The sequence below is a fragment of the Eschrichtius robustus genome, chromosome 20 (genome assembly GCF_028021215.1).
Source record: "Eschrichtius robustus isolate mEscRob2 chromosome 20, mEscRob2.pri, whole genome shotgun sequence".
Taxonomy (NCBI): domain Eukaryota; kingdom Metazoa; phylum Chordata; class Mammalia; order Artiodactyla; family Eschrichtiidae; genus Eschrichtius; species Eschrichtius robustus.
The window spans coordinates 47,008,772-47,080,037 of NC_090843.1; the positions used below are offsets into that span (position 1 = coordinate 47,008,772).

General features: G+C 45.6%; 2 protein-coding genes across 3 annotated transcripts; one reads left to right on the plus strand and one right to left on the minus strand.

Annotated features, from left to right (window-relative positions):
* Positions 1-16,827: 16,827 nt before the first annotated feature.
* CCL1 (C-C motif chemokine ligand 1) lies at positions 16,828-19,401 on the plus strand. Its single transcript, XM_068529598.1, has 3 exons — positions 16,828-16,903; positions 18,074-18,188; positions 19,311-19,401. The coding sequence occupies exons 1-3, from the start codon at positions 16,828-16,830 to the stop codon at positions 19,399-19,401; spliced, it is 282 nt and encodes a 93-aa protein (XP_068385699.1).
* A 3,157-nt stretch (positions 19,402-22,558) lies between these two features.
* LOC137755264 (C-C motif chemokine 8-like) lies at positions 22,559-40,220 on the minus strand. Of its 2 annotated transcripts, none has more exons than XM_068531331.1 (3): positions 40,089-40,220; positions 39,155-39,272; positions 22,559-23,101 (listed from the first exon to the last, which is right to left on the minus strand). In XM_068531331.1, exons 1-3 carry the CDS (start codon positions 40,162-40,164, stop codon positions 22,903-22,905), a joined length of 393 nt encoding a protein of 130 aa, XP_068387432.1. In that variant the 5' UTR covers positions 40,165-40,220; the 3' UTR covers positions 22,559-22,902. The 2 variants fall into 2 exon arrangements, with proteins under 2 accessions (XP_068387432.1, XP_068387431.1); XM_068531330.1 differs by lacking the exon at positions 22,559-23,101 and adding an exon at positions 38,644-38,749 and having other exon boundaries at positions 39,155-39,266; positions 40,089-40,186.
* Positions 40,221-71,266: the final 31,046 nt, after the last annotated feature.

Here is a 71,266-nt window from a genome sequence, read left to right on the forward strand (position 1 = left end):
GGTTTCTTGCTGATACAGAGGTCACTGGGCGTCACCCCCTGTGATAAGCCTCAGTAGGACTGGAGTGGGGCCCAGGAATTTGCATTTTGAACAAGCTGCCAAGTGTTATTGAAGCTGCTGACCCAGTATGGAGGGCCACTTGCTCTACATATATTTTGCTCAAAATAACCTTGCAAATGAAGTACCTTAAATATTGCTCCCATGAACTAAGAGGATAGAGAACTTGAGTGACTTGGAAAGTCATTTAATCCTCTTGGTAATAAGATTACCTCCTTCTCTTTCAAGAACTGAAATATGGAATTGATGTGACAATCCAGATACTAGTCATTTGCTCTGATGTGAATACCAATACACACACACACACACACACACACACACACACACACACACACCCTCTCCTCTATTATGGAGACCCACTGCCAGCCTGCCTTCTTCTTCAATATGAACTGTCTCCAGGGGTCAGTTTCCTGTTTGTTTTTTTTTGTTTTGTTTTTCAGTCAATGAGAATGAACTGACTTAGATGGTCAACTTAGAAACTTAGATGGCCAACTTAGAAACCTTCATGGTTTCTGCTGTCACCAGGGATCCTCAGCAAAGTGACAGCAGGCACTGCTAGTGACTCTGCAGATGCCCCAGGCTTTGTGGTCTCAGGCTTATCAGTGTATCCACTGTGCTGCCTGGGTGAGCTGGGTGCTGGGAGCACGCAGAAGAGCTACTGCTTTGCAGCTGTGTGCCAGCAGTCCGTCTCTGTGCATCTCAGCTGTAGTATGGGGAAAATAACCCCGACCTTCATCAGGTGGTGGTGAGGGTTCAATGAGCCGGCACATGTAAAGAACACAGCCTGGTACCCAACAGAGATTTTCCTGGGACTTGATGAAATGGCTCCAAACTTGACATAAAAGAGTAAGAGGGTGAAAATAGCCAGAACACGTCCGGTTGAAACACACAAAAACAACAAAAAAAGAGAGGGGGGCCTTACTTAACCAGATACCATGACTCATTATGGTCAATGCAGTGATAAACAAGATGACCAATGAAAAGAAAGTCCATAAACAGAACCACGTATGTATGATGCTATGGTATGTGATATGGCTTGTATGTCACATCAATTCAAAAATTAGGCCTGGAAAAATGGCAGTCCATATGCAAGAAGAGATTAAATTGGATCCTTATATTACATCATATGCAAAAATCAACTGCAGATGGTTAAATGTTAAAAATACGTCCCTGAAAATTTTAATAGAAAACCTTAATAGAAATATCTTTTGAACTTTGGAGAAGGGGAAGATTTCTTAAACAAGATACAAAAATGTTGACTCTAAAAGAAAAGAATGATACATTTTTCTGTATTAAAATTAAGAGTTTTCTTTCTTAAAAAGGCAACTTGAAAATAAGCTACAGGTACTTCCCTGGTGGTTCAGTGGTTAAGACTCCACGCTCCCAGTGCAGGGGGCCCAGGTTCGATCCCTGGTCAGGGAACTAGACCCTGCATGCTGCAGCTAAGACCGGCGCAGCCAAATAAAGAAAGAAAGAAAAAAGAAAATAAGCTACAAATCGTAGACTATATGGCAATCCACATCCTAACAAAGGATTATATAAGAATGTCTCAAGAGCTCCTTGATATCTGTGAGAGACTCTATTCTTGTTTAAAATGATTCAGAATATATTGCCCTATATCATTGGCTTTGGGCTTGGCCATGTAACTTCCTTGAACCAACAGAATGTGAGCAGATAGGACATGTGTCATAGCTTAGCAGAAGCTTTAAAAGCATTGCAAGTTTCTTTTTCCTGGATCCTCTGCCAGGAGAATGACATATCCTAAACAAGAGCTGTTCTTTTAGCCTGAGCCCAGGACTAGGAAGACGTGGGGCAAGGAGCTGACCCACAGGTTGGAGCAGAGATGCAACTGACCTGCAGACTTGAGAGCAAAAAGGAACATTTCTTGTTATAAGCCACCGATTTGGGGGATGAGGTGGGGGGGTTGTTACGGTAGCGAAAGCTGACCAATATGGAAACTAGTACCTAGCAGTGGGGTGCTGTGCTACCCAAAGAATAAAATGTGTGGTTTTGGCTTTGGGGCTGAGTGGCAGGCAGGGAAGTAACTACTACAGGGGGCTGGAAAACTAGCAAGCTATGTAATGTGATAGTGAAACACTTGGAAAAACTGTCACATGGGATCTTTGGAAGGCAGAAAATATACCTACTGAATTTATGGCTTTGGGAGAAGAAGTTTTGAGACAGAATGTTGTTGGTGTGAGTTACTTGTTACTAAGTACATTTCATCAGATACAAGAAAGAGGTGACAGCAGATAAGACTGGCTCATTTGCAAGCAGAATTGAAAGAGAACATAGAAAGTGTAGAAATTGTAGGTTTTGCATGATGGAAAGGTGCAATTGTCTGTTATGTCAACCTCTGCAGCCTGCAGAATATTCTCAAAATAGGAACTAGCTTTAGGGGCAATATCAAAACAAAGGCATGACCTGGGGTCAAGACCAAATCAAGAACATGACTGTTGCTCCCTTTGTTAAGACCTCTGAGGAGATTTAGATAGTCCCAGGGAATCCTGCTAGTTGGACAACATCACTTCTTAGAAAAGAAACTAAATCTCATTAATCCTGATAGTGTCCAAATACTTGGAGTTATATCTAGAGAAGGAAAGAGAGGCATGTTTCAAAGCGCATGTTGCGGCCACTGACACTTGAATTGGCTACTGACCTTTCACAAAAAGCTTTTGAGAGTTCCATCACCAAAAGTGCTGCTGGTCTGGATTAAATAAGACTGACTCTTGAGGACATAAAACGGTCTCGAGCCCCAGACTTTACAGGCAGGAAGCAGGCTGATGATATTGATAAGAAAAACACAGACACCCAGAAGAAAAATGATGACAAACAGGAACAGATATTTCACAGAAGAGGACACACTTAATGATTGATGTGATGGACAAGGGAAGAAATGTTTAACCTCATTACTGTTCAGGGCAATGCAAATTCAGACAAGAAAGAGATTTCAATTCAAAGTAATTTGACTAGCAAAAATGGGAAACTCTGACGATATCAAGTGTTGGAAAGAACATGGATCTACATGATCTCTTACACATGGCTGGTATTTTCAGGCAGCTACTTAAGAAAATGATCGAAACTGTACTCATAACAGTGACTATCCTAAACCAGCAATTACACTTTTTTATATAGACGTAGTAGAAGTCTTGCTCATACAAAAATGTTCATAGCTGCACTGTTTACAATGGCGAAAATCTGGGAAAAACCTCAAATGCCCATCGAGAGAGAGTGGATGAATAAATAGGAGCATACTTAACCAATGGAATATTACACAGCAGTTAAAACAAAATGAATTGCATTGGCACAGTCTGTAATATGGATATATATTAATAGAATACTACTGGCCCAAAAGTAAGTCCCTACAATTATAAACACTATGATACTCTTTTTATAAAGTAAAAATATATATACTTTAGAAACACACAGAGATTAAAATAAGCAAGGGAATTGGGGATGTTGGTTACCTTGGGTTGAAGGAGTCAGGAAAAATAGTATAGAGGGAAAATATGATTAGAAGCAGGTTATTGTCAAGGTTCTAGCTTTTGTTTGGAGTGGTGGTTCACATGGGTTTGTGGCATTATCAAGAGGAGCTAGAATTTTAAAAAAGAGAGATTGTTTTGATTGTTTTTTTTAAATTTTATTTATTTATTTAATTTATTTGGCTGTGTCATGTCTTAGTTGTGGCATGCGGGATCTTCGTTGTGGCATGAGGGATCTTTCATTGTGGCGCATGGGCTCTTCATTGCAGCTCACGGGCTTCTCTCTAGTTGTGTCGCATGGGCTCCAGAGCACGTGGGCTTAGTTGCCCCGTGGCATGTGGGATCTTAGTTCCCCGTCCAGGGATTGAACCTGCGTTCCCTGCATTGGAAGACGGATTCTTAACTACGGGCCCACCAGGGAAGTCCCTTGATTGCTCTTTTATATTTTATTTTGTTTTTAATTGAAGTATAGTTGATTTACAATGTTGTGTTAGTTTCAAGTGTACAGCAAAGTGATTCAGTTATACATTTATATAAATGTGTGTGTGTATGTATATATGATTGTTTTTATTTAAGTCATAGACTATTAGAGTTAAAAGCATCCTTAGAAGTCAGTTAGTTCTACTTCCTTATTTCCCAAATGAGAAAACTGAGGACCGGATTGGAGAAGTGACGACCCAAGTTACACAGTTCCTGAGTGCTGCAACCCAGCCTGCTCCTCTTGCAATCCTCCTACCTCAGTACTGACACGCTCAAGCCAAGGCTTCATCCTTCTTTACTCTCCCCCACATCTAACCCATCCATCAGTTCCACTCTGCTCTGACACACCTGGGTCCATCCGCTTTGCACGGTGCCCACCCCAACCCACCCCCAGGAGCCAAATCCAGCCTCATCTCCCACCTGGACTTCAGCCAGTGCCTCCTGACTGGTCCTCCTACATTCTCTCTTGTTCTCCAAAACACCTGTTTCCCATACAACTGAGAGAGGAATCTTCTTTTTTTTTAATAAAAAAAGTCAGTTCTTATCTCTGAATTTCTCAGCTGTCTTCCCAAAGCACTTAGAATAAAATTCAGACTCATCATGGCCTCTCAGGCTTCACCTGAGCTGGTCCCTGCCTTCCTCTCAGGCTTCATTTCCTACCATTGCGCCCCACCCCCTGCCCAAGTTTAATATGCCACTCTCACTGACTTTCTTTCTGGAATATTCCAGGCTGGTCTCTGCATGTAGCAGATGCTGCCAGTAGCCAGCTCACATGCCTTAGCTAGGCCTTCCGTCTTGGTGCATGTAAGCTGCCTTCAGCCCTGGAAGATCAGTCTGTCCATGAGCAGGACAGGACAGAAGAGCCAGGGAGCAGGTCTCACCAGTGAGAGACAGGAAGTGGAGTATAAATACCCCAGCTCCCTTGCTCCTAGGTGAGATAACGCAGCTGTGTCTCAGCTGTGTGCTCTACACTGTTTCCCAAACTGTCCCTGGGGAGCCAGCCCCACGACTCACAAAGGAGCTGGCCTGATAACAGGTTCTTTATTAAGTCCTTGTTTGGTTCTCCTGTTCCCTTACTCATCTTTCCTGCACCTCCCAAATAGATGGCTCTCTTTAAATCTTTGTCTTGGGTCTTCTTATTCAGAGGGTATTGTTAAGATACCACATTAGGCCTTTGCACTCACCATTCTCTCTGCCTAGAATATTCTGCCCCTCCAGGTCTCAGCTCAAATGCCAACTCCTTAATCTCCCCTCTGGTCATATCCCATTGTTATATGTCTTCATTGACTTATCCTATTCGAAATTATCTTGTTTATATAATTAACTGAAAAATGATGTCTCTCCCAGGGGGTTAGCTCTACAAGGCAAATGCCTTGTGTATCTTGGTTCCCAGCACATGGGAGAGTGATTGGCACATAGTAGGCACCCTTTAAATATCTGTTGACTTAGTTAATGAGTAGTTTTTGCCAGGAGAGATGTCAAATACTGCATCAAGAGTAAGATTCACAGTAGCTGGTTGAGTTTATGCATTTCTAATTGGCAAGCAAATTGCTGGTATGTAAACGGATACTGCAGATGTGTTTTTGAGTGGTTGATTCTCTTTAGTGAGTTACCCTGCTTCCAACTACTTTAAAGTGCTATCAGTTGCTGTGCTAATTACAAATCCTGATAAACTCTCCATTAACGTGTATCTTCGAAGTACCTTCAACACGATAATACTGTTAGAAGGATTTATAGATGGTTGAAAGTAAGAGAACCACATTTATTTAATAACAGTCTTAAATTCAGCTTGCCTTTCCACTGATGTACCTGAATAAGTGAAACTGGACTACATTTACCTGCTTGCTTATTTACACAGGTGAGATGTTGACAGAGGCTTGCCCTGGGGAAGTAGAGATGTGGAGGCCAGAAAGAAATTCCATACACAGTCTTTTGGAGAAAACTCATTTCTTACGTGGCCTTGGCCCATCTCATGCTCACCTGGCATAAACCTGCTTCAACATGGGACAAGAAGTCTTTGGAACCATAGGGCCCAACCCTTTCCTGGGGGCATTTGGGTGGAGGCGTGTGTGTGTGTGTGTGTGTGTGTGTGTGTGTGTGTGTGTAGTATTAATTTCTATGAGCCTTGATTTCCTCATTTGTAAAATATATAGATTTATAGCAACTATTCCATACCTTGTTGTGAAGCTTAAATGAACACATGGGTGTAAGGGACCAAGGAAGCCACAAATAGTTGTGAACACATAAGGGACTATTTTTGTATCTATTGTTGGAGATAGTCCTGTCTATGTGGGACATTACTCAGTAGTCAAGTTGTAGCTGATAGGCCCCATGAAATGGCCTGAACATTATGGAAGAATGCAAAACTCAGTCTCAGAGTTGGGATGAGACATTGTGGAAAGGCAGGATTTTCAGACTCCTGGAAGGTTGTACAGATAGGAAAATGGCCTGAGGGGGCTGGGACTGCCTAAGGGAACTTCTGAGCCTGGGAACGTGTGTGTGTATGTGTGTGTGTGTGTGTGTGTGTGTGTGTGTGTGTCATTGTATGCACATGAGAGCGTGTGTGGATCTGAATGTGAAGGCTTAGATTTTAGGTAAAAACACAGGGTAGATGAGGCTAAAGTCTCAGGATAATGAAGCAGGACCCTATGGGGGCCTTCCTGGGACAGACCTCCCCATGTCCTGGCCTGCCTCTTTTTTGTGGAAAAGCTTTCGTCTCCCAGGCCTCTGTTGGTCACAAAAGGGTGGTTCAAGAGTTAATGGTTGGAAGAATGTGAACATGTATAACAAAAGACAGCAGTTGGGTCAGGAGAACAGGTAATAATTTAAACAATAGATCAGCCATACAGTAGAGTCACAGAATCTTTAGTTCTTCCCTGAAGAACATAAATGACAGTACCTGACACACATTCTTGAGTTGTTTTACAGATATTAAAACCCCCATCAGATGGAAGGAGTTAACTGCATGATGACCATGTACATGTAGCCCCCAGACCAGTTGGAACCAGAAGGTTGATGATGTTGACTCCTGATTATGTCACCACCAACCAATCAGAAGAATGTCTACGAGCTGATCAAGCACCTCACAACTCTCTCCCTTACCCTGTCTTTGAAAACCTTTCCCCAAAAGCCAGTGGGGAGTTCAGGCCTTTTGAGCATTAGCCGCCCATACTCTTTGCTTGGCCTTGCAATAAATGCTGCACTGTCCTTCACCACAAGCCAGCATCAATAGATAGGCTTTACTGCATTTGGATGAATGGACCCAAGTTTGGTTTGGTAGCATCAGGTTCCACTGAGACGTGGGCCAGCTCATTAGTTCACCTACATGTTCATCAGCAGGATCATATGCCTGTGTTAAACCAGGAGCTCAGAGTCTAGACAGGAAGGCAGTCTCAGGAACGGACAAATTACATTATAAGGCAGTCTGTGCAAGCACAGAGAGAAAAGCACAGTGCCTGGGATCCAGGGAAGAGGGAGGATTGGGAGAAACAAGAGGAGGGTTCACAGAGGAGATGATTTTGAACAAGAGTGGAACTTACCACGTGAAAAAAACAGTTGAAGTTTATTCCCCTTAAAGAAAGGAGCATGTGCAAAGACCAGGGTGTGTCTGGCAGAAGGGTGTGGAATTCAGTCTAGGGGCGCAGAGTGTATATATGGGGTTACAGGTGGTGTACGTTGTGGCCAGATTAGGAGGCAGATTGCAGGATAAGCTAAGATGTTGGGCAGCACCCAGGGGTGAGTTTCTACCAAGAGGCGTTGCAGAGTACTGGTTCAGGATTGAAGCCAGACTGTCTGCATTGGAATCCCACCTTCCCAGCGACTAGCTGAGTAATCTTGGACAACTTCTCTGTGCCTTGGTTTCCTCATCTGTACAATGGGTGATAATAATAATAACTACTTCCAGGTCCATGAGGAAGACTAGACAGCTGAACACACATGAAGTGCTTGGAGTAGCTTAACACACGTGAAGATCACAAAGTAATGTTAGCTAATAACTGCTGTTATTCCACAGAGGGCCAGGGGAACTTCAAGATGAAAGATGAACAGAGGACCAGGAGCTTCTAACCAAGTCTCAGAAGTAACAGCAGAGTGGTTGGAGGAAAACCATGAGGGCGACCTGTCATAGAAGCCATGGAAAGAGGATGTTTCCAGAAGGAAGGGTCAACAGGGTCAAGGGTGCTGAGATGTCAGGCAAGATGACAGCCAAGGGTGCCATGGATTTAGCAACAAGGAGGTCACCGTTGACTTTAGCCATTGCAGTTTTGGTGACGTGGTAGAGACAGAGGCCAGTTTGCAGTATATTGAACACATGGGTTGGGAGGAACCGGGGAGAGTTGTGCCAACTCTTCCAGCTGTTTGGCTGGGAAGGGACACAAGTGAGAGAGGCAGCAGAGGTAGAGGGACGGTGAGGTCGATAACCACGTGCTTTGCCAAATACCCACTGCATCCCGCCATTGTCTCCTATGAGGCTCACAATCTCCGGTCAGCTAAGCAGGAGAAAGAGCAGAAAATATAAGTCATAAATGAGGACACGTGTATAGACAGATCAAGAATGGCAGAGCTGGGAGAAAGGCCAGCTACCCATTTCCTCTCCCTTTTCATGATGTGATTGTGGGAAAGGGGGGACTGGGCAAGAGGGTGGGAGATACTTAGTGCCGTCTACCTGCTTTACCACACCTGGATGTAAAGGACCCATCTCTTGAAGGTGGATGGAGGAGGTGGCAGAAGAGGTTGGTGACAGATTCCTTTAAACTAACATACGCTGGGTGCCCAATATGTCCCATCCTACTGAATCACATCATATCCAGGTGGTGGGAGAAATCTTTGGTTGAAATTGGTTCCAGCTAGAAACAGGGGAGGCAAGATGGATCCCAGATCAGCAGAGGCAACACTGTCTATTTTTCACTCCTGCCCCTCCTCTGCAATCCCTTCTCTGCCATTTTAGATAGGTCTGGTCTTTCTTTGACTCTGCAGCTGGGGAGTTGTGGGTGGGAGTGGCTTGGAGGTTGATGTGTCACTTAAAGCAGCAACGCTTGTGGGAAGTAAAATGCATCCTTCTGATTTGTTTGGGAAATGCCTTTATGTCAAGGACTTTGGAACGATAAAACCATAATGGTGGGATTTTGGAAAATCATTTTCCAAACCAGGGCACAGGAGACCCAAAGTGGGATATTTCAAGGGGAAAACCAATGGATGCTTGAATCCAACATGAAGCAGAAACATGGCAGGAGGGCTGAGAGGGGCAGGGCAGCCTTCATGGCATATGACTCGTACAGACTCTGCTGTTGCACGCTTGAAATTTTTAGTTTTTAAACAAGACCTCTCATTTTATTTTGCACTGGACCCTGCAAATTATGAGAACCTCCTGGTCAGGGCCGTAGGCTTGGTGGAACACATGGACTGCAGACTTCAGCTAGGTCTGGCAGGCCGCAGCCCTGACTTCAGATTCTCCCCATGTGAACTTGGCTCCTGAAACTCACCCACCCTTGAGAAAGCTGGGCCAGCCAGCGGGACTTGGGACCTGACCAATTTGCAGTCAGCTCTTAAGAGCAGCTGTAAAGATGCCTCAGACAAACCAAGCAGGGAGGGAGGAAACACAGAACACTCCTAGAAACCACGATAATGAGCAGGGCTCTGTGCTGCAAGCCTTCTGACACATTTCCATGTTTAGTCCTCACCACGATCCTAGTACAGAGGCACTGGGAACCCAGTTTTAGGGATAATGACCCAGAGGTTCAGGAAGATGATCAGAATTGATGGTGCTGGTAAGCGGTGACCTGGATTAAAATGCAGGTGTCTGGATCCCAAGTCCAGTGCTTTTCCTATTACACTAGAGGATAGAGGTGAAGGCCAGGGGACCCAGATGTCCAGGCTGTGCTGGCAAGCACATCCAAGGCCCGGCTCCAGTTCTGAGCTAAATGCACTCTCTGTGACCAGTTCAGCTCACTCCAGAGCCCACGAGGCCAGACCTGGCAGTGGAGGTGTCTCTCTGGGTGGCCAGCTCTGAGCTGAGCCTGAGAGCCAGGCCTAAAGGGCAATGAAGGAAGAGCATCCCTGCTCAGGCTGCCCTGGGCTTCCAGGGCTATGGCCCCAAGATGAACTGGGAAATTGGTGGTGGGCAGAGCTGGGACCCAGGCGTCCACCTACTACCCCAGGGAGAGAGGGCTCCTCAGGGGACTTTCCTAGCAGCATGTGGGTGTGTTAGCTGAATCACGGGTGACCTTGTTGGTGTTGGTGGGTATATTTTGGGGTCAAACTGTTGCCACTTCCTGCCCCTGCGTCCTTGCTCTGTTGGGTGGAAAAGCTGGGGCTTTTTTCTTCTACCATTCCCTGCAAGGTCGGCATCGTGCCCTGGCCTCCAGGTGGGCCGCAGGAACCCTGCAGGGCTTTCCAGCATCCTAGGGGCCCCGATCATGCCCAGCTTCTCTCTCTGACCACAGCCCAGCTCTCTGGTCCTGAGCATAAAGCCAGAAAATCACAGAGAAAGAGCCCTCTCTGGGCGTTAAGGTGGGGCTATCTTCAAGGCTCTGTCACGGGGTCCCCACGTGACAACTCGCTTTTCCTTTCTGGGCTTCCGCCTCCTCACCTGTAACGTGAGGTTTTCCACCCCAATTGTCCTGAGTGTCCTCCTGAGCGCTGGGGGGATGTGGCACACACCTGACCCACGCTGACTCCCCGAATATACCCACAGAGACTTTGCAAAGTGGATATTTTTGGTTCAGGGCCGAACAGCTCAAGAACCATAAAACTGAGGCTACAAAACATTCTGAATCCAAGCCTATGTGTTGCCTATCAGGCTTCTTTGAGTTTCTGGCTTCCTGGGAGCTTTCTAAGTGTCAGATGACTCTGGCTCCTAGGGTGGGTGGGATCTAAATGCCTCAGGGAATGGGATCAGCCCTCTTAGGCTCTTTGCCTTCTATCCTCATCAGAAAGGGCAGGGAGCCCTTCCCAGCAGGCTCCCTCAGTACAACCAGCCTGATCCAAGAGGCCGGTTCCACCTCGGATGGACGAGGGGGCTGTTTAGTGTGTAGATTGTGGGCAGGGCTCTATCTGCCCTTAGAGACCCAGAATATCATTTCATGCCAAACCAGAGAGGGTCTCAGTAGCCATCCAGGCTAGAGGGGATTTGTGGGATCGGATTATCTGGAGAGCCCTTTCGAGATACTCCAACTACCTTGAACTCAGAATACAAAGGTCCACAGTGAGGTTCAAGCACGTGTCTTTGGGTAAAAGCTTCCCAAATGATCCTAATATGAATCCCATTTCCGAGGAAAGAGTCACTGATTTAGGCCAACTTCCCCATGTTTTAGGTGGGAGAACTGATGCCCAGAGGCAGGAAGTAACCTGCTCAAGGTCCCACAGAAAATGAGCGGCAGAGCCCAGAAATCCTGATTTTTCACCCTCTTTCTACAGAACCCCACCTCCTCACCTGTCACCTCTCCTGGACTCCTTCAAACTTCCCAGTCCAACTGCCTTCTTCCATTCATTGTGTCCTGCAGCCTCTAGCACAAGCCCTCAGGACAAACCACAAATCTGGCCGAGTCTCTGTCCCAAGCAAAAGATTACTTAAGGCCTTCCCTCCACTGACAGCAAGCTTAAGTCCCAAGGCCTGAGCCCAGTAAACAGGATCTTGTGAAACCCGGCCCAGGTCCTCCTGGCTCCATTTCCAGCCCCTCCCTGCAGGCCTTCCTCACCCGCCCCCATGCCCTGAGGACATCGGCCTGCACACCAGCTATTAACATGCCATCAAACAATTGTTTAATTTTCCTTAAGAGATACAGCACGTTTAACTTTCACACAAGCCTATGAGCAGGTATCATTATTATCCCTGTTTGGAGATGAGGCTGGGACGTTAAGAAAGGGAAAGAAGTCACACCAGTGGTGTACAGAGGAGCTGGGCCCGGGGACCAGGCAGAGCCTGCCCTTATAACTGCGCACAACGTGCTATCCAGGCCCCTGCCCAGGCTAAGTTCCACCTTCAGCCTTCCAGGCCCAGTCAATATTCTACATTGCACCCCAGTGAGCTCCCCGCTCCCCCAGACTGGGCATGTGCAGAGTCTAGTCTGCATATTATAGCAGCCTTGACCATCTGTGCCCACTTACTGGTTTGCGTGTCTGTTTCCCTCTCGAGGCCCTGACTCTGTGGTCAGCTCTCCTCTCTCACCTGACTGCCCGTGCACAAAGCGGGCCCTCAGAAGATGTTTCCTGAGTGAATGAGTGAGTGAATGAATGAATGACCACATCAGGAACTGAGACCTGTCACCAGCATCCTGTGTGTGGAATGGTGCCCATCAGCACCAAATGGTCCATCCATGCTAGAGGGTCCAGGGGAGTATAAACAAGCACAGGGTTTGGGCCAGAGCTTCTCATCCTAATTCTGTCACTTGCTACTGGTATGACTCCTGTCATCTCCAGGGCCTCTGTTTCTCATCTGCTGCAGGGGGATGACGAGACTGATGTGAAGTCCTCTCCTTCCTTCTGCTTTAGCAACAGTCACTACGCACCCACCCTGGGTGGGGCGCTGGGGCATGAAATGAGGACCACGACAGAGGGACTCCTGCTCCCCAGGAGCTTCCAGATGAGGGAGGGGTGCGGACCACCAGGCAATCACAAGATTGGCTTGGCTGCTATGGGGCGTGAGCCTGCTTCATGCTGGGAGCTCAGATGGGGCAGCCTGCAGGAGGTCTTCCAGATAGAGCTGGAGCAGGCGTCCTAGGCAGAAGGGGCAGTGACACCCCAGCACAGGTGCGCAGAGCAGTAACAATGCCGTGCGGCTAGACCTCTGTGGGCCACATTGTGCCGGACTACGTAAGCCGAGCCAAGACATTTGTACTTCACCTCCGAACAGCAGGCTGAGTTGTTGTCACTCTGGATCTCCATGGCTGTGGACGCGAATTGAAAAACTGGTGACTGTCACTGCTGTGACATTCTTTGGGCACCCCCAGGGTCTGCTGTTGCTACGAGAGATGCTTGATGCCTCGTTCACTTTGTTGCTGAGAACTGGATAACAAGAGGCCTCCTGAAAAGCACAAAAAGTGCTGAATGTTAGAAGACAGTGTACAAGGGAACCCAGGCGGAGGGTAATAGTCGCTGGAAAACAGAAGAAAGGGCTTTTCATTCAAAGATGTTTGGGTGCTGGAGGCGCTGTGGCTGGACTTGCACTTATAGGAGGCAGCTGGGGACGGGTGCGGAGGTGGGGATGGAGAACACTGCTCCTGTGGGTGACAACAGAAAGCCTGGCCTGGGCATTGGGCAGCACAGGATTAGAGAGGAAAGAGACCAGGAGGGGGGTCCCGGATAGGGAGGTGGCGGCACTGTGATGAAGCCTCAGATGGTCCAGGATTGATGGGTAGAGGGGGGAGGGGTGAAGTTTTATTGAGCACCTACTATGTGCCAGGCCCCGTGGTAAGCCCTTCCGTATACTCTGCAGCTCATAGGACACGAGGTCTCTTCTCGAGCACTAAACACAGTTCCCAGTACCTGCCTCCTGCAGCGAGTTGTAAGCCCCACAGGGGCAGGACCGGTGTCTGTCTTGTGTCTGCTGTGTCCTCAGGACCTGTCATATTTTAGGTGCTCCACAATGATTTTGAATGATCCAACTTTCTTTTCCTCTCCCCTCCTTCCTGCCCTCTTTCGTTTTCTCCCTCCCTTCCTTTCCTCTTCCCTTGTTCCAAGATAAGGTGAGACATCTCATTTAATCCTTCAAATAGCCCAAAGTGAGGCTGTGGTTTGGAGAGTTTATTTTGAAAACACTGGGGAGAGTTTTACCAGATCCAGTCCGGTAGTGGATTTTACAACGAAGGAACTAAAGTTCAGAAGCTTTAAGTTACTCGCCCAAGGTCACACAGCGGAAAAGTCGTGGGGCTGAAATCTGACACAGTTACCTCTGAGGGCAAACACACTTCCTCCCTAAGTGAGGGAACTAAGAAAACTTGGCCCCAGAGATGAACAAAGCGAGGCCAGTATTGCTGCAGCTGTGCGATGCCAGGCAAATGACTCCTCCCCCCCCCCCCCCCCACCCGCCATGGGTTTCTGTGTCCTGGTCTGAACAATCAGGCTGAGATGTAACTGGAGGGGAAGCAGGCAGGACCAGGTTCCAGGACCCCCAGGCCAGCAGGGCTGAGGCAAGAACCAGGGGCCACTCCAGGAGGAGATGATCTTAAGATGAACCCGCACCAGTTGAGCTCTGTCTGACCTCTACCCATCCGCAGTAAATCGGTCCCTACTTCACAAAAGATGACAAATAAGAAAACCTCTCTACAGGCACATACTGGTTTTCAAACTTCTAACTAAGAAAAGGGTAGTTCACATGAGAAACTGGTTCAGTGTCAATGCTGGGAGCTTTTCTTACCTCTCCCTCAACTACGCAGTTCTGATCCATCACATTCAAGGCCATGGAGATTTTATTGAGTTACTACTTGGCCCGTGCTTTGTGCCAGGCTTAGAGAAGAAGAGATGGAGTGGGGCTGGGGGCGGGACCCTGTGGGACGCTAGGTTTCCATGCAATTGGAGCCTCTGGCCAGTTCCTTCTGGGGCTGCGGGAGCTGGGAAGGGGGAGGCATGACTAAGTCTTTCTGTCGCCTCTTTTCCTGTCCTGGGCTCATGGTAGCTGCAGTGAGGGGGAGGATGGGAAGTGGGCAGCTGCAGGGGTAGCCCTGTCCTGGTCTCGAGTGGGCCGGGCACATCCCCGGGAGGAGGGGAGAGCAAAGTATTTCCTGGGTGGCGACCTGGCCCCTCTCTGTGTCCCAAGTGAGGCTAAAGGATCTAAGGTGACATTTGGCCAATTGGCCACATCCCTTTCATCTCCTTCCTCTTTGAGACCCCACTAAAATGACAACCAAGGACTAAAAAATCTGTGAGGACAAAGAAAACAGGAGAGTGACAACAGTGTCTTAGTGATTTCAACTGCTTTAAGTACTTTTTGGGTGGCAGGAAGCAGCTGGCCAGATGAAGGCATTCATGGAGCAGGTCCTTACTGAAAGTGTGTGGTCCTTACGGAAAGTGTGTTCCCAGAGGTGGCCACACGTGGCGGTCAGATGACCAGATGCCTTGGCATCCACTGTTCCATCTGTGCAATGAAGTCTCGGTATGACCTTGGCAAAGTCAGTTTCTGCTTTCTGAGGCTCATTTTTTCCCCATCTGTAATAGAAAGAGACCGTACTAGATTCTTTTCTGCTGGTGCCTGAATTACCTGGAGTTTTCCTCCCCTGCCCCTCGACACGTATAGGCACATGTGTCTTGATGTTGCTTCAAAAATGGGGCGAAGGTATTTTTGCATTTTTTCCTCTCCCAGGACACTTTCAGAGCCACTGCTGCAGATGGTCTCCAAGGGAGCTTTCAACTCCGACACGCCAGGACCCCCACGCAGGTGTTAGGATGGAGAATACTCGGAATGGAGGGGTTGTAAGAATGTAAGACCTTCATGTGGGAGATCCAGGCACAGAGGGGCTTCAAAGGAGGCTGAAGGCCTATCTGTGGGGACAGCAGAAGGGCCTTTACAGAGACAACGACATTTGCAATGGATAGAATTCACAGAGGGAGACAATGAGGAGGGCCCTGCAGGTGGAGGTTACGGTGGCAGCAAATCCTGGAGATAAGAAAGCATGTGACCTGTTCAGAGAATTGCAAATATTGCAACATGCGGGAATCCATGGAGACACCACATGAGCCACGAATGGCCAGGTCAGCAGCTTGCGCTTCATCTCATTGGCCATGGGAAGCTATCACGCTGGCCTTGTGATTTTAACACACAGATATGGCCCAGCTACTTTTTCTTGAGCACCTGCTAGCGCTACGTATTCCACGCACTGCACACCATGTCTTCCTGACCCGGCCACTTGGTCGCTGGACAGTCACACATCTCTCCAGCCATTTCCTCACTCCGGGCACTGTCCTTCACGCCTCGCTGTCCTTACACAAGCTCCTTCCTCTGGGGACAGGCCCCTTTCCACTTCAGCCTTCCTGCAGGAAGCTCTGCTTGAAGAACATTCCCCTGGGAGGCCTCTCCCCTGTGGGCAGCTCTCAGTCCTCCCCTGTGCCCTCCACATGGCACATCCCCTGCTGTCCTTACACCAACCGGCTTTTCCTTATTTAGCTGTGATGCAATGGCTTGCATGTCATCGGTAGCTGTCTTCCCTGGGGCTAACCAAGGACTAAGAACAGGGCAAGCGATTGAAAAGTGTTGAGTGATTGAAAAAATAGAAATTGCAACTATCTGGGCCAGGCCCTTGACAGAACGGATCTTACTGAATGCTCCTCAGTCACCTGTGAGACACAAGTTACTCTTTCCATCTTGCACAGGAGATGTGACTCGGGCGAGTTTATGCATCCGCTGATTTGCAGAACTGGGCTTCAAACCCACGTGTGTCTCAGTGCTGGTGCAGAGCTCTCCTGCTCCACCACGTTCCTCGGATGGTAGCTCCATCCCTGGATGGAAAGACATGGCCTCAGAGGAGCCACAGACAGGCCACTTCCTCTCATTCACCTTTTTCCAATTCCCACTCAGCTGGGACAGCTTCTATTCGGCCTCTCAAGATCCTTATCTGCTCCTGCGCTTGGGGAAGTTTCCCTACACCTCTCACACCACCCAGGAGAGGTGAGGAAAGGAGTTTTCCATGTGGTCACTGGATGTGAGTAACCATCTCTTCTTCCTGTGACTTCCCCACCTCTGCACTGGGGCTTGGAAAACCCCACCCAGGTCTTCTAATAAAAGCTCTGGGCTCTGCAGGATGGGCCAGAGGGCAGCTCTTCACTCCACCAGACTCCTTGAGGGACCCCTTCCAGGGAGGCCTGAGCTGGACGTCCCGAGATGAAGATCATCACCGCGGCTCTGGTGTGCCTGCTGCTGGCCGGGGCGTGGCTACAGGCTGTGGGTGCCAAGAGCAGTGAGTTTGGCTGGAGTCACTTTGCTCCTCCTTGGGGAGGGCGGAGACACAGACAGGTGCTCTGGGGTTGGGGGCGGGCTCACCCTGAGCTCACTGCCTTCATCTCCACTCCTCCAGAAAGAATTCTCCCTGAAGAGGAGGAAGGGAGGACTTGTTCGGGGGCAGGGGGACAGCAGGAGAACCATAAGTCTGGGGCCAACACAGACCGCTGAGTAGCTGCTTTCAGCCAAAGGAGGTCAGCCTCGTCCAGACCCTGCGGACTGATGGAGGGCAGCTGTGAGGTCATTGAGGCCAAGCTGGAGGCCTGAGGTCCAGAGGAGGGACTGACTGGGGTCTCGCCCCCACTGTGTAACAGATAACGGGCAGAGTCTGAGGTCAGGATCTGGGGCTTTAACAGTTGGCTAACCTTGGACAAGTTACTATACTGCCCAAACTCTGCTTTCGCTATCAGTAAGATGGGTTTGATAATGCCTACCCTCTAAGGCTGATGAGAGAATACTGACCTAACAGCAGACATATGGAAGGGGCTTTGCAAACGGTCAAACTAGGAGAAAGGAGCCAGGATTGAAATGCAAGCCTTTTGAGGGTGGGGTGTGTGTAGGGTGGGTTACACACTGGCAGAGTGGGAGCTGCGGGTCAGAGCTGAGGACCAGGGTGGAGGGCGAGGTTGGGATTGCGTGGAGCTTGTCAGTTCCTGGAAGCTCTTGCCTGGTCATTTCATCAGTCTGAGCTCCTAAAACAGTCCCTAATCATGCCCCAAATAGTGGACTGCTGTTGAATCAGACTCACCAGGGTCTCAGGGCCCTTGAACCCAAATATGAGGGCAGAACCACACCCTAGTGGTGGGATGTCAGAACTAGAATAGCCTTTAGAAATCAGTCTAAAGACTCTTGCTTTACAGCTGGGAAGTCTGGGGCCCAGGGGACGGCTCATCTTGACCAAAGCCAAACAGCTGTTTTGTGGGGAGCTGGGATCTGAACCCCAGTGTCCTGACTGCCTAAATACAGAGCTGGGTGGCTGATGAGACACTAGTGCCCTTTGGATGTGATCCCAAAGCTTGAGCCTGTCCTGGAAGGGTTTTTTGTTTTTGTTTTTCTCCCCATCCTGGCTGAGAGGAACTCAGTCCAGCTTGAGAAATGGATGCAAACCATTTTTGCGCTTCTCTTCTAGTGCATGTGCCAGCCTCCAATTGTTGTTTCACATTGGTGGAGAGAAAGATGTCCCTGCAGAGAATCCAGTGTTACAAGAACACCAGCTCCACCTGCTCCTACAAAAACCGTCTAATGTGAGTGGTTGTATCCTCTTCCATCCTTGACTCCCTTCTCCGGAGGACAGAAACCGGCCCACCTGGAATTAGAATAGCAGACGCTAGGTGGCGATGTTCCACCGGATTAAGGTTTTTTTTAACCAAACTAGTGAGGCGGCCAAAACCTGGGCGCAGAGCTGAGAGTGGGCGCTAGGACGAACAGCTGTGCTCCTGCAGTGACATGGGTTTCTTGGAGCTGCAAGGCGCCAAGTGTTATATCTTAATATTTTATGCCCGGAGCTTAAAAGCTCCAGGCGCTACTGTGTGATGGTAAGAGTGAGGGGCTCTCAGTTAGTTCCTGCTTCTGGATTTGCCAACCTATAGTCTTGGGTGACTCTGGGCAGGTAAGTCTTCTGAACCTCCTTATCTGGGTAGCCCCTCTGCACTTCTGACCTGTGAAGTGGCGTAAACACGATAGCTGCATCACAGGGTCGTTATGAAGCTCCAGTGAGGTAGCTTACACTTGCCACTCAGTGTCTATAAGGCACTTTCGTGTATATTACTATCTCATCTAACTCTCTTGGTGCACACTTTTTCATTACCATGAAAACTGAGGTTCAGGGAATTGGAGAGATTTGTCTAAGGTCTTGCAGATAATTAAAGGCAGAATTGATCTACGGTTTTGGACAATAGCCAAGTTTGGGAGGTGGGCAGATCAGAAAAGAAACACGTGCACGTGCGCACACACACACACACACACACACACACACACACACATCCAAGGCGATGACTAGGGGTCCCGGATGGACACAGACACATGAAAAGATGGAGCAGGTGGGCCCTCAGAGATGTTCTAGGAGGGGAATTTTCCATGTTAGCAGATCCTCAGAATGTCTGCAGCCTTCACTCTACCCTGATACAATGAATTCGCAAAAGGGGTCCAGGAAATGCAATTTTAAAAGCCCCCCCACCCCTTGCCCCTGAAGCTTGGGTGTTCCTCCCAGTGTACAAACTGTAGGTCTTACGCAACGACTTCATTTTATAGGCCCCGGGAGAAAAGCTCAGGGGCACCCAGGAGCAATGAGGGGGTGATGGGACTTGTGTATGGCACCCAGGGGGTGGCTCAGGTGACTTAGCCCTTCCTTTGTTCTCTGCCTACAGATTGAAGCTGAACGGAGGCCGAGAGGCTTGTGTCTCACAGACAAAATCATGGGTTCAGGCTTATTTAAAAAGGATAAACCCCTGCCAGTGAAAGGAAATATGAGCTGATTCCTTTCCATCCTGGACTCCGGACACCGCGTGGCTTTACCTGTCCCCTCAACGCCCAACCCTACACCAGCCCTTCTGCCCCAACTTTGCCGGGTCACGCCAGAGGGTCTGCTGGGTCCTGATAAGCTATGTTGTCGCACTTTATATACTTAAATTCTAGAATCTTCAACTTCTGCCTCCCTGTGCCTCTTGGAACCCACAGGGATTTCACGGTGCAAAGCTGATTGACATTGAGGGGTTGGGGTCAGGGGCCAGAGAAAAGGAAACATGTTGGACTTGGTGCCAGGAGGACTGACTTCTCATCAATAGGAGCCAATAAATGACTTACACCTCTCAGCTGACTGCCTTTGTCCTGGGGGATAAGCATGGACTCTGGGTTGTGACGTAGATTCTCTGCGGGGCTGGGTCCCCATTTGGATGCAGGATGCTCCCCATCACCCCCGCCCACTCTGCCCTGCCCAGAGGGTTCAGAGGCTGATGATATCCAAAAGCTGCCCTAGCTGGAAGGGATCTTGGGCATCATCTGCCTGTAAGACGATGCTAGCCCCATTGTATAGATGAGGTGACTGAGGGCTGGAGAGGGACACCCCCAGGCCTGAGGACATGCAGAAAGTCAGGATCAGATCTGGCGTTAGAGCCCAGGGTTCCCGCTGCTCGGCTGCTTACAAAACCAAACTCACAAGTGTTGCTAGAAAGGAAAGTTGCCTTTAATCAGAATGCTGGCAATCTGGGGAGATGGTGGACTCAGTGTCCCCCCAAAACCACCTCCGAAGATTCTGCTTGGCCATGAAAGTTTTTTAAATATAAATTAGTTAATTAATTAATTAATTAATTAATTAATTAATTTTTGGCTATGTTGGGTCTTCGTTGCTGCGCGCGGGTTTTCTCTAGTTGCAGTGAGCGGCGGCTGCTCTTCGTGGCGGTGCGCGGGCTTCTCATTGCGGTGGCCTCTCCTGTTGCGGAGCACGGGCTGTAGGGTGCACGGGCTTCAGTAGTTGTAGCACGTGGGCTCAGTAGTTGTGGCACACAGGCTTCGTTGCTATGTGGCATGTGGGATCTTCCCGGACCAGGGCTCCAACCCGTGTCCCCTGCATTGGCAGGCAGATTCTTAACCACTGAGCCACCAGGGAAGTCCGGCCATGAAAGTTTTTAAGGGGAAACAGGGAAGTAATCTCAGTTAATCACTGAAATAAGGGGTCAGAGTCATCACCATCCCCCACTGTGTGCAGGCTTGTGTGCAAGCTTGTCGACTCCTCGTGATCTTTCTTTAGATGCTCTCTTGTTAGCAGTTCTTTCGAGAGATTACTGAAGGGGAAGCTGGGGAAGCCATCTGGTCCTCAGTTAATTACTTACTCTTCATTTCTGCTTCTTTGATCTATGTAAAGAACCAACAAGTTAGGCAAAGTATTGTGTGATCAAAAAGGTTTGAAAAGTGTGCTAGGGCCAGAGGCGAGTAGAGCATGGGGGCGCCTGGTTTAAGTTTAGCAACAAGACAAAAGGGACCTCCTGCAGGGAGCGCTTTCCTGCCCAAAGCTGCTTACAATGCCTCCCAGGGTAGAGCTCTTCCCCGAGTCCCCAGATGCCACGTGACTGTGTGGTACAGCATGATACCCAGACCCTGTCTCAACCGGACAGAGCCTGCAGAGTTGGTTAGCAGGGCCTTCTCCTGGGGAGGGCCGTGGGGAGGGTCCAGGCATTGGTGGGTCCACGTCTGATGAAGATGCCAACACAAGTCATCCAGAGGAGGGAGGCAGGGGCTTCCCTGGTGGCGCAGTGGTTGAGAGTCTGCCTGCCAATGCAGGGGACACGGGTTCGAGCCCTGGTCTGGGAAGATCCCACATGCCGCGGAGCAACTAGGCCCGTGACCCACAACTACTGAGCCTGCGCGTCTGGAGCCTGTGCTCCGCAACAAGAGAGGCTGCGATAGTGAGAGGCCCGCGCACGGCGATGAAGAGTGGCCCCCACTTGCCGCAACTAGAGAAAGCCCTCGCACAGAAACGAAGACCCGACACAGCCATAAATAAATAAATAAATAAACAAATAAACCCAAAGTTAAAAAAAAAAAAAAATCAATGGTACAGAGGAGGGAGGCAGTCTCAGGAAGAACAGGAGGCCCCTCAGGGGATGGAGAGGAAGAGGAGGTCCTGTCCCTTTAAGAGGGACAATCACAAGCTCCAACTTGTGTAACATGAGACTCTAGGGAGACTAGCAAAGGAGGGCAGTGAATTCTGGGTCTCAGGGTTTGATGGCTTTAGGGGAGATGGTCTCCTGTCCTGTGTCTCAGGGCTTTTCCCTCTTTCCCCGGCATTCAACACGCAGCACATCTGGCTCATACTTCTTAGGCCATCTCTTCCCTCCGCCCCCAGGACTGCCCTGCTTCGCTGGCTACCCCTCACATGGACCATTGCAGTAGGCTGCTCTCAGTGCCCCCCTGCCAACCCCATCCTGCCCTCGGCCCCATCCCAGGCTACTCTTCCCGGCACCCCACACCCTGCCCTCCCCATCGCTCCAAAGACTTCAGAGCTGACTCCAAACTCCCACCTTGATATTCCGATTCCTCTATAACCATGCCTCAACCTCCCTTTCCAAAGGTCTCTGGCTTTTCCATTCTGGATCCCTTACCCTGACTATTTGGGGATATTCCCTGCAGGCCCTCTCCCCTCTTCTCCATCCCGCATCTCCTCCGGGAGAGTCTTTGCTGTGACGGTGCTACACCATCTCCCAAAGCCCATCTGTCCAAGTCCCATCTTTGCCGTCAAGTCTGATGCTAATCAGGACGGGGTCACCTGATTCCTCCCCCTCCCCCGCCCCCACCAGGGGGTGTGTCAAGTGCACTTACTGGCTGTATTACTCCAGGGTGGAGGACGAGGGCAGGGAGACCCACTGGAAGCTAATGCTGGGGACTGGAGCCATGGTTCTAGAATATCCTGGGCTGAAGAGCCAGGCCCTCCCTGACACTCAGATGGGCCCAGGTTAGCCACACAGCCAGGCCCTGGCTACATCCTCATTCCTCTAGCACCCTCTGCCATCCACCTGCACCTGAGAGCACCCCTACTGGCTGGGAGTTATCCCTGAAGAAAACACCACTACTGTATCAGAGATTTTAAGCAAAATGTATTTTCTGCAAAAAGTCAGCCATCCTACAATTGCATTCATGTTTCCATAATAACACATTTAGCAACACCTCACATTCACCAGACGCTGTCCTCCCTAGATTGCAGTAGCCCTTCATCGCCGTGGCTCTCATAGGCATGCTCATTACCCCTGGGGAGTTAGGCAGGAGAAAGACCCACTGCCCACAGCTTACAGGAGAAGGAGCTGGGGCTCACGACAGGAGCCAAGTGGCTCAAGGCCCTGCTTTAAAAAAAGAGATCACCAATATTCAGAATAACTCCCCAACCAGCCACAATTCAAATAGTACTCAATAGTACTTAAGACATAGTACATTTTGCATCAGGAAACAGAAAGCACCCTATCTGAAAATTCAGGTCAATTTAGTCCAGGATAGAGACAGGAAGGCTGGGGGAGAATAATCATTTCTCAGCCTCTGGCTCGGTCTTAGTGTGGCCGAAAGAGTCCAAGTCTTCAGGGTGTGAGGTTTCTGACCCAGGTGTTTCATATAATTCCAGACCCATTTCTCCTTTGGGTTGGCACCGATGTCCTTGGTCAATTTGGTTCTGAAGCTGTGGATGAAGGTGGGCTGGCAGGGTTAGGTGAAATGTTGGAGGGTTTTATCCAAGGGGTGACTCATCAGGGATGACCAGGCCCACCTGCTACAGGTGAGGGGCTGCTCTGGGACAGGAAGTCAGAGGGGTGTGGAAAGGAGAGGCCCTCTGGGGGTAGTTGCTGTTCTTGCCGCGCCCTGGGAGAAGCTGGCCTGGCATCCAGCAAAGCAACCACCCAAGTGTGAGCTGGCACCCATTCAGCGAGGAGGATGTGGGAGGTTACCGGCCCTCTCTGGGCCTGTCCCTGATGTAATAATAGGAGGCTTTGGATTACATAGTCTGGTTGGATCTTATCCCCTGAGTATGACATCTCAAATTAGTCTATGTCTGTCTTGTGGGGCAGAACTTAGGATGGGGGGGATGGAAGAAAGGGAAGGGGTGAGATGAGGTGGGGAGGGTGGAGGGGAGCAGGGTTTTTCTACCTCCAGGACAGCTGCCTACGGACACTGGCTACTGGTGCTTCCATAGCTCTTCAGCCTCTGCAAGGGGATCTTCTTAATGGTTAAATGGGAAACAGCAGGTGAACAGGTCACAGAGTGCATCTAGAAATAACGTCACAGAGAAAAACCATTTGAGATGTCAGGCTTTTCTCAGCTTGAATGCTGCAGGGGAAGGAAAGCTAAGAGGTAGAAGTGGGTCTTCTCCACCCCAGGTCCAGTGTTCCTGCCCGCCACCCCGTGAGGGGGTGGGACCAGGGACACGTGGCTCGAGATTTTGAGGTTGATTCTGCATGTTGGGGACACGTCTTTGCTGACTGAGGGGGGCCAGAGTGACAGGTCCTGGATATGGCCCCCAACCTGCAGGGTTTGGGGCGATCAGCTGGGGTCAAAGAAAAGGCCCTGGATTTGCAGTAGGGTTTAGGCTTTATTCCGGTTCTGCGGTGTCCTGGAGGTGGGAGGGGGCAGGTAGGATGCCTGCTGTCGCCAACCTAGGCTTCTGCTTTCTGTCTCCAAAATTAGATGTTAAGACTCCAAGGACCCCGGATGCTCTGATAGTCTCCGAAGTGGGTCACTTTGGCTTAGGCCTTCCTAGAAGATGAGAAACATAGGGAAGGAGAGAGAGGAAGGGAAGGGGGGAGAAAGATTGAATATACTTGGCTGAGCGAGCACCTGGGTGCTGATGGCAGCTGCTGTGGGCAGCAGACACAGAGGCGCTGTGGACACCTTCCTGTTGGAGGGGGAAGACGTGAGCTTCAGCCTAAGAGCTGTTGGTTTCTGGGTTTATCTCAGCCTCTTGGCAGCTCTGGCTGCCCTGCCTGCCTTTGTAGGTAGCAGAGAGGATGGGGGCCCCCAGAGGGATTGTTGCCTGGCCAGGGTACAGTCAAGTCAAGAAGAATCTACTAAGATTATGAATTCTCAGTGTGTATCCTGAATCTACTAAGCTGGAGGCTGGGCTGCCAAAGAGTTTTCCAGGAAATGCAAGGCAAAAGCTGTGGCCTGTAGGAGGGTAGGCGCTGTTTCCTTCCAGCCGCCCAGACCACAGAGATGAAGACAGAACGCAGAGGTGCTGGCACTCACCCTAGTAAGTGATCCAAGGAGCTGCTTTCTCCAAAATGGAAAAGAAACCATGGAAAAGAACTCCTATGCTAAGGACTTTCCCCTCTTACATATTTAGTCCTGACAAGGTAAGCGCTATTATTATCATGCCCATTTACAGATGGGGACACCGAGGGACAGAGAGATTAAATAACTTGCCCAACGTCTCATGGGGAGTGAGGGGTGACACTGGGAGAAAAAGCCAGTCTGTTTACATATAATCACCAAGAGAGTTTCATGTAGCTGATGTCTTTTTCCAAGGCAAGTTTTAGGTGGAAGTCTCATACTGGAGACAAATTAAAGCCAGCTTCTGGTGACCGGGCTCCTCCCCTCACATATAGGTGCTCCCTTCTGCTACTCAGGCCCAGAGGGATACGGTTTGAAAACCACTGATTTGTCTAAGCCCCTTGTTTTCAGGAGAGATCATTGATAGGACAGGGTAGGGAGCGAAGCAATGAAGTGGGCTCTTTGTTCCTGAACCTGGCTCCCTCCTGCAAGGGGTCTGAGCTAGGAGCTTGGGGTGGGGGGGAGTGCCAATGAGCACGGTGGCAAGGAGGGAACAGCTTGGGCTGTGATAGAATACCTGGCAAGGCCCTTGGCCTGTGTGTTCCTATCCCCATGCTCATTCTTGGCTCCCAGACTTTGTTTACTTTTTGCACCTGCTTGGAATATTCTCCTGTCCACTTTCCATCCTTGCAAGTTTTTCTACTCTAGCAAAACAAGCCCAGTGATAGTAAAAGAAATGAAATAAAGAGCTATGGTTTGTGAAATAGAAAAGAATATGTAGACAAAGGGCTAAAGAAGCTCAAATTTGGTTCTTTGGCAAGCCTACGAAGAAGCTGAAACTCTCCTGAACTGACCATGAAAAAAGGAAAAAAGGCACCAGTACGGGACATCACTACAGAGCCTGCAGACACCAAGAAGAAAATAAGAACCTTATGCCAATAACTTTAATTTAGAAGAAGTGGACGGATTTCTTGAAATCTAAGTTACCGGATTGCAAGAAAAAATTTTTTTAAAATCCTCAAACTGTTTAAAAAAATTGAGTGAGTAATGGAAAACCTTCCCACAAAGCATCCTCCAGTCTCCAGAAGCTTTAACAGCTCTTCCACCAAGCATTCCAAGAACAAAGAATTCCGATCTTACACAATCACTTCCAGACAATAGCAAAAGTGTTCACTCTTCGACTCATTTTATAAGTCTTTGACATGAAAACTTCTCAGGAACCACAAAAGAAAAGATTTCAAGCTTGTCCCTGCAGACACACATTCCATTCTTTTGTGGATCACATCAATGAGATTGCAGGTCTTCTGGCTTTGGGTTGGGTTTGGACATGGGGGAACCCTGCAGGGTGTTGGAAAGAGGGAGTAGTTAGGGTGAAGTACTGATTTCTCTGTTGCCTCCTTATACCTCTGCCTGGACGCAGCCCTCAACCAATGGTTTTCACTTCCTTTCCAGGTGGCCCTCTCCATGACTCTCTCTGTCCAGTTTTGGGGACCCACACTCTGTCCTTGCTCCTTTGGGTCCAAGGGTGGTCACCATGCTGTCACTAGCCTCAGAGTACCAAAGCAGCCCTATGCTTTCTCCACACCCAGCCCACATCTTGGTAAATAGCATTTTTATTAAACCCTCCTCAAATCATTCCAATTTCAGTGTCATCTATTTCTTCCTGACTGACATAGGTTTAGGTACCAGAAGTGGCTCCTGATAATAGACCTTCCAAATAGGATTCTGGAATTGGGTTGCTCATATATTTTAGGAGCATAATAATGGCACCTGCTGGCATCATGATTACTTAAATTATCACCAATAGTAGGATGGCAGACTGTGTTGTATCAAGCCCTCCAGGTGATTCTTAATGGGCGCTAAAATTTGAGAACCACGGGATTCCAGCATATCCCATGGCCATCTCTGATCTATAGTGAATACCCACCAGAGAGCTCTTAAGGACGCTGCCCTCCTCTCACGGCCCCATCAAAGCATGCCTTGGTAAAGGAAGTGTCCTCTGGCCTAGCCCGGGAGTGCAGTTAGGGATGGCTAGGTAGCTTGCACATACTAGATCCTTTTCAATAGACCCACTTCCCCGTGGCTTTAGATACCTTCCTAATGTCCCAGGGGAGTTCTGGCATTTCAACTTCATCAACTGCAGGCCTGTTTTAAAGTCTAGATTCCAATCAGCCAATCTAGCTAAATATTCACCATCCCCAAGTACTTGTGCTAGTGCATTGAATCCTGAATTCTGGATAAGCACGTTTATGCCAATGAATTTAACCAACTGAGTCTTGTATGTTATTATCCTCTTACAATCCACTCCTACACATGCACCCCAAACTTTTCTCCAAATTGAGTGAGTGGGGGGACATTCAAACACTTCCAGCTGAAGGGACTCCTGTCTGTCCTTCCCTCTGCTTCAGGACCTATTATCTTGTAAGAAAATATGTTTAGGAGCCTGGGGTCTGGAGTCAACCAGACATGGATTTAAGTCCTGTATTTGCCATTTACTGGTTATATGATTTGGAGCAAATTGCTTACCTCTCTGAGCCTCTAAGAGGAACTGATTGCTAATTATTACCTCACTGTGATGTTCTGAGAACCTAATAAGATAATGAATGCATGCAAAGTGTTCAGTCCTGTGCCAATAATTTCTATTTTGAAAAATTTTTATGTTCATTGAAGTATAGTTAATTTACAATGTTGTGTTAGTTTCTGGTATATAGCAAAGTGATTCAGTTTTATATATATATATATGTTATTTTTCATATTCTTTCCCATTACGGTTTATTACAGGATATTGAATATAATTCCTTGTGCTATACAGTAGGACCTTGTTGTTTATTTATTTTACATATAGTAGTTTGTATCTACTAATCCCAAACTCCTAATTTATCCTTACCCCACCCCCTTTCCCCTTTGGTAACAAGGTTTGTTTTCTATGTCTGTGAGTCTGTTTCTGTTTTGTAAATAAGTTCATTTGTATCATATTTTAGATTCTACATATAAGTGATATCATATGGTATTTGTCTTTCTCTTTCTGACTTAATTCACTTAGTATAATCTCTAGGTCCATCCATGTTGCTGCAAATAGCATTATTTCATTGTTTTTTATGGCTGAGTAAAAAAAAAAAATATATATATATATATATATATATTTATATATATAAAGGAGGAAAAGAGCAACCAAATCAATAAACAAATCTACCAATGATAATAAACTCTAAATACTAAACTAAGTTAAACATTAAACCAGAAACAAATCAGATGCAGAAAGCAAACCCCAAGTCTACAGTTGCTCCCAAAGTCCACCGCCTGAATTTTGGGATGATTCGTTGTCTATTCCGGTATTCCACAGATGCAGGGTACATCAAATTGACTGTGGAGAATTAATCCGCTGCTCCTGAGGCTGCTGGGAGACATTTCCCTTTTTCTTCTTTGTTCGCACAGCTCCCGGGGTTCAGCTTCGGATTTGGCCCCGCCTCTGCGTGTAGGTCGCCTGAGGGCGTCTGTTCTCCGCTCAGAAAGGACGGGGTTAAAGGAGCCGCTGATCTGGGGGCTCTGGCTCACTCAGGCCGGGGGGAGGGAGGGGTACGGATGCGGGGCGAGCCTGCGGCGGCAGAGGCCGGCGTGACGTTGCAGCAGCCCGAGGCGCGCCGTGCGTTCTCCCGGGGAAGTTGTCCCTGGATCACGGGACCCTGGCAGCGGCGGGCTGCACCGGCTCCCGGGAGGGGCGGTGTGGAGAGTGACCTGTGCTTGCACACAGGCTTCTTGGTGGCGGCAGCAGCGGCCTTAGCGTCTCCTGCCCGTCTCTGGGGTCCGCGCTGATAACCGCGGCTCGCGCCCGCCTCTGGAGCTCGTTTAGGCGGCGCTCTGAATCCCCTCTCCTCGCGCACCCCGAAACAATGGTCTCTTGCCTCTTCGGCAGCTGCAGACCTTTTCCCGGACTCCCTCCCGCCTAGCTGTGGCGCACTAGCCCCTTCAGGCTGTGTTCACGCAGCCAACCCCAGTCCTCTCCCTGGGGTCTGACCTCTGAAGCCCGAGCCTCAGCTCCCAGCCCCCGCCCGCCCCGGCGGGTGAGCAGACAAGCCTCTCGGGCTGGTGAGTGCTGGTCGGCGCCGATCCTCCGTGCGGGAGTCTCTCCGCTTTGCCCTCCGCACCCCTGTGGCTGCGCTCTCCTCCGCGGCTCCGAAGCTTCCCCCCTCCGCCACCCGCAGTCTCCGCCCGCGAAGGGGCTTCCTAGTGTGTGGAAACCTTTCCTCCTTCGCGGCTCCCTCCCACGGGTGCAGGTCCCGTCCCTATTCTTTGGTCTCTGTGTTTTCTTTCTTCTTTTGCCCTACCCAGGTACATGGGGAGTTTCTTGCCTTTTGGGAGGTCTGAGGTCTTCTGCCAGCGTTCAGTAGGTGTTCTGTAGGAGTTGTTCCACATGTAGATGTATTTCTGATGTATTTGTGGGGAGGAAGGTGATCTCCACGTCTTACTGCTCCGCCATCTTGAAGGTCATATATATATACACACACACACACACCACATCTTCTTTATCTATTCATTTGTTGATGGACATTTATGTTGCTTCCGTATCTTGGCTATTGTAAATAGTGCTGCTATGGACATTGGGGTACATGTATCTTTTCGAATTGGAGTTTTTTTCCAGATATATGCCCAGGAGTGGGATTGCTGGATCATATGGCAACTGTATTTTTAGTTTTTTAAGGAATCTCCATGCTGTTCTCCATAGTGGCTGTATCAATTTACATTCCCACCAACAGTGTAGGAGGGTTCCCTTTTCTCCACACCCTCTCCAGCATTTGTTATTTGTAGACTTTTAAATTATGGCCGTTCTGACCAGTGTGAGGTGATACCTCATTGTGATTTTGATTTGCATTTCTCTGATAATTAGCGCTGTTGAACATCTTTTCGTGTGCCTATTGGCCATCTGGATATCCTATTTGGAGAAATGTCTATTTAGGTCTTCCACCCATCTTTTTTTTTTTTTTTTTTGAGCTCTATCCCTTGATCTGTATTCTGAGGTTGCACTATTTTACAAGAATGTTTATTTCAAAGAGGATAAAAAGAAACACCCAGAGAGCTGAAGGAGTGTGAATGCCTGATTACAGTCTTCTTTGGATAAAACAGAAACTTTGCTTCTGTGGTATGTGTGTTTAGGCAGATTAAATTCATGTTTGATCACAAACCCCAGGGTAGAAGGAAAATAAATATGTTCATGAAGACTAGGAGTTCCCAATGGGAGGAAGAGAAAAAAAATCATTAGCTAATACCCTGATGGCTGCCGTCTCTAGGAAAGTCTAGATAGATCTCACTATGGTACCCCTGTGCTCACAGACCCTCTTTGGATGGCTCCCCATCTCCCCAGAATATCCATGCTCCCAGGCATGGCACTCACGACCCTCCTATCTGAATCCAAAATATTTTCTCTTCCTCCTTCTCCTCTTGTACCCTCTCCTAAGTCACACAGCAGAGGGCTTACCGTGTCCCAACACCTTCTGAGCTTTGCAGCCTGAGGGCCTTCGTCCCTCCCCTTCTTTACCTGTTGGAAAATGCTAATCAATATTTAAAGCCCAATTGAAATGGCTAAATCCCCTCTAAGTCATTTCCTAGCACCTTGCTTCTGCCCATTTTTTGACTGGGTTGTTTGTTTTTTTGTTATTGAGTTGTTTGAGCTGTTGGTATGTTTTGGAAATTAAGCCCTGTCTGTCGCATTGTTTGCAAATATTTTCTCCCATTCCGTAGGCTCTCTATTCATTTTGTTTATGGTTACCTTTTGCAAAAGCTTATAAGTTTGATGAGGTCCCATTTGTTTACTTTTGCTTTTATTTTTATTGCCTTGGGAGACTGACCTAAGAAAACATTGCTACGATTTGTGTCCGAGACTGTTTTGCCTGTGTTCTCTTCTAAGAGTTTTATGGTATCATGTCTTATATTTAAGCCTTTAAGCCATTTTGAGTTTATTTTTGTGTATGGTGTGAGGGTGTGTTCTAACTTCATTGGTTTACATGCAGCTGTCCAGCTTTCCCAACACCACTTGCTGAAGAGACCGTCTTGCTTTCATTGTATATTCTTGCCTCCTTTGTCAAAGATTAATTGACCAACTGACCGTAGGAGTGTGGGTTTATTTCTAGGCTCTCTATTCTGTTAGACTTAGATTTTCTTGATGGGTGTGGGGACCATGTCCCTTTCAGGAAGGGCCCTGCCATGCCAGGTTGCCAGATGAAATACAGGACGTTTAGTTAAATTTAAATTTCAGATAAACAATGACTTTTTTGTGTGTGTAAATATACTCTTGGCAATATTTTTGCTAAATCTGTAAACCCATAGGTCTGTACTGTAAATCATCCCCAAACCTTCCCCCAGAGGGGCCTGCTGCCATATAACCAGAGTGACTCTGCAGTGGGAAAAGAAATGTTGACATCTTCTGGGATTATTTAATGATAGCTCTAAATGGATGATATTCTCTAGACACCTGAAAAGTCACTCGCTTACCAGTCAGAAAGGGAGCTTTTGGAGGTTCTAAATCAGTTCTTCAGGTATATGAAGAGCAGAAGTTCAGCTAGCTCTTTTCCAGCTCAATGAACTTTATAGAATAGAAGCCTCAAAAACTATAGAATCCTGTGATTTTAGACACATTCTTTTGCTGTAGAGCCTTAGCACCCAAGCGTCCTGCAATCTGTCTCCAATAGCCCCGGACAATCTTAATGCCTTACCATCTAAGATCCTATCAGTAGAGTTAACTTCACTCTGCAATGTTGTGGTTTTCAGGGGTGTGTTTACCTGCTGATGTCTATTCTCCAGGAATAACTTATTGGGAAACCCTGATATATACCCGATGAAAACTACAACTGCTCAAGGAAGCAGAGCTGGGGAACCCTGTACTCAGACTTTTCCATCCATCTTCTTTCACTGTTTAAGCCTCTGAGGAATATTGAGACAGTGCAACCTTTCCATTTTATAGAACAGGTATCTGGCTGCTGGGGTGACTAATGAAAAGAGGAGGGAGACATGCTAGCTGGCATTCTCTGCCCCTCAGACTGGGTCTCTCCAGAGAAAGGCAAGCCTGCAGAGAAAGAGAATATTTCCATTGTGACCGTGGAGGAGGGAAGTCCATCCACCACTACTGAACACCGTGCAAGACCACTTGCCTCACTTCTTCCTTCACATCACCTTCTTTCTTATCTCGGTCTTTGCTTATAATATCCCATCCACTTACAACATTCATCTTTCCATCTGGTGCATACAGGAATTATGTGAGGTCTGGCTTACGTTGTGTCTGGCTTCACAGATTTCATAGGGGACCAAACTTGCTCTGAAATGGATGGCTGACGACCTTCCAGCTCAAGCCCTCCTACTTCTACTCTAGAAAACAGATTTATCTTTCTGGTCACGCTCTGGACCAGCATATAGTAAAAAATGAATACTTACCAATGATCCAAGGAGCCTAAAAAGACATAAGGGTTCTCCTCTGTGGGAAGATTATCATGTAATTGATTTTCTGAGCCGGACAGGGGTGAGGCAGAATTGTCCTGGGCAAACTGAGGTGTGAAGTCTCCCTACCCACTGGGGTCTTAGCATTTTGCCTGTTGTTGCATTGCTAATTCAGGTGTTTATAGTTTTTAGTTTCTGCTGTCCTCCCTTTGGGGGAGACTCCCAGGATGAATGCCTGAGGCTGCACCTTCCCACGACTAAATAAAAAATGCAGGCAGAAAAAACTTTGTATTTGGCACACCCTGGTGCAGTGGCCAAAGAAGCGGAAGTTCTTCTGTCCACAAGTGAGTGGACCCAAATTTGATTCGGTAACAGATTTTCCTCCTAATTCAATGTAATCCCAATTAAAATCCAAGCAAGAATTTTGTGGAGATTGATAAGCTGATTCCTTTTAAAGGAGAAATAAAAAACCAAAAATAGCTATGACAACTTTAAAGAAGAACAAAGTTGTAGGACTTACACTCCCAGATGTTAACAGTTTTTAGAAAGCAATAGTCATTATGACATGGTGCCATCGTTCCAAGAATGGATGATATGCCAAGGGAACAGATTAAAGAGTGCAGAAATAGAACCATACATATATTGATATTGGATATTACCAAAGTTTGCACTGTGGAGTAGTTAAGAAAAAATACTCTTTTGAATAACTGATGCTGAATCAATTGGATATTTATATGGAAAAATAAAATCTTGATCGCTAACTTTCAGCATACCCAAAAATCAAGTTAAGGTGGATTGTAGTTCTAAATATGAACAACAAAAAATAACACTTTTTGAAGATAATGTAAGAGAATAACTTTGTGACATCTGGTTAAAAAAAGTTTTCTTTAACAGAAAACAAAAGCACTAGCCATAAAGGAACATATTGATAAATGAACTATTTTAATATTAGGAAGCTGTATTTCCTGTTAGGAAGGTCAACAAGATGGGGGTTCCCCATCCTAACCTCTCCCTATCCACACACACAGTGCAAGGCCTGAAACTAACTCTAGCCACTGAGGTCTCTTTGCCATTCCCCAATCCCTCTGGCCTTTTCCTTATTTGAGGCCTTTGCTCTAAGTATCCCCCTCCTTGGATGCTCTTAACCCCACCTCTCTCTGGTAAATCAGCAAAGGCCTATCTTGGGCCAACTATCCTCTGGCCTCTGCCCAGTGATACTCATTAATGCATGATGAGGAAGTCCTGATAGGGGTGCTGAGTCTCTTTTCCCACCGTAATGGCACCCCCAACAGTGCCAGCATTGCACCAAGCACACAGTGGCACTCAGTAGAAGATGCTGAATTGAAATACATTTCTCTCCCAAGAGACATATACAGAGAAGCTCCGACTCAATAGAGTTAAAAACTAGGCTCTGATCTACTTACTCGTTGAAGATTGAGACAGAATTTTCTCTTAGGCCAATTAATTACATTTGAACCTATTGCCTAAGAACAATTCAACACATGTATGCAGGACCCTGATCCTGTATCTCTCTAGTTACCTACATCTTGGTCTTTGTAAGCCCTTCCGTGGAAATCAATCAATCAATCAAATCAAATCAAATCAGGAAGCTGTATCATCAAAAGGCAAAACAGGAGTGAAAAATAAAATGACAGATTATGAGAAGATATTTCAATTCACATGTCTGTCAAAAGATTCCTATTCAGAATATAGAAAGTACGTCTACAAATTCATAATAAAAAGACAGGCAATCTAAAAATAGACAAGATCCAAATCTAAACAATTAAAAATGGGCAAAGGATATGAAGTGGACCTTCATAAAAGAAGATATCCAATAAACATTTAAATAGATGTTCAACCTCATCTGTCAGGAGTAAAATGCAAATTTAAACCATAAGTATGTGGAATTATACACATTATCATTATGGCTAACTTAAAAAGAATGACAGTACCAAGTGTTGAAATACCAAATATGGAATAACTCAAACTCTCATACATTGCTGGTAGGAGTGAATATAAACTGGTGGCATAGCTTTGGAAAATATTTAGCCATATCTGGAAAAGTGTTTGGTGGTTGAGTATATGCTTAGTATATGCGTGTCCTATCATCCATGTGTGTATATCTATCTATCTATCTATCTATCTATCTATCTATCTATCTATCTATCTATCTATCTATCTCTCTCTCTCTCTCTCTCTCTCAATCTATCTATCCATCTATCTACCATCTATCTACCTGTCTATCTTTATCTATCTGTCTATCATCTATCTATCTATCTATCTATCTATCTATCTATCTATCTATCTATCTATATGTACCATCTACCTGTAAAACCTCAAGTTCACACTGATACCTCCAATTGCAGTCCAACACCACAGGGTTTTTCTAGCTTCCAACATTCCATATTTTTCTAGGGAAGTTTCTCCAACAGTAAGGGAGCTGGCTTCCATTATCTTCAACACATTTACTTATTTGCTAAATCCTTCTTTAGGTCACCATTCTCCTAGCTACGTGGCTAACTCAGTCCTCGTCCTGTTGACCCTGACTTGTGGGCTGACCTGTTGAACCCAGTTCTACCAAACATGCTGGTTGAGTCCACAGTCTTGGCCCCAGCCCTGGTCCCAGAGAACATACTGGGTGAATCCCTGATCTTGGTCCCAGCCCCAGCCTTGGTAAACACACCAACCAAATGCCCAGCTAAATCCCTGGCCCTGGGCCAGCGAACTTGCCTGTTGAAATCCACGCATTGACTGGGGGAAGGAGACCAAATAGTGACTGTATAAAACAATGAATCAATACGGCAGAGCCTGAGATGAGAACTTCTCTTATACATAGCTCCTTTGGGAAGTGATCCCAGGGATCAGGACTGAGAGGCAGCCGAGTGAGATGGAAAAGGAGGAGAAACGAACAGAAGCATGCAGAATCAAGGTCAGTATAGTGGGCGATGGGGATAGCTTCTCCTGAACCGACTGATGTGCCTGCAGAATGTCTCCCAGAATCAGCCGCTGGAAGGAAGGGTGGCAGAAGCATTTAAACATCTGCCTTCCACCCTGCATTGGTGGAAAGTTGTCACCCAGAGTGTTCACTGCCCCGCACTTCTGAGCCTCAGGCATATGTGCAGGCTGAGCCAACCCCTGACCTGAGATGACACCCAAGGGGGAGCCTGTGTGCAGAAAGCAAGAAGTGAGGAGACACAGAGCAGTTGTTGAGAGAGTGAAATGAGTCCAAGCCCGCAGCAAGCTCCCTGCCCGAGCCCAGGGTGAAATCAGAGGAGAGCCCATGAGGATGCTTGTCAGCTTCAAGTGACCTCACCAGTTCTTTGCCCCCAGTTGACAAGGGAATGAATTGTGCTCACAGATATGAACCCATTAATGGAAGGATGTGTTTTTCTTTTTTAAAAAAACTTTAAAATTTATATTGGGGTATAGCCAATTAACAATGTTGTGAAAATTTCAGGGGCACAGCAAAGTGACTCAGCCATACATATACGTGTATCCATTCTCCCCAAACTCCCCTGCCATCCAGGCTGCAACATAACATTGAGCAGAGTTTCCTGTGTTATACAGTAGGTCCTTGTTGGTTATCCATTTTAAATGTAGCAGTGTGTACATGTCAATCCCAAACTCCCTAACTATCCTTTCCATCCCACCCTTCGCTCTGGTAACCATAAGTTCATTCTCTAAGGTCTGTGAGTCTGTTTCTGTTTTGTAAATACGTTCATTTGTATCATTTCTTTTTAGATTCTGCATATAAGGCATATCATACGATATTTCTCTTTCTCTGCCTGACTTACTTCACTCAGTATGACAACCTTTAGGTCCATCCATGTTGCTGCAAATGGCATTGTTTCATTCTTTTTAGTGGCTGAGTAATATTCCATTGTATATAAGTACCACATCTTCTTTATCCATTCCTTTGTTGATGGACATTTAGTTTGCTTCCGTGTCTTGGCTTGTAAACAGTGCTGGGGTGCATGTATCCTTTCAGACAATGTTTTTCTCTGGATATATACCCAGGAGTGGGATTGCAAGGTCATATGCTAGCTCTATTTTTATGGGGATTTTCAAAACATTAATATTCAAGTGAAGGCACATAAAACATCAATAACTTAAATAAGATGACATATCACTTAACACATTTATGTTTAATGTCATTAACAAAGTTCACTGTGATTTGAAATACAACGACATAATCCCAGAGTGCCTCTGGTTAACGCTCGGGGAAAACAAATAGATTGTGTCTTGTGCTGTAGCCTGGTGCCAGTTTAGGGTGAGTCTCTTGCCTTTGGAATTTAGGATTTGTGTCTAGGTAGTTCATGAAACCCTGGGCCCAGATCTCCGGAGCCAGCTTGACCTTGAGGCTGTGGAAGAGAGCGGTGAGAACTGGATGGAGCCTACTGTGGTTGGAAAGCACTCCTTTTGCCCAGCTGACATTTAGATGCCTTATTTAGATGCCTGGGGTTTAGGTGTGCTACCTTGGACTTCAATGGAAAGCTTATCTTCAGACAGGTTATATACCTGACTTGCAGGTGTTTGCCATTAGGCTGGGCTCCTGGCTGGCTCAGTGGTTTTAATTCTAGGCACTTTCTTCCTGGTCCTACCCTAGCCAACAGATGTGGCCAAGTTCCCAGGAGACATGGCTCCTAGAGCAGGAGAGAGCTTATGAGGTTGTCTGCCAGATCCTCTCACTTCCTGCCTGTGACACAGAACAACTTCCACTTTTGTTGGGGCATCTTAATGCCAGAGAGAGAAATTGACTTGCTGTAAGTGACTCAGAGAGTCAGGGTCAGTTCTGGGATCAGAGCCCAAGTCTCTTGCCTTGCTATGTTTCCATGTTTCTACTGGAATCATGGTATTTCTCCAACCAATGACAGCCCCCCTGGACTTGGGTCAGCAGGACAATAATCTTCTTTCCCTTAATGGGGGGTCTGGTCTTTGTGCCTTGGTACTGTGGGCCTCATGTCTGAAAAAGGAGCCAGCTATGCTCACGAAGTACAAGAGAATCTTGACCTTAAGAGGCTATTAAGGAAAGGAGAGTCCATGCCTTCAAGTGGATTTTGCAAATTCTTGAGATTGGGGTTTGAGGGTATAGTGATAGAGATGAATTCATTCTGTGTCTCAAGGGTGCAAGCCCTGTGGATATTGGTTTGCAAGATTATAAGAGAAGGGTCTGTGTCTTGGTCAGTTATTCTCAACCTTCTACAACATTTAACCTATCTCTCTTTCTGGCCCATTCTTCCTCACTTCATCTCCACTCCCACCCTGTACCATTTACGTCCCCATCATTTCCCCTGCACCATGGCGGCAGCCTGCTCTCAGGCCTCTATCTCTCACACTCCATCCTGTCCTCAGATACTAGGTTATTCTTCCTGATGCTCGCCTCTGAATGTGATATTCTCCTTCTCTCCTATTTCAAAACTTTCGGTGCACCTCTATTACCTGCTGACTTCCCAATCTGAAATTCAAGAGCCCCTACAACCTGGTTCCAACCTGCATTTCTAAAACTCTGACTCCTCTTTCTTCCCAGAGCCCAGCCAGATGGGATTCCTTCCTCTGGCCCACTCCCCTCATCTCCCTCCTGTATCAGTTCTGAAGAATCCTTTCATTTCCCATCATATTCGAATCTCTCAAGACCAGTCCTGTTGAAGGCTCATCTCCAGTAAAGAACCTTAAGTGGACCTCTAAGTTATAGACATCTAGTTTCCTGTTAGACTCAGTTTCATTTCTGGGATATTACTCTGGGTTTGAGAATTAATTAGATGGAGAAAACCTGGGGCTATGGAGAAAAGTTTGAAGACTGTTGCAAGAGATCAAGAGAGAGACCAGGCAAATGTAAGTGTGGAGAGAAAAGCAATAGGAATCTAGATTCTATTAAATAAGGGCAGGTGATTTAGGGACTGGAGCCACAGGGCTGGAACAGTCTGGTCTGGTCCTTCTAGGTTCTCCCTAATCCTCAGCTGAGTCCAAAAGACTCAATTTAGAGGATGACCCTCACACTCCAAATTGTCACTCATTGCTGCCATTTTCTCCCTTCCTGCCAAATGTTACCCCATGCAAAATAAGACCAAGTAGTTTAAAATTATATATATTTTTTGTTTGAAAAATTCCATAGTCATTTAATAACATTAATTTCCATCACAATACTACATAGCACACATCGACTTACAGGAGCACTGATTTCCTAAGAATCCAAAGGTGTTTCACTCTGATGATCGGTGGAAGGACCTCAAGATACTACAGGCAGGTAGGAGGGAGAACAGTGCCATCTTACCATGAACTTAATTGAGCTCACAAAGGAAAACTCATCACCGGATGTTGTGTTTTTACATTCACTAGGATTTATGGCAGATAAAGTTAAAACATCAATAACTTAAATATAATTAAATATTGTTTAAGAAACTATGTGTTTTAAATTATTAAACAAAGAACCTCTTTTTGGACATTATAATAAAATAATACAGCTGGGGAAGGTTGGGGGGGAAATAAATAAGATTTTCCAAGGCTCTGACTGTCTCTCAGTCCAGGTACGAAGGTTCAAGCCTTCAGGGCTTGGGACTTTTGATCCAGGAGCTTTATGGAATTCTGGACCCACTTCTGCATGGGGTCAGCACAGACCTCCTTGTCCGCTTTGGTCTTGAAGCTGTGGGGAAAAGAAGGCACAGTTAAATGGAGTGTCTTGAGGATTTTGCCCAGGAGTTTGGCCCGTTGGCCCCTGAACATGATTAGCCCTTGCTCCCTGGGTGAGGAGCCTGGATGGGGACCTGAAGAAGGGGAAATGGGAGGAAGAGGCCTCTCTTCCAGAAAGGAAGTTCTGTTGTTACTGCTCCAGGGGAAGCCTTCCTTTAGCTCCTGGCTAAAGGAACTTGGATGATCTGACCAAGCTTCCAGAAGAGCCTGGAGCAAGTATGGATTCCTTCTCATGGGCTTCATTTGTCTATGGGGTAAAGGGTCCTTTGGATTAGATGGCATATTTATCTGACTCATTTGGAAGTATAGAACTCAGATAGAACTTTTGGCTGACGGTGCCCGGGCATGGTCCACTCACATCACAGCTTCCTGGGGACACCAGCTGTTGGTGATTCTCGTGTAGCTGTCCAGCTTCTTGAAGGGGATCCTCCTACTGATCACAGTAAAGCAGCAAGTGATTGGGATGGAAACTGAATCTGAAAAACATTTTGCAAAGCATCAGAGAGTTATAATGTATTGTAAGCCTGCATTTGTAAGAGAAGAAGGAGAAGGTAGAAGACAAAGCAAATACACAAGTTCTAACTAAGACCTACCATTCCCTATTTCAGAGCTTTGGTCCAGATCCCATAGATAAAATGTTATCTGTGAGTCAATTTCCTCTGCTGAACTATGGGGCCCCTCATTGTTGACTGCAGATGGAGAAATCTTGAGTAACCAGATTAATCCTTGTAGCGTGATTCGGAGGGTCTACAGATCCAAAACCTCTGACCCTGGGAAGATAAGTTCTAAGACCTTGCTTCCCAGGTATTTGTCCCCATGGGCTTAGAGCCAACCCATGTCACATGCTGAGATGCCACTGGGTCCTTATGCTCCTTACACAGCCACCCTTCTGGAAGCTACCCTGGACCATAATCCAACATTTGAAACCTCCAGCAAGAGTTTCGTCCTCTCTACTACTGCCCTAGCTGCCCTTCCTGCCCACAGTGAGAAATGGTTCTTCCTTCTGTGCCACATCTCCAAACAAGGTGAGGATTGTTGAGATAGCAGCTACATTTAATGTCCCAAAGCTGGTGTCGAGAAAGATCGTGGAGCCTGGCTCCAGTGGCCTGGGCTTCTAGTTCTGGTTCTGCCTCTGACCAGTTGTGACATGCCAGCTCTTCTTAATTCCCCTCTGGATTTCATTCTCTCCATCTTTTTAATGTAGGCTATGCAGCAAGCATGGAATGACTCATGCCGGGTGTTAGTGCCTGGGGTAGTTAAAATGTTAAGGCTTAAGAAGAGAGGGGGCTTACCTGGCTGAGCGAGCACCTGGGTGCTGAAGGCAGCTGCTGTGAGCAGCAGACACAGGAGGGCTGCAGAGACCTTCATATCGGAGGGTGAGCACGGGAGCTTCAGCCTGATGGAGGTTTCTGAGCTGGTCTCAGCTTCTCTGCAACTCTGACTCATCTGGCTGATCTGCCTGCCTTTTATAGGGAGCAGAGCACATGGGCAGGGTCGTGTTTAAGGAAGGATAAAATAGGCCCCTAAATGTGGTGAGTAGGTACCAGATCCTGGTGGTGATTTCCAGACACCGAGAAAAGGAAGTTGTGCAGTTTTCATCATTTGTTTAGACTCTGGGGCAGTGGTGGAAGGGTATGTGGTTATGCCCAGTAAAGTGTAGGAAGTGACCTTATTGGCCTATTAAGGGCTCTGATTTCTTTGAAATGGAACATGATCTGTTGGAAAGGAAGAGTAGAAGCTGAGTTGCTAACGGAGTGAAGAGAACCAAGTGCCTGACCCTCCCCATGTCCCGGGAGGTCTGGGATGGGGCCCTAAGGCTTTGCCTGGTCTCTTTATCAGATTCGTGTCCCTGCCATCCTAAATCAGTCAGGGTCCTTTAGAACCTCATACAGGTAGCTTGATAGAACCTTAGCAGAATGACAGAATCCAGGAATCTTCAAGTCTTAATGCCCTGGAATGTTCTGTTGTAGAGCCTAGGAACTGGGCGGCAAATACCAATCTTTTAGGGTGGTGATTTCCAAATATTTTATCTAGACACTAAAGTTTCTTTCCAAGTGAAATGATACGCGGAAGCCCAATATATCATGCAGATTCAGGTAGAATGGGTCTGTTTGAAAAAGGTCTTTTGCTTTTGGTGTCAAATCTTTTTGCCCATTTAAAAAATTGTTTTTTTTTCTTCTTACACTTGACTTTAAGAAGTTCTTTGTATATATTTTTCATTCAAGTCCTTTACCAGATATGTGCATTGCAAATATTTTCTCCACAGGCTGTAGCTTGTATTCTTAACGATGGCTTTCATAGAGCAGAAGTTTTAAATTTTAATAAAGTCCAATTTATCAATTTTTTTCTTTCATAGATGTTGCTTTTGGTATTATAGCTAAAATCTCATCATCAAACCCAAGTTTGCATATCACCTTTTCAATGAATATTTCCAGACTTTCCACAAATCATTCAATATTCTCCAATAATTTTGAATGTTAAAGACTCCACAGGAGTCCATATATAAAGGCACCATAATTAATTGAAGAATTTCAGTTGGGAATTATATAATTTCCATTTTTTCACAATCATAAACAATAATTATGAGAAAACTGATGTAATATTATCATTAATGTCTCCAATCAATTCCATAGCTAAGGGATTAATCAGTCAAAATACGTGGATATTATTAAGGCTCTTAATCAAATTACAGCATCGTTACATTGTTGGACGGTTTGCATCTTCATTAAAATGCGAGTTTGTTGTTCTTAAAAATATTTAACGATTGCTAAGAAGATATTTATCTCGTTAAAAGGTAAAACTAAGCTGTGGAATAGTGGTTTCCTTTGTGGTGTTGACATCATGAGGGAGCCTTTTGAGAGGCAGAAACATTCTATATCTTAATCAGAGGCGTGCTTAAACAGTTGTCTACATATTTAAAATTCATGAAATTGTACACTTAAAATGTCTGCACTTTATTGTATGTAAATTAAGCTTCAACATAAAGTAAATAAAAAGAAAAAAGCACAGCACTATTTTGCTTACATTCCAATTTATTTATTTATTTTAGTGAGTCTGTTAGTTGATTTTTTTTTTCTTGTGAGTAATACATTCATGTTTTTATATCAGATGGCTTTTTATTGTTCTTATTGATTTGGAAGAGATTTTTGAACATCTACCTCATGCATTTTCCATTTATTGCAAATACTGTATGAACTTGTAAGAGTACAGAGTTTGCAGAACATGAGACAAATCAGTGTCATCAGAATTTCTCGTGACCAGAAGGGAACTTGAGTTCTTCCAGACAATCCACCTTCCTGGTGTAGTGTGTAGCACTGATCTCTGTGTGGGAGGGTGTTGTCTAAGAGGTTGTTTGCACACATTTTTCATTCAGAAATAAAGTCATTGTCTTACAGAATACCCTCAATGCCTCATTAATTTCTCCTCTGAGCTGCCTTCATACAGAAAGTGCATCTATAAGCAGATGACAAAAATGGTAGCAAAAATCATATTATTGAGAATCAACAAGGGTTGGTCAAATGAAGGGAATTAAGTGTCAGGTAACTTGATTCCAGTCCTGCTGGAGCCAATAACAAGCCAATGACTTGCCCAATTTGACCATGGGTAAATCTTAACTCCTAGATTCATTCTCCTCATCTACAAAATAGGGAGTTTTGACAAGTTCAGGGATGACAAATAGTTTTCAATAATTTATTAACTTAATAGATTGATGGCAGATAACCAGAAAGGTTTCTTGGAAAAAAAAAAACAAAACCAAACCTAAAACTCTAGTGAGGCCTTACCTTGGGTTATTGAATGCAAATGTTGTGATTGATTAGTGATGTCTGCCATGGGTACAGCAATAGAAAGTGGTACTACCTATGTAACATAGTTGCTATTCCTGGATTAAATAATATTTAAACTTTTCTTTAACTTAATTCATTAATGATCGTTTGAAAAGTATCTAGTCAGAGACCAGAGAAGCTAGCAGGCCTGGCAGAGAAGCTTCTTAGCTCTCAGCCCTAGGAAAGGCAGTGAGTAGCATATGGCAAGTGATCAATAAGCTAGCTGTCATCAATAGTCAAATAAGAAAGGTATCGTGTCTAGAACATGCTAGGAAGGGACCCAGAGTGTGGTTCTTGGTCTCCTGTACAAGTTGTCTCTAAAATTGCTTCCAAACAAAGATATGTGGTAGGGATAGACCTCCGGGAATATCTGTGCTATAGGTGAGGAAAGAAAAAGAGTCTCCCGGAAGCAGAGAAGTGCAGTCCTGGGATCCTGCCATGAACAAGAAGAGTGGGCCCCAGAGGAGATGGGGGTCAGATTCCAAGGCTGACACACCAAGGGGCACCAAGGTCTTAATTCTACAGGGAGCTCAGAGATCTCAAGTGGTAAGTCACTTTGATTACGAAATTTCCCTCTCTTGTTTTGTTTTTAAACTGAATTCGAGAAATCCCATCATAAAAGTTAAAACGAAACTTTAGGTCATGCAAGTTCAACAGCTGTTTTTTTCCAGCAGCTTGGCTGTGCTGTTTAAGGAAGTGTTCATTCTGCACTCTCTCTTTCTTTTCTCCTCGGTGTCTTCCCAATGAGCATCTTCGTAAAGCAATTTTGACAAGTCACCTATGGCTCAGTGGCTGTGAAGGGGCACCCGAGGTCAGAAACAACCTCTGTGAATAGAGGGTCAGAAATGGGTACCCTGCTGTGGAAGTAGATCTGGATTCTTACACGATTCTTTTTTTTTTTTTTTTTAATTTATTTATTTATTGGCTGTGTTGTGTCTTCGTTTCTGTGCGAGGGCTTTCTCTAGTTGCGGCGAGCGGGGGCCACTCTTCATCGCGGTGCGTGGGCCTCTCACCATCGCGGCCTCTCTTGTTGCGGAGCACAGGCTCCAGACGCGCAGGCTCAGTAATTGTGGCTCACGGACTCAGTTGCTCCGCGGCATGTGGGATCTTCCCAGACCAGGGCTCGAACCCGTGTCCCCTGCATTGGCAGGCAGATTCTCAACCACTGCGCCACCAGGGAAGCCCTTACATGGTTCTTAAGGATTGTGATTAGATGCAACAGCATCCTGGGAATCAGGATTTCTGCTTTCATTTTCCAGCTCTGTCCCAAGTGTCCGCAACGGTCACAAAATTATGCAATGAATTAGAAAAGACATTTGCATTTAATTTAGTCAACCCTTTCCCTTTACAACTGAGAGAATAAATTATGGAGGTGAGATGCTTTGTCATAGGTTGTACAACTACTCTGTGACAAGCCAGGGCTGGTGAATGGGCATCTCAGAATGAAAGCCATCATTCAATTCCGAGTGAAAAGACAAGAACCAGGCAGAAATATACAGTGAGGTACCCAGGAACCCCAGAGACTGTCCAATGCGCTGGTCCCCAGGTCTGCCTGTAATATCAGAATACCCTGGGCAGTGATTTATAACGTGGAAGGGATGCCTTAACCTACTCTAACACACTGACTCAGAATCTTTGGAGATAATGCCTCGAATTCTCTGTTTTTGGAGTGTTCCAGGTGACTTTTAACCATGGCCAATTTGGGAGCCATGAATCTGGTTTAAATGCTTCATTTATAGATATGTAAACTGAGGCACGGAGTGGTAAATTGATTTGCTCAGAGTCACTCTGACAATTTAGTAAAACCCCAAACCAGAACTCAGAGATGCAGTCACTATGCCCAGTTACACACTGGGCTGGGCCTGCTTCTTTGGTTCCTGGTACAGGCAGGCTCTTCATTCTAACAGAGGCCCCAGAACCTCCAATGTCTTGTGTCTGTAGGTTCATGTCACAGGGATAAGCAACTGTGGGCCCAGCTGGAATGTAAATGATTTCAAAGAGGATTATTTGATAGGTCTTAACAAGAGGAACGTGAATAGATTCTATCTGAACTTGGGAATATGTAGTTTATCCCACCAAGCCCTTACATCACCATTTCCCACTCAATGCCTAGTAAGTGCTAATAACAGAGGACCTTTTGAGACTCAGTAGACTACCTAGAATGTCTATTCTTGTCCTTTATAATAACTCCACGGAATCAATTGGAATTTTGATAGCAGCAAGCTGTTTAGTTGCTCCAGGGGCTTTGGGGGTGCCATTGGGTTGTGGATAGAAGTTGCCCTGACCCTAAGTTCCTGACTGGCTTGGTAATGTGGATTTTAGACATTGCCTTGCCCTACTCTGTCTCCACTGGTGCCCACGGCAATATGGTCTGAGAGACATGGCTTCAAGAACGAGAGGTGAAATGGACTTTGTTGGATTCCCATATTTCCAAAGTGAACACATGATCTCAACTTTATTGATGAAGCAGCCGAAGAACAGGACAAAGTAATGATACGTGCTATGTGTCACAAAATAGAGCACCCAGGTCTCTGGTTATCCAGGCCAGGCTCTTCCCAGGGCCCCTGGTTTCAAGTGTAATGCATGGAACAGTGTGATACAGCATGGCACAGCATAACACAGGGTGGTCTCTTATCCCGCTTTGAATATTTTCCTGACTAATAACTGAGTGGAGAGTGCTGGTTCTGCTGTAGTCTTTCTTCACTTGGGCTGTTGAGGTCTTTATCAATTAAGAATATCTCTGGTCACTGTGGCGAGTCAAAGAGACGTGGAGATTCTTATACTAGCTTTTAAGGCCTCTGCCTGGAGTGACACAAAGTGGGTCATACCACTTCCCTAATATAGGAAAGGAAATAGACAATCAAGTCCAGGAAACACAGAGAGTCCCATACAGGATAAATCCAAGGAGAAACACACCAAGACACATATTAATCAAGCTATCAAAAATTAAATACAAAGAAAAAATATTAAAAGCAGCAAGGGAAAAACAACAAATAACATACAAGGGAATCCCCATAAGGTTAACAGCTGACCTTCCAGCAGAAACTCTGCAAGCCAGAAGGAAGTGGCAGGACATATTTAAAGTGATGAAAGGGGAAAACCTACAACCAAGATTACTCTACCCAGCAAGGATCTCATTCAGATTCGACAGAGAAATTAAAAGCTTTACAGACAAGCAAAAGCTAAGAGAATTCAGCACCAGCAAATCAGCTTTACAACAAATGCTAAAGGAACTTCTCTAGGCAGGAAACACAAGAGAAGGAAAAGACCTACACAAACAAACCCAAAACAATTAAGAAAATGGTAATAGGAACATACATATCGATAACTACCTTAAATGTAAATGGATTAAATGCTCCCACCAAAAGACACAGACTGGCTGAATGGATACAGAAACAAGACCCGTATATATGATGTCTACAAGAGACCCACTTCAGACCTAGGCACACGTACAGACTGAAAGTGAGGGGATGGAAAAAGTTATTCCATGCAAATGGAAATCAAAAGAAAGCTGGAGTAGCAATTCTCATATCAGACAAAATAGACTAAAATAAAGACTATTACAAGAGACAAAGAAGGACACTACATAATGATCAAGGGATCAGTCCAAGAAGAAGATAGAACAATTGTAAATATTTATGCACCCAACATAGGAGCACATTAATACATAAGGCAAATGCTAACAGGCATAAAAGGGGAAATCGACAGTAACACAGTCATAGTAGGGGACTTTAACACCCCCCTTTCACCAATGGACAGGTCATCCAAAATGAAAATAAATAAGGAAACACAAGCTTTAAATGATACATTAAACAACATGGACTTAATTGATATTTATAGGACATTCCATCCAAAAACAGCAGAATACACTTTCTTCTCAAGTGCTCATGGAACATTTTCCAGGATAGATCATATCTTGGGTCACAAATCAAGCCTTGGTAAAGTTAAGAAAATTGAAATCATATCAAGTATCTTTTCCGACCACAACGCTATGAGACTAGATATCAATTACAGGAAAAAATCTGGCAAAAATACAAACACATGGAGGCTAAACAATACACTATTGGTTTAGGTTTTTTATCTTGTGAATTGATAGTTTCCTTAGCTTAAGAATTCACTTATTTTTCTTCTTTATTTATAAGAGACTTTAAAACGTCTATCTCTTGTATATTTCATTTTTTGAAAACACAGTATCACCTCTTAACGATACAGAAGTTACAGAACATGAACCATAGTTCTGACCTCAGGATTTCCTCTTAGAAGAAGAGGAACTTAAGCCCTTCCAGGACGGCAGCTTTTTTAAACTCGGGGACTCTCCCCACCAATTGCATCATGTCTGATACACATGGTCCAGCGTGGTTTAGGGACCAAGTTTGTATTTAGCTGCAGTCCACATGCAAGGTTCACTAAATAAGCCCAGGACATTTTTATTCTCCAGTGAGATGACATGATACAGAGGTGCATCTGGAAGCAAGAACTAGAAATAAGACTAAAAGTCTATTATGAGGACAAATGTGTTCATCGAAATGCAAGGGGTTAAGGTCCTGCAGGCATAATCCTGTCTTGCCTGCTAAGTAGCTCTGTGACCCACCCAGATTCCATTAGGCCCACCTGCCTCATCTATGAAATGGGGGGATGCACAAGATCAGGGATGACAAGTCAGTTTCGGTGCATGTGTCAACCCAAGAGGATGGTTGGAAGGATAGCGAGGTCTTACACTGGGCTATGAGAAATAGTGATGAGACTCTTTACTGATGTCCTCCATGGGCACGGTGTTAGGGAGGACCCCAGTTTTGTGACATGGCCATTTCTGGGCCAAGAGATACCTATGCTCCCCTCCATTTTATTCTCCCAAGATCATCTGGAATCGGGTCCAGTCTGAGACCAGACATTTAGGACATTAGGAATCACCTGGGAAGTGTTCTTTCCTGCTTAGCTCCATCTAGGAGGAAGGACAGTGGTTAAGCCAATGAACTCCAGGATTTGGATGCTTGGATGCTTATTTCGGCTCTCTGTACCTCAGTTTCCCTATCAGTAAAATGAGTGAATGAAAAGAGTTGACACAGGAGAGCATTGAACAGTGTGTTATTAGCATATAGTAAGTATTTATTAAGTTAACAGTTATGGATATTCATAATGAGGGGGATGCAGTGACCAGAGGCTGCTAGGGAGGTACCTGGGGTGTGGACTGTTTCTTGGTAAAGATGTAGTAGGACCTTCTGGAAGACCTGTGCTATAGATGAGGAAATAGAAAGAGTCTCCTGGAAACAGTGGAGCATGGGGTCCTCAGACCCTCACACAAACCAGAGGTGCAGAAGACTCTGGGCCCCCAGAAGGAATGGGAGACAGATCCCAGGTAGGACAGACACAGAGAGGCACCTCGCTCAGGTTCTGCGGGGAGTTCAAAGACTGCCGTCAGCAAATCCCTTTGATTTCTCAATTTCCCTCCTTTGGTTGTGGTTTTCATCTGGATTTGGGAAATCTTAGTGCAAAAGCTAAAACGAAACTCGAGACTGCTCAAGTCCTGTAGCTGTTCTGGCCAGCTGCCAGACTGCCCTCCCCAGGGAGGGGATCCTTCTACCTTCTCTCTCTCTCTCCCCTCCTGGGGGCTTCTCAACGTGCCTGTCATTTAGGAGCCGGTGGATGGCAAGCCTGTGGTCTAGACAATAAGCTGGTAGAGGACAGGTTTAAGTTAGCACTGGGAAAGAAATGAGGCTGCTGCCTTGGAAGCCGGTCTCCATCTTCTTAAGTGACTCTCAAGGAACATCAGGGTCAGGTCAAAGAAGAGCCTGGGAATCCCAAGCCCGGGCTACATTTTACAGCTTTGCCCCAGGTTTATTCAGAGATCACAGAATCATAGAAACAATGGAAAGAGGCTGACCATTTAGTGCAGAAGAACCTGAGAGGGTGATGCTCAGTTACACATCATGCATCCGTGTTTGGTCCCTGGTCCCTGGTGGGAACTGTTCTCTATCAGAGGTCCCAGAGTCTCCAGCGCTTTGAGTTTACAGGTTCATGGACAGAAGTGAGAGGACAAATGGGCGGAGGACCACTTCAAAATGAAGAGCGATACCTTTAAGGAGGGAGTGCAAGCAGATTCTATTGGAGGTTGTGCACTTCTGGCACTTGGTGGCAGTGCATCTCTACCTATTGACCCCAAGGATGTAGCAGCAGAGGGTGGTCCCCAAAGCAACAAGAACAACAAAAACCCACCTCATGCCTCTTACCATTCCCCACCTTCTGCCCAAGACTTGCCTAGTGCCAGAGGGGCTTCTGAGTGTGGATCATATGGCGGCATCTTAGTCATCTGTACTCTGACTCACTCTGTGCCCCTCCACTCCATTGGAGGTTTAGGGGTCACTCTTGATGGGCGTTTGGAGATAGGATCTTGGTGTCTGAAGAGGTACACGGGACCACTGGACCCAGTCCTAGGATGAATGAAGATGATAATTGCTCCCAGGACTTGGGGGGCCTCCTCGGGGGCTTTGATGAAAACTCTGTGCCTAGGCAGGCAATGGCTGAGCCAGGAGTGGGTTTATAGTAACCCAGGCCCCTGGCTGGCCCCAAGTACGGATTTGAAGCTCGGTCCCTTCCAGCTTCTCCCAAGACATGGCTCCTTGAACTGAGGGAAATGGTGAGGTCACTTACCGGACTCTCTCCCTTCCTGCCTGTGATACAGTATTATCCCCGTTGAATGGAGAGGGAAACTGAGGCCCAGAAAGAGAAGTTGATATGCCTGCGTGCACAGGGAGTCAGTGCCACGTCTGCAATCAGCACTGACATCTCCTGCCTCCCAGGCCTGGACATTTCCAGCCCCCCACGCTCCCAAGTACACCGTTATGTACAGCAGCCATCTCTCCCTGAAACTGGCAAGTGTGAGTCCCATTAGTTGGTCTTTAACTTTGGTGGGGAGGCTGGTTTCCGTACAAGTGGGTCCCATTTTTGAAAGAACAGCAAGCCAAGCTCATATACTGCAGTGGGGTCTTAGGGGACCATCCAGGAAGAGGAGACCCTGTCTCTTTAAATGCTTGTTCCTAAACCTCTAGAGTTGGGCTTAAGGGGATAGTGATAAAGGGAAGAACATTTCGGGCAGAGGGTGGGCATGCCTGTAAATACCAGCTTGTGGTGTTTGGGGAGCTGGCTCTAGGAGCTGCATCACTGGCCCTCCTCTCTGTCCTCATGGCTGAATATCTTCAGTAAATCCCCTACAAGCTGCTTCCTCTCCTCCACCCTCACCATTACTTCTTGCCTGGCTCTTCGCAGAGACCGGCTCTCAGGTCCTGCCTTCCACACCCCATCCTGCCCACAGCTTCCTCCTCTGAGAGCACACTTCTGATTACGGCACTTGGGCTTCCCTGCTGGTCAAATATCCTCAGGATCTCCCTATCACTTTCAGAATTGAACCCCAGCTGTCCACCTTGACATTCAAGATCCTCTAAAACATGACTCCAAGCGCGCATTCTAAAATTTCTGAACTTTCCTCCTGTTCCTGGACCGAATTCCAGCCAGATGAAATTTCTGCTTCTTGCCTACTCATCTGCCCATCCTGAACTAATTCTGTAGAATCCTCTGCTCTAATCTCGCCCCACCCTTTAAGGCAGGTCCTGCTTATGTTTCTTCTTCACTGAAAAGTGTCACCTGACTATTAAGTCTGTCGTCACCAGCGTTCCTCTGAGGTCTCAGTTCACATAAGATCTCTGGGGCTGAGGATAGATGGATGGGAATGATGAGAGGCAGGGAGAAATCCCAAAGGCTATTGCAATAGATCTCCCTCCCACGAGATTTCACTGTGTGGGAGGGAGGGCTTGGTGGGCAGGTGAGGAAGGGAATGGCTGCGGGCTGGTGCTGGACAGGCGACTTGAAGTCCTGGAGTCCCAGCAAGCTGCAGTGGGGCACCGGAACCCCAGAGCTGGAATGGCCCTGTCTGTCTTGAACCTCGGCATGGAGAGCAGCCAAGTCAAAAGGCCATTCACTGGGGGCATGCCCCTCACTTCCTAAAACCGTGGATTTTTCTGGGTTTGTCTCAGCTTCTCTGCTCCCCTGGCTGCTCTGCTTGATTTTTATAGAGTTGTGATCCATTATTTTATAGGAGGTAGAGAGTTAGGAGGATGCAAGGGAAGCCTTTCTCTTAGTAGGGTCACGGTCATGGAATGATGAAATGAGATCCAAAATCTGCAGAGTAAGCAGTGGGGTCCTGGGGAGGCTTCCTGGAAGAAAAAAAGGGAACCAGTGGAGCGGGCCTGGACACATCTTCCATCCGGTGCCAAGACTAACAGGGCTGAGATAGGAAGAGGAGGTACAGTTATGCCCAATCTAAGAACAGGAAAGGCTCTGAGCTGGATCAGCTTAGGGGCTCTACTTCCTTTTCATTGAAAATCCTTTTGTAGAAAAGGGAAGAAGAAATGAAACTGGTCATAAGAAAGATAAGCAGATCCAAAGTTCCCCCTGTTGGGCTGAATGAAGGACTCCAGGAATCCTAGTTATAAAGCTCTTGGATCTTAACATCAGCAGAGATCAAAGCTGGCAGATAAAGATCTTGTAGTGCTGTGGTTTTCAAACCTCAGCTTAGTTGTCATATTCTTTCTCCAAGTGAGATCATGGGCGGAATCCCAATGATCAACCAGGGCAAGTGGAGCCGTCTGTACGAGGCAGAAGCTGGAGGCCCTGGTCCCTCATGCCAGGCCTCCAGGGAACTGCTCAGAGTGAGATGCGCTGATGAGATATTCCTCCCCCCCCCACCCCCACACACATCAAGAACTAATGGGCAGGGGTGAACACAGCATACACATGTGTTCTACTTGCTGAGGACTGGCTCCCTCTAGTGGACAGTTGGTGCAGAGGTACGCAGGGCATCAGAGAAAAACACTGCATCCAATATTGGCTTGGAAGTATTTTAGAGACATTTGTCCAGCTACCCCTGAACTCTGTGCTCATCCCTGCTCTGTCTAGGCTCCCTCTGCCCAAGTAGAACGTCCTCTTTGAAGATCTACGGATGATGCACGGGTGTGGAGGATGGCACGGGGGCCCTGTCCAGAGGCGACTGAACACCTCTTGTGGATGTCAGAGCAATAGGTCAAGGGCTATGGCCTTCAACTGATGAAGCCCCTTACCTCTAGGAACTTCCTCAAGGTGAAGGCCTGAGTGTCCCTGTCCTGGGACCAGGGGAAATGCCTGCTTGTGTCCACTAGATAAAAGCCCTGTGCACATCAACACGGGATGTGGCAATAGGAGAGGAGTCAGAAGCTGAACCTTAATTTCCACGTCTGGAATTGGGCTAATACAACTTGTGAGGCTTAAATGCACTGAGGTACACAAAGTGTTTTCAAAAGTGGCTACTAGCACATGGTGAATTCTCCGTAAGTTTAATAGTCGTTACTTTTAGGGACTTCAGAAGAAGTATGGCCTGGCGTCTCTGGGCAGAGACTCAAAAGTGTAAGACAATGGAATTCTCATAATTTCTCCCCCAAATTGACCTGTGGTTCCAAACTGAGACATGTTGCAGTGGGGATGGTTTTTCAGGAATGCCTGTGTTATGGAAAAAGAAACAGGAGGAATACCAGCTAGAGGGGCAATGTCCAAGATATTGTGACGAGGATTAGATGTTTTTGTTTTTGTTTTTTGCTTTCCCACAGTCTGTGAAATTTATTGAGATTTCTGGCCTATAAAACTGGAGAATATAGCAACCCGCCTGCACTAGCCTCCTTTTTCAAATGGTAACAAGTGCTTCAACCTGTTCTTAGTTTCATTTATTTATTTCTTTAACACCTTTATTGGAGTATAATTGCTTTACAATGGTGTGTTAGTTTCTGCTGTATGACAAATTGAATCAGCTATATGTATACATATATCCCCATATCCCCTCCCTCTTGCGTTTCCCTCCCTCCCTCCCTATCCCACCCCTCTAGATGGTCACAAAGCAGCGAGCTGATCTCCTTCTGCAATGTGGCTGCTTCCCACTAGCTCTCTATTTTACATTTGGTAGTGTATATACGTCCATGCCACTCTCTCACTTCGTCCCAGCTCACCGTTCCCCCTCCCCGTGTCCTCAAGTCCATTCTCTACGTCAGCGTCTTTATTCCTGTCCTGCCCCTAGGTTCTTCATAACCATTTTTTTTTAAGATTCCATATATATGTGTTAGCATACAGTATTTATTTTTCTCTTTCTGACTTACTTCACTCTGTATGACAGACTCTAGGTCCATCCACCTTACTACAAATAACTCAATTTTGTTTTTTTTTATGGCTGAGTAATATTCCATTGTATATATGTGCCACATCTTCTTTATCCATTCATCTGTCGATGGACACTTGGGTTGCTTCCATGTCCTGGCTATTGTAAACAGTGCTGCAATGAACATTGTGGTACATGACTCTTTTTGAATTATGGTTTTCTCAGGGTATATGCCCAGTAGTGGGATTGCTGGGTCGTATGGTAGTTCTATTTTCAGTTTTTTAAGGAACCTCCATACTGTTCTCCGTAGTGGCTGTATCAATTTACATTCCCACCAACAGTGCAAGAGGGTTCCCTTTTCTCCACACCCTCTCCCGCATTTACTGTTTGTAGATTTTTTGATGAGGGCCGTTCTGACAGTGAGGTAATACCTCATTGTAGTTTTGATTTGCATTTCTCTAATGATTAGTGATGTTGAGCATCCTTTCATGTGTTTATTGGCAATCTGTATATCTTCTTTGGAGAAATGTCTGTTTAGGTCTTCTACCCATTTTTTTAATTGGGTTGTTTGTTTTTTTTAATATTGAGCTGCCTGGGCTGTTTATATATTTTGGAGATTAATCCTTTGTCCGTTGATCTGTTTGCAAATATTTTCTCCCATTCTGAGGGTTGTCTTTTCGTCTTGTTTATAGTTTCCTTTGCTGTGCAAAAGATTTCAAGTTTCATTAGGTCCCATTTTTTATTTTTGTTTTTATTTCCATTACTCTAGGAGGTGGGTCAAAAGATCTTGCTGTGATTTATGTCAAAGCGTGTTCTTCCTATGTTTTCCTCTAAGAGTTTTATAGTGTCTGACCTTACATTTAGGTCTTTAATCCATTTTGAGTTTATTTTTGTGTATGGTGTTAGGGAGTGTTCTAATTTCATTCTTTTACATGTAGCTGTCCAGTTTTCCCAGCACCATTTGTTGAAGAGGCTATCTTTTCTCCCCTGTATATTCTTGCCTCGTTTATCAAAGATAAGGTGACCATATGTGCGTGGGTTTATCTCTGGGCTTTCTATCCTGTTCCATTGATCTATATTTCTGTTTTTGTGCCAGTACCATACTGTATTGATTACTGTAGCTTTGTAGTATAGTCCAAAGTCAGGGAGCCTGATTCCTCCAGCTCCGTTTTTCTTTCTCAAGGTTGCTTTGGGTATTCGGGGTCTTTAGTGTTTCCATACAAATTGTGAAATTTTTTGTTCTAGTTCTGTGAAAAATGCCAGTGGTAGTTTGATAGGGATTGCATTGAATCTGTAGATTGCTTTGGGTAGTAGAGTCATTTTCACAATGTTGATTCTTCCAATCCAAGAACATGGTACATCTCTCCATCTATTTGTACCATCTTTAATTTCTTTCATCAGTGTCTTATAGTTTTCTGCATACAGGTCTTTTGTCTCCTTAGATAGGTTTATTCCTAGGTATTTTATTCTTCTTGTTGCAATAGTAAATAGGAGTGTTTCCTTAATTTCTCTTTCAGATTTTTCATCATTAGTGTATAGGAATACAAGAGATTTCTTTGCATTAATTTTGTATCCTGCTACTTTACCAAATTCATTGATTAGCTCTAGTAGTTTTCTCGTAGCACCTTTAGGATTCTCTATGTATAGTATCATGTTATCTGCAAACAGTGACAGTTTTACTTCCTCTTTTCTGATTTGGATTCATTTTATTTCTTTTTCTTCTCTGATTGCTGTGACTAAAACTTCCAAAACTATGTTGAATAATAGTGGTGCGAGCGGGCAACCTTGTCTTGTTCCTGATCTTAGTGGAAATGGTTTCAGTATTTCACCATTGAGAATGATATTGGCTGTGGGTTCGTCATATATGGCTTTTATTATGTTGAGGTAAGTTCCCTCTATGCCTACTTTCTGCAGGGCTTTTATCATAAATGGGTGTTGAATTTTGTTGAAAGCTTTTTCTGCGTCTATTGAGATGATCATACGGTTTTTCTCCTTCAATTTGTTAATATGGTGTATCATATTGATTAATGTGCATATATTGAAGACTCCTTGCATTCCTGGGATAAACCCCACTTGATCATGGTATATGATCCTTTTAATGTGCTGTTGGATTCTGTTTGCTAGTATCTTGTTGAGGATTTTTACACCTATGTTCATCAGTGATATTGGCCTGCAGTTTTCCTTTTTTGTGACATCTTTGTCTGGTTTTGGTATCAGGGTGATGGTGGTCTCATAGAAGGAGTTTGGGAGTGTTCCTCCCTCTGCCATATTTTGGAAAAGTTTGAGAAGGATAGGTGTTGGCTCTTCTCTAAATGTTTGATCAAATTCACCTGTGAAGCCATCTGGTCCAGGGCTTTTGTTTGTTGGAAGATTTTTAGTCACAGTCTCAATTTCAGTGCTTGTGACTGGTTTGTTTATATTTTCTATTTCTTCCTGGTTCTGTCTTGGAAAGTTGTGCTTTTCTAAGAATTTGTCCATTTCTTCCAGGTTGTGCATTTTATTGGCATATTGATGCTTGTAGTAATCTCTCATGATCCTTTGTATTTCTGCAGTGTCAGTGGTTACTTCTCCTTTTTCATTCCTAATTCTATTGATTTGAGTCTTCTCTCTTTTTTTCTTGATGATTCTGGCTGATGGTTTATCAATTTTATCTTCTCAAAGAACCAGCATTTAGTTTTATTGATCTTTGCATTGTTTCCTTCATTTCTTTTTCATTTATTTCTGATCTGATCTTTATGATTTTTTTCCCTCTGCTAACTTTGGGGTTTTTCTGTTCTTCTTTCTCTAATTGCTTTAGGTGTAAGGTAATGTTGTTTATTTGAGATGTTTCTCGTTTCTTGAGGTAGGAGTGTATTGCTATAAACTTCCCTCGTAGAACTGCTTTTGCTGCATCCCATAGGTTTTGGGTCATCATGTTTTCATTTTCATTTGTTTCTAGGTATTTTTTGATTTCCTCTTTGATTTCTTCAGTGATCTCTTGGTAACTAAGTAGTGTATGTTTAGCTTCCATGTGTCTGTATTTTTTACAGATTTTTTCATGTAATTGATATCTAGTCTCATAGTGTTGTGGTCAGAAAAGATACTTGATATGATTTCAATTTTCTTAAATTTACCAAGGCTTGATTTGTGACCCAAGATATGATCTATCCTGGAGAATGTTCCATGAGCACTTGAGAAGAAAGTGTACTCTGTTGTTTTTGGATGGAATGTCCTATAAATATCAATTAAGTCCATGTTGTTTAATGTATCATTTAAAGCTTGTGCTTCCTTATTTATTTTCATTATGGATGATCTGTCTATTGGTGAAAGTGGGGTGTTAACGTCCCCTACTATGATTGTGTTATTAAAGTCCCCTACTATGATTGTGTTACTGTTGATTTCCCCTTTTATGGCTGTTAGCATTTGCCTTATGTATTGAGGTGCTCCTATGTTGGGTATATAAATATTTACAATTGTTCTAACTTCTTCTTGGATTGATCCCTTGATCATTATGTAGTGTCCTTCTTTGTCTCTTGTAATAGTCTTTATTTTAAAGTCTATTTTGTCTGATATGAGAATTGCTACTCCAGCTTTCTTTTGATTTCTATTTGCATGGAATATATTTTTCCATCCCTCACTTTCACTCTGTGTGTGTCTCTAGGTCTGAAGTGGGTCTCTTGTAGACAGTATATATACAGGTCTTGTTTCTGTATCCATTCAGCTAGTCTATGTCTTTTGGTGGGAGCATTTAATCCATTTACATTTAAGGTAATTATCGATATATATGTTCCTATTACCATTTTCTTAATTGTTTTGGGTTTGTTTTTGTAGGTCTTTTCCTTCTCTTGTGTTTCCTGCCTAGAGAAGTTCCTTTAGCTTTTGTTGCAAAGCCGGTTTGCTGGTGCCGAATTCTCTTAGCTTTTGCTTGTCTGTAAAGCGTTTAATTTCTCTGTGGAATCTGAATGAGAACGTTGCTGGGTAGAGTAATCTTGATTGTAGGTTTTCCCCTTTCGTCACTTAAGTATGTCCTGCCACTCCCTTCTGGCTTGCAGAGTTTCTGCTGAAAGATCAGCTGTTAACTTTATGGGGGTTCCCTTGTATGTTATTTGTTGCTTTTTCCTTGCTGCTTTTAATACTTTTTCTTTATATTTAATTTTTGATAGTTTGATTAATATGTGTCTTGGCGTGTTTCTCCTTGGATTTATCCTGTATGGGACTCTCTGCCTTTCCTGGACTTGATTGACTATTTCCTTTCTTATATTAGGGAAGTTTTCTACTATAATCTCTTCAAATATTTTCTCAGTCCCTTTCTTTTTCTCTTCTTTTTCTGGGACCCCTATAATTTGAACGTTCGTGCGTTTAATGTTGTCCAGAGGTCTCTGAGATGGTCTTCAATTCTTTTCATTCTTTTTTCTTTATTCCACTCTGTGGTAGTTATTTCCACTATTTTATCTTCCAGGTCACTTATCCGTTCTTCTGGCTCCGTTATTTTGCTATTGATTCCTTGTAGAGAATTTTTAATTTGATTTATTGTGTTGTTCATCGTTTTTTTACTCTTTAGGTCTTCTAGGTCCTTGTTAAACGTTTCTTGTATTTTCTCCATTCTATTTCCAAGATTTGGGATCATTTTACTATCATTACTCTGAATTCTTTTTCAGGTAGACTGCTTATAGCCTCTTCATTTGTTTGTTCTGGTGGGTTTTCACTTTGCTCCTTCATCTGCTGTGTGTTTCTCTGTCTTCTCGTTTTGCTTAACTTACTGTGTTTGGGGTCTCCTTTCCGCAGGTTGCAGGATTGTAGTTCCCATTGTTTTTGGTGTCTGCCCCCAGTGGCTAAGTTCAGTGGGTTTTTGGTGTCTGCCCCCAGTGGTTGGTTCAGTGGGTTGTGTAGGCGTCCTAGTGGCGGGGACTACTGCCTGTGTTCTGTTGGATGAGGCTGGATCTTGTCTTTCTGGTGGGCAGGACCACGTCCTGTGGTGTGTTTTGGGGTGTGTGTGATGTTTTTATGATTTTGGTCAGCATCTCTGCTAATGGGCGGGGTTGTGTTCCTGTCTTGCTAGTTGTTTGGCATGGGGTGTCCAGCACTGTAGCTTGCTGGTCGTTGAGTGGAGCTGGGTCTTAGTGTTGAGATGGAGATCTCTGGGAGAGCTCTCGCCAATTGATATTATGTGGGGCTGGGAGGTCTCTGGTGGTCCAATGTCCTGAACTCGGCTCTCCCACCTCAGAGGCTCAGGCCTGACACCCAGCTGGAGCACCAAGACCCTGTCATCCACACAGCTCAGAAGAAAAGGGAGAAAAAATGGAATGAAAGAAAAAAAATAAAGTTATAAAAAATTATTAAAATAAAAAAAATTTTTAAAGTAATTAAAAAAAAGAAGATAGCAACTCAACCAATAAACAAATCCACCAATGATAACAAGTGCTAAAAACTATACTAAGATAAACATAAAAATCAGAAAATAGTCAGTCATGTACAGCAAACCCCAAGTCTACAGTTGCTCCCAAAGTCCACCAGCTCAATTTTGGGATGATTCGTTGTCTATTCCGGTATTCCACAGGTGCAGGGTACATCAAGTTGATTGTCAGGATTTAATCCACTGCTCCTGAGGCTGCACCGAGAAATTTCCCTTTCTCCTCCTTGTTTGCACAGCTCCTGGGGTTCAGCTTTGGATTTTGTCCCACCTCTGCATGTAGGTCACCTCCTGGCGCTTGTTGTTTGCCCAGACAGGAGGGGGTTAAAGGAGTGGCTGATTAGGGGCTCTGGCTCACTCAGGCCGGGGGGGAGGGAGGGGTACGAATGCAGGGCAAGCCTGTGGCGGCAGAGGCCGGCGTGATGTTGCACCAGCCTGAGGCACGCCGTGTGTTCCCCCGGGGAAGTTGTCCCTGGATCATGGGACCCTGGCAGTGGCGGGCTGCACCGGCTCCCGGGAGGGGCTGTGTGGTTAGTGACCTGTGCTCGCACACAGGCTTCTTGGTGGCGGCAGCAGCGGCCTTAGCGTCTCATGCCCCTCTCTGGGGTCCGCGCTGATAACCGCGGCTCGCGCCCGCCTCTGGAGCTCGTTTAGGCGGCGCTCTGAATCCCCTCTCCTCGCGCACCCCGAAACAATGGTCTCTTGCCTCTTCGGCAGCTGCAGACCTTTTCCCGGACTCCCTCCCGCCTAGCTGTGGCGCACTAGCCCCTTCAGGCTGTGTTCACGCAGCCAACCCCAGTCCTCTCCCTGGGGTCTGACCTCTGAAGCCCGAGCCTCAGCTCCCAGCCCCCGCCCGCCCCGGCGGGTGAGCAGACAAGCCTCTCGGGCTGGTGAGTGCTGGTCGGCGCCGATCCTCCGTGCGGGAGTCTCTCCGCTTTGCCCTCCGCACCCCTGTGGCTGCGCTCTCCTCCGCGGCTCCGAAGCTTCCCCCCTCCGCCACCCGAAGTCTCCGCCCGCGAAGGGGCTTCCTAGTGTGTGGAAACCTTTCCTCCTTCGCGGCTCCCTCCCACGGGTGCAGGTCCCGTCCCTATTCTTTGGTCTCTGTGTTTTCTTTCTTCTTTTGCCCTGTCCAGGTGCGTGGGGAGTTTCTTGCCTTTTGGGAAGTCTGAGTCTTCTGCCAGCGTTCAGTGGGTGTTCTTTAGGAGTTGTTCCACATGTAGATATATTTCTGATGTATTTCTGGGAAGGAAGGTGATCTCCGCGTCTTACTTTTCCGCCATCTTGAAGGTCCTCCTGTTCTTAGTTTTATGTTTGATATTTAAATATTCTTTATGGGAGAGCAGCTGCTCCTACCAGGAAAATAGGTTTTGAAGTCTTCACTCTTGAGGACATTTACTTTTATATGACGGCAAACGTTCCCAGGAGCCGTCTTCACATTTCTTCGTGAACTGGTCAAAGAGGAGTCTTAAGTCCTTGCTCCAGCTGGGGTTGGGGAGAGCACGATCCTTAGAATTGACTTTCTCAGTGGAAAACAACCTCCGCGCAGGTCCCGGGTCCCTCGCCGGCGGGGGCGCGCCTTCCCGGCGGCCGTGCAGGGACCGGAGCGTGCGCGGTCTCGCGGTGCAGATCCTCAGCATGGCTCTGGGCACATGTGGGGCTCCAGCCGCTGGAAGCACAGCGGCTGAGTCAAAGGCCGACTCTCCCACCCCAGATTAGATGCTTTGAGTGCTCCAGGCCTCAGGCAATTTGACTGATGTGTTCCAGGGACGACAGCCTCTGAGTGATGCCAGCGTCATAGCTGGTGAGTGTTCAGTGACGCCAGGCTGCTATTTTCATTTTGCAGTTTCCTGCCCTAGACTTCAGCTGTGCTCCCTGGGGAACACAGTGTGAAATATTAACCCACTCATTCCCACCATCCAGGTTCGGCAGCTGTTCTGTCCGGCTTAGCTGCCTTCTGCAGTGTGGTGGGCGTTCTCTGGCTTTTTTCTGCGACCTCCCAGCCAGCACTCACCCAAGGCAGATTCAACTCACATTCGCTCTTGCTGGTGCCTGGGGAGTCTATGATCGGGATTCACTCTGATGGGGGCAGGATATGAGTTCCCAGTTATGGAAACTGATGTCCTGACTTCTTACCTGGTCCCTAAGAAATAAGAACGGTCAGGTAGAAGTGCAACCTGGGAATCCAGCCTCCCAGCTTTGTTTTATAGCTCGGATGCAGAATTCATCTGACACCACACAACTAGAGAAAGAAGTGAATAGGACCAGAGAATTCATTGTCTTCTACCCTCTCCTTTCTTGGATAGAAAAACCAAGGCCCAAGGATGGACACAAAATCCATCAGTCCATGCAGGGTATTAGAGGCCTATGTGTCCCAGTGCCCAGGTCCCCTGACATGTCCCATGAGGGTCCTACTATATTGTACTCTCTCAAGCCCAGGGCCTCAATTGTCCCTTCTATAAAAGAGAACCAGCTGAGATTTGGGATCAGCCTTTCCCAAAGTTTCTTGGAACTTTTTGGAAGAAACGGTCTATAAACTCATTTTCATATAAGAGCTCAGCATTGCAACTGACACACAGTAAAAACTCCATAATGATGGCTGCTTTTTTGAGTTTGTCCTCCATGCCAGGGACTATAGAATTTATGCATGTTATCTAATTTAATCCTCCTGGCCAACATCTGAGGTAAGTGCTTTTATGACGCTCATTATAAAGATACAAGAAGTGCAGCTTAGAGAAGCCAAAAGCCTTCCTCATATGGGACAGAGCCCATAAAAGGGAGAGCTGCCTCTCTGTGCAGACCTGCCCTTGAGCTATGCTGAACACACACCCATGTGCCTTTGTTCTAGTGCTATTTGTCTGTTATTTCACATAATCCTCTAGTAGCAGGTGTCTTGATCCCCACTTTACTGGGGAGATTAAATGATTTCCAGAGAGTGCAGAGCTGGTTCAGGCAAATCAGAGCTGAAGCAAGTCTAGCAGGTAGAATAGGGTCCCCAAGCCTCACCCCCACTCTAATACATTAGGCAGAGTCTTTGGAAAAGATAACTTAGAACCTGTGCTTTTAGACATAGAGAACAGACTTATGGTTGCCAAGGCGGAGGGTAGGTGGAGGAGGGAAGGATTGGGAGTTGGGCATTAGCAGGTGCAAGCTATTATATATAGAATGGATAAACAGCAAGGTCCTACTGTATAGCACTGGGAACTATATTCAATGTCCTGTAATAAACCATAATGGAAAAGAATATGATAAAGAATGCATATATATGTATAACTGAATCGCTTTGCTGTACAGCAAGAAAGTAACACAACATTTTAAGTCAACTATACTTCAATGAAATAAAATTTAAAAAAAAGAACCTGTGCTTTTAGACATGTCTGTGGTCATTTTAATGCACAGTCAATGAGAAGTCATATATCTAGTTCAAGGATCCCTTTTATGGTTGGGTACACCAAAGCCCAGTGAGAAAATGTAAATTTCCAAGAGCTACCTTCCAGGCTAGCTACAGAACCCATCCAGGGATCAGACATGCCTTAGGTCCAGGCCTGCATCCTTAAAGCAGCTGCCATGTTGCTCTGCCTAGAGCCCCATTCACTCCTCAGGACCAAGGTAATCATTCCCCCAACTTCAGCCGCATTGGTGGCCAACAGGTCTGCACTGAGTGCCTCTCTAGGAATTGCCTTGGGCTGTAGGGAACTGCCTTCCTCAAAGTCACATCCCCTTTTCTGGGGACTGCCCACACCCAATGATGGGTGATATAGACAGATAAAGGCCCATTCCTTTTTCCTTATATGGGCTAATTCTAAAGTAGCATCCCTGCTCCAGAACGCATCATAGGATTAGTCTGGGAGCACACTGGGATATCCCCTCCGAAGTCAGAGAATAATTGTAGCATCCCTCGCCTCCCACCATTGAAAAAAGAGGCACAGTGCCTGGCAGTCAGTTTCTCTGTCCTCGGGAAGACTGCTCTGACCACGTATACAAAAGGCTTCCACTTGTGACTTCCAGGCTTCCAGGGGCGCAGAGCATGAGTGGGTTCCAGCAGGTCTGGATGTGGGACAAGTGATCCTGCAGCTTGTGCCATATAACCAGCTCGACACAGGTATTAGAGGTAATGTGGTGGGGAAAGAAGCCCACTGTGCCCCGTGGAGTCTATGACTCTGTTGGAGAATCACAAAATGGACCCCTGGGCTTCTGGACCAAGACCATGCCATCTAAAGAGGAGAATTTATATCTTCTGAAAAAAGAGTTCCCAGTGTGTTTACTGCCCCAGGCAGAGACAAAGAGCCTGGCCAGAGGAATTCAAGTAGACTTGCAGCCAGAACTGCCTGTCAGGAGCTGGGTTTAGTGAAACCCACCAAGTTATAAAGCCAGGTGGGCCCAGCAACAATCCATTGTGAGATTAAATCAGCACCTTGGGACTGGGCACAAGCAGGGCCAGAGGGCCCCCATCCTTAGGCACTTTCCAAAAGTAACCTCGTTAACGTAACAGCTCATATTAGCTCTCATCAGTGGAAATTCCAGTTTTAGGAGCTCTGTGCCAGGAACATGTATTTCTTATTATTAATTGCAACACCATAGTATCATTTACAGCCTCAAGACCAGCTGCAGCAGTGGATTAGCGTTTTCATCTAAGAGTTTGCTTCCCAGAGAAACCATTCGATGACATCCCTGTTCCCTGGTTGGGGTCTGTGTGTAACTGAGCAGGACGCTATGGGACATCCTCACAACACACCCCCCACCCCCAATGTATGTCTTCTGCTTGCTTTTTGTCTGTAGAAAAACTTTGGTCAAAGAATAATTGTAATCAGAGGAGTGAGAAAATGCAGAAAGAAAGGAAAGCAGTCAAGCAAGACAAAATAATAATAGTTTAGCCATTACACAAAGTCAAGGACTTTTAGTTCCTCCTCAAGGGCTATAGAGAATATTCTGAGCCATATCCTTGGGCTGTTATGCAGATACTGAAATCCCCACCAGACCGGAACAAGTTAACTGTATGCTGCCCATGAGCACATAGACCCCAGACCGATTGGAACCAGAAGGTTAATGATGTTGACTCCTGATGACCTCACCACCAACCAGTCAGAAGAATGTCCACGAGCTGATCACACACCCCACACCCCACAAACCCCTCCCTCACCCTATCTTTAAAAACCTTTCCCTGAAAGTCTTTAGGGAGTTCAGGCCTTTTAAGCACTAGCTGTCTGGACTCCTTGCTTGATGCCCTGCAATAAATGCTACACTTTCAGCCATGTACTGCAATGTTCATTGCAGCTCTATTTACAATAGCCAGGACATGGAAGCAACCTAAGTGTCCATCGACAGATGAATGGATAAAGTAGGTGTGGCACATATATACAATGGAATATTACTCAGCCATAAAAAGAAACGAAACTGAATTATTTGTAGTGAGGTGGGTGGACCTAGAGTCTGTCATACAGAGTGAAGTAAGTCAGAAAGAGAAAAACAAATACCGCATGCTAACACATATATATGGAAACTGAAAGAAAAAAAAAAGGTTCTGAAGAACCTAAGGGCAGGACAGGAATAAAGATGTAGACGTAGAGAATGGACCTGAGGACACGGGGAGGGGGAAGGGTAAGCTGGGACGAAGGGAGAGAGTGGCATGGATATATATACACTACCAAATGTAAAATAGATAGCTAGTGGGAAGCAGGGGCATAGCACAGGGAGATCAGCTCGGTGCTTTGTGACCACCTAGAGGGGTGGGATAGGGAGGGAGGGAGGGAGACACAAGAGGGAGGGGATATGGGGATATATGTATATGTATAGCTGACTCACTTTGTTATAAAGCAGAAACTAACACACCATTGTAAAGCAATTATACTCCAATAAATATGTTAAAAAATAAAAAAACAGTCCAAAAAAAAATGCTACACTTTCTTTCACCACAACCCGGTGTCAGTAGATTGGCTTTACTGCGAGGGCAAGAAGATCCAGGTTTAGTTCGGTAAAATGTGTGCCATCAGAAGCTTTAAATATCTCCAATGTTTTGTGCCCACCATTCAAACTCCAGGGGCAGATGATGCTGTGCCTGGTTAGAGGTGAATCGGGCTCAGGATTCCTTGAATGAGAAGAGAGAAAGTTTGGCAATAGTGATGTGAGCAAATTCTGTTTAGTCTTTCACAAATGGAAGACACTCCCCCCTGCCACCCTCTTTTCTTGATCCCATCTTCAAGATTTTCCTGGCACCAGAGGGTCTGCTGATCCCAGTAAGCTGTCCTGTGGCCACCACACTGTTGGTCTGCTGGTGCCCGCCTCTGGATATGCTAACATTTGGAGGTGCCTCTGAGTGGCATTTAGGGCTGAAGTCTGCTGGGCTGCAGGAAAGGCAGGGAGGTTTGTTGTCCTTGGAGTGAGGTCCAGTGATTACTCTAAATGGGAGACTTTCTGTGGTAGCCACTGGGAGATCTCTGGTGGCTCCTGGGGTCCCTGCTTCTACTTGAGGCTCTGATAGAAAAGCTTCCCAGAAAGGCAGTCTGAATGCACGGATGTGTCAGTTGGCTTGACCCTTGTGTGATTGTGGGAGTGTGAGTAAGAACCCTCACCCAAACTTCCCTGCCCCTGTGGGTAGAGATAGTGATGTTTTCCAAGAGAAAGTGCTCTCAGAGCAGAAGATCTTGAAGGACCATTTATTTGATCCCTTAGATCCTTCCCTGTACAAACAAAAAGAACAAGAGTCTCACTCACCATCCAGTTATACAAAGGGTTAAGTTGCAACCCACAGACAGTGCACCCTGAGGGGAATTCAAGATGGAGAAAAACAGAGAAGCATTCTGAGTTTTGGAAATATAACCCCTAGATAGTTAAGATGCATATCTAAGGAAGAATTTCAATGAGCCCAGATTCTTGCATATTCCCACGCACCGGAAAAGCACTAAAATCATTACCTTGAGATATCTGGGGTTTTTTTTGTTTTTGTTTTTGTTTTTTTGCTGATTAGCCCCAATCTTTTACCAAGATGTATGCTTGACTACATGTATTTCTCAGCCAAAAAATTTATATATATCCTGGCTCCTTCCCTACCTCTTCGGAGCAGTTCTTCAGAACTATCTGAGGGGCTGTCTTCCAGGATCTAGTTCTCAGTAAGGTCCCTGAATAAACCTGAAACTCACTGCTCTTATGTTGTGTGTGTTCTTTCAATCAACATCTAAAACATCATTATTCTCATATTATGGATGGGGTAATCAAAACCAAAGTAATATAGTGAGAGAGACCATTTCTAAGGGCTAAAATGGAAGTCACCTGCCTCCCAGGTAAGTGTGCTTCCTGATGCCTCATGCTGCCATTTATATTGCCTTCTGCCATGGTCACCACATATAGTGGCCCAAGGGGACTTTGGTGTGAATGGTGCCCCTTGGAGCTATGCAATGCAGTGACACTGCTGGATGTAACAATATGTAGGGGACAATCGGCTCTCCAGATTGGCAGCATCAGGCTGCGTGGAGTTACACCAGCAGAGCACCAGTGACCCTTTTCTACCCTAGAGGACACGGTGGGTCTTTGTGTCCAGGGGTCACGTGACTGACAGAAATGCCAGTTGATTTCATATGCTGCAGGGGAATCCTGATTTGAGCTGCTGATACAGGAAGTTGGGGTCCTGTCCACTTGATTGGAAGTTCTTGAGCTTGGAAATTTGGGGTGTAATGGGAAGAGTGATGGAGGGAAGTGAATTTTCTGGGTCTAAGAAGCCACCTTTAATTGCAGCTTTGTGGAGTTTGGAAAGTTTCCACATCACTAATCCTGCTTCTCCATCCACAACATTCAACATTTCACCTGACCTAGTCCCGTTCTCCTTACAATTGCCCTCTCCCCCCTTCCCATCTACAAGTTCCCTGGCTGTGTCCCCCATTACCTTGTTAAAAGAAGACAGCAGGCCCAAATGGAGTCACTTGTGCTAAACCCCATGTCAGCAAACCAAGACTTAATATCTAACCTAATTGCAGTTTCAATCTCCCGGGAGTATAACCTTTTACCAGGCAACATGAAGTTATCTGGTCAGCAATAGTGAGATGATCCCTCCGATAGGCCCTTCTGTTCCCCCTAGAAAGGCGACCTTGCCTGAAATAATCCATTCTTTGCTAATAATTTCCTTTTTCCACCCCCCTTCTGCCTTTAAAAACTATTCCTTTTCTACAGCTTGAGGGAGTTCTTTTCTATTGCTAGAAGGGATGCTGATTCATGAATCATTGAAAAAAGCCAATTTGATCTTTAAATTCACTCAGTTGAATTTTTGTTGTTTAATAGATTTAGTGGCAATGGTGGGACTGAAGGGGACTTCTGACAGCTTCGGGACAATGCGAAACATAGGTACTCCATGAACCCTTTGAGTTCACTGTCTTTTTCACCAATTCAGAGGGTAAGTTTCCTCTTGATTTTGAGCATCACTCTCTTTGCATCAAGCTCAATGTAATTAGCTTTCCAGGGACTTCCCTGGTGGTCCAGTGGGTAAGACTCCATGCTCCCAATGCAGGGGGCCCGGGTTCGATTCCTGGTCGAAGAACTAGATCCCGCATGCATGCCACAACTAAGAGTCCACATGTCGCAACTAAGAAGCCCACATGCCGCAACCAAGATCCCCTGTGCTGCGACTAAGACTCAGCGCACCAAAATAAATAAATAAATAATAAATATTTTTTTAAAAAGATTTTTTTAAAAATTAGCTTTCCAGTTAGCTCTCCTTTTGTCTGAAATCACTGGTTCCAAGTTGGGAGCTGCTGGTACCTTAAACCACAGTTGCCTGTTTGATTGGAAACCCCAGCTCTTGGTTCTGTCCCCAGATTCCACGTTGGGAGCTGCTGGCGGTTTAGTCTGCGTTTCCGTATTTGTTTTGAATCAGCCTAAAGTCTCCATTCTTTGGGGTTTGCTGGTTCAATCCTTTCCCCAATCCCCAGTTCCACACTGGGAATTGCTGGTGGTGTGCACAAGGCCTTTTCCTGGCCAGGGTGCAGTAACATCTGTTGGTTATTGCTGATATATTAAGGTGCACATGTTTGTTTGTCTTGTTTTGTATCTATAAAGGCTACAGCTAATGGTAATCTGGGAGGCCAAAAAGCTAAAAAAATTGGTGGGTATGGATCAAGCACATAAGAACTGTTAAAGCACTTGCCGCCAAACCCAGAGACTTCTGTGTTAGGATAAATTGGCCCTCGGGTGGGTCAAATTGACACCAGGTCACTCACCAACCTCAAGAAATTTTCCGTGCAACAATGTACACTGTAAAATACCACATAATCCCCAACTCAGTGGCACATCCCTTATAGGTATTAGACCAGCTTCGAGAAACCCAAAGCCTTAGCTAATGGGATCCTTAAACTCTAAAGAGTCAAGGGCACCACCTTTTGGCACAACTGCTTATTTTATGTCTGAAAAATATGATCCTGAAAGCTACAAATATCTACAAAAATGGCAAAATCTTACCAAAAACAGTCTAGAATTACAATGGTCATCATGGAGAACATTTTAATTAGACATGATCATTCATTTAAGAAGAGCACTTGAAAGTCAGGATTCCCAAATTAAACAAGCAGAACGGGGTACCTATTTTAACTGGTATGCAGAGGCCTCCAAAAGCCTTCAAGATTCCAAAATAGCCTCATTGAACATTGCAACAGGATAGAAAGCCCAGAAATAAACCCACACACCCATGGTCAATTAATCTTTGACAAAGGTGGCGAGAATATACAGTGAAGAAAAGACAGTCTCTTAAGCAAGTAGTGGACAGACACATGTAAATCAATGAAGTTAGAACACACCCTCACACCGTACACAAAAATAAACTCAAAATGGCTTAAAGATTTAAATATAAGACATGACACCATAAAACTTCTAGAAGAGAACATAGGCAAAACATTCTCTGACATAAATTTTAGCAATGTTTTCTTAGGTCAGTCTCCCAAGGCCGCAGAAATAAATGCAAAAATAAACAAATGGGGTCTCATCAATCTTATAAGCTTTTGCATAGCAAAGGAAATGATAAACAAAACAAAAAGTCTACAGAATGGGAGAAAATATTTACAAAAATGTGACAACAAGGGCTTAATTTCCAAAATACACAAACTGCTCATACAACTCAATAACAAAAAACCAAACAACCCAATCAAAAAATGGGCAGAAGACCTAAATAGACATTTATCCAGAGAAGACTTCCAGATGGCCAATAGACACATGAAAAGATGCTCAACATCGCTAATTATTAGAGAAATGCAAATCAAAACCACAATGAGGTATCACCTCACACCAGTCAGAACGGCCATAGTTTTAAAATCTAGGAATAACAAATGCTGGAGAGGGTGTGGAGAAAAGGGAACCCTTGTATACTGTTGGTGGGAATGTAAATTGGTGGCTACTATGGAAAACAGTATGGAGGTTCCTTAAAACACTAAAAATAGAGTTGCCATATGATCCAGCAATCTCACTCCTGGGCATATGTCTGGAAAAAAACTCCAATTCGTAAAGATACATGTACCCCAATGCTCATAGCAACACTATTTACAATAGCCAAGACCTGAAAACATCCCAAGTGCCCATCAACAGACAATTGGCTTAAGAAGATGTGGTACATACGTACAATGGAATATTACTCAGCCATGAGAAAGAATGAAATAATGTCATTCGCAACAATATGGATGGACCTAGACATTATCATACTATGGGAAGTAAGTCAGGCAAAGATAAATACCATGTGATATCCCTTATATGTGGAATCTAAAATATGATACAAATGAACTTATTTACAAAACAGAAACAGACTCACAGACATAGAAATCAGACTTATGGTTACCAAAGGGGAAAGAGGGTGGGGGAGGGATAAATTAGGAGTTTGGAATTAGCAGATACAAATTACTATATATAAAATAGATAAACAGTAAGGTCCTAACATATAGCACAGGGAACTATATTCAGTATCTTCTAATACACCATAAAGAAAAAGAATCTGAAAAAGAATATATATGTGCGTGTGTGTGTGTATATATATATATATATACACACATATATAACTGAATCACTTTGCTGTACACCAGAAATTAACACAATGTAAATCAACTATACTTCAATAAAAAAAATTAAAAATAAACAACTCAGGGACTTGCCTGGTGGTCCAGTGACTAAGACTCTGCACTCCCAATGCAGGGGGCCCAGGTTCATCCCTGGTCAGGGAACTAGATCCCGCATGCCACAACTAAAGATCCCTTGTGCTGCAACTAAGACCCCATGCAGCCAAATAAATAAATAAATAAATATTTTTTAAAAACTCAATTTAAAAATGGGGAGAAAAAGAGAAAGATTCATTGCAAAAGGCCAATAAAAAATTAAGGACACTGGAGGTACCTAAAACAAAAGATAATAGGACCAGCATGACTCTTCCTGTTCCCCTCTATCCTTCTTTACCTGGGTACTCACATTTTACTAATTCTCTGAACTGCCTTTTTATTCTAAGAGACTAGTAAACTGTTATTTTTTTTTTAATTTATTTTTGTCTGCGTTGGGTCTTTGTTGCTGCGTGCTGGCTTTTCTCTAGTTGCGGTGAGCGGGGACTACTCTTCGCTGCGGTGCGTGAGCTTCTCATTGCGGTGGCTTCTCTTGTTGCAGAGCACGGGCTCTAGGTGTGCGGGCTTCAGTAGTTGTGGCACGTGGGCTCGGTAGTTGTGGCTCGCGGGCTCTAGACCTTAGGCTCAATGGTTGTGGCACATGGGCTTCATTGCTCTGCAGCATGTGGGATCTTCCCGGACCAGGGCTGGAACCCGTGTCCCCTGCACTGGCAGGTGGATTCTTCACCACTGCGCCACCAGGGAAGCCCAACAGTTATTTTTTAAAATGAAAACTGCCCAAGATTGCAGGCCATCTTCCTCAGGTATCTTCTACTCCTTAGTCAAAGACTGAACTAAGGGCCTTAGCTAAAGGGTTTCCTAAACCCAGGGAGGATCCCAAGAGTTTTTTGAAGAATTTAGAATCCTTACTGGGGCCTATGACCCGGGGCTGCCAGATCTTTATCAGCTTGTGCCCGGGATGGTGGGACCTGGGGAAACCCAAAAACGGATACAGAAAGCAGAATGGCAAAACCCCGAGGATGATGATTGAGAGCCTCCACCAAAAAAAAGCTCGCAAAAGAGCCACCAACCTTTTACAAACCATTCCTAGAGTCTTCCCTGCACTAATTTTTCTACTTTTCAAACATTCACACAAAAGAAGGAATGCTTGTCCTGAGGCATTCCGGATTTCATATAATAAATGATGTCACCTAAGCTGCTCCAGCTGCCCTATTTGTAAACAGACTATCTCTTGAGATTAGTGGATTAATAAAAAAAGGCAGAAAATTAAATGGGAGGCCACTGACCTGACTGAACTCATGACCATAGCTGAGCACTTTGAAAGGACTTTGAAACAAGATGGTAAACAAAGATCTGATGCATTATTGGCCTTGTAACTACAACAGCACCAAGACCAGACCTCAGATAATACTTGGGCCTCCCACATCGCATCCTGCTAGGTCCATCATTAGAATGCCCAACCAAGAAGCAATGTCTCACTTGTAATCAGTTGGGACACTGGAAAAGAAAAATTGTCCTCAAAGTCCTATACAAATTCCTCAATATCCACGCAAATGTCCCTAAGAGAGAACACTCATCTGGGCCTCTTCCAAAACTGATGGGGGGCTCTGAGGGACCCGCTGGTAACTGCTACCAGCCATACCCTTAAACAGCCCAGGGGAAACAAAAATTAAAATTGATGGAAACCTTGCCAAATTCTGGTAGATCCTGGGCTGCATTCTCCACTTTAAACCCCACTCTCATAGGACAACAAATCCTGTGAAAAAAAGGTTTCCTTCTAATAAAGTTCAGGGAGAATTTCTATCTCAAGCAATGCAAAATGATTATGGGTAAAGCATTATTTTTTGCTGTGTGACACAGCCCCAGTTGATGTATTAGGTAGAGATCTCTTTTCTAAATGAAAAGGACTGATATGTTTTGCTTCCCATGGAGACTCCACCTTAGAATTTCCTGACCAACTTCAACCTGATCTTATATGTTTTTTACAATTTGTCCTTGGTTTGCAAGAAGAATTCCA

Coding starts and splice junctions, on each gene's coding strand:
- LOC137755264 (XM_068531331.1), bottom strand. CDS start 40,164: ATGAAGGTCTCTGCAGCCCTCCTGTGTCTGCTGCTCACAGCAGCTGCC. Junction 39,273..40,088: donor CCAGGTGCTCGCTCAGCCAG/GTAAGCCCCCTC, acceptor AATGTTTTTCAG/ATTCAGTTTCCATCCCAATC. Junction 23,102..39,154: donor TGTCCCCAGGAAGCTGTGAT/GTGAGTGGACCA, acceptor CTTCATCCACAG/CTTCAGAACCAAATTGACCA.
- CCL1 (XM_068529598.1), top strand. CDS start 16,828: ATGAAGATCATCACCGCGGCTCTGGTGTGCCTGCTGCTGGCCGGGGCG. Junction 16,904..18,073: donor GGCTGTGGGTGCCAAGAGCA/GTGAGTTTGGCT, acceptor CTTCTCTTCTAG/TGCATGTGCCAGCCTCCAAT. Junction 18,189..19,310: donor TCCTACAAAAACCGTCTAAT/GTGAGTGGTTGT, acceptor CTCTGCCTACAG/ATTGAAGCTGAACGGAGGCC.